This window comes from Pagrus major, chromosome 9 (assembly GCF_040436345.1).
Source record: "Pagrus major chromosome 9, Pma_NU_1.0".
In the NCBI taxonomy this organism is placed as follows: Eukaryota; Metazoa; Chordata; class Actinopteri; order Spariformes; family Sparidae; genus Pagrus; species Pagrus major.
In genome coordinates this window covers 4,080,628-4,141,575 of record NC_133223.1, presented here as the reverse complement: position 1 = coordinate 4,141,575, position 60,948 = coordinate 4,080,628, and the positions used below count along the sequence as shown (strand labels likewise).

Here is a 60,948-nt window from a genome sequence, read left to right as displayed (position 1 = left end):
ACAGTACTTTTCTGAATTGTATTGGAGAGGAAATAGAAAGGAAGTAGTGAGTGAATGTCTCTATGGATATACTTGACTTACTCTGTTCTGCCTTGTGCTTCATGCTTATTCTGGAATAAAAAACAACAGAGAAAAAACAAGACATTACAGAAAACAACAATAGGCTTCAAGGGTAGGCCTACACCAAATAATAGCATTACCAAAAACGTTACATGTGTTGTATTATTGGGCTCTTAGCATGAAGAAACTGTTGTTGCCTAACACAAAACACTTAAGAGGAGTAAGCTACACTGAAGTCTGTAGCTCTTGTCTTTGTTTGAGATGTTTTCACTTGTTGTTGCACTTTCTTTCTTTTTTTTATAGGCTTGTTTAAATCATTGTGTAACTGTGACTAAAAAAAGTAAACGTGCCGAAACTCTCCTCTTCTGAACACAGAACATATAGCGTTAATTCACATACAGTTCGTGGACACACACTTCAGTCTTCACAGCTGGGGACAATCCAAAGTCCGTGTAAAGGGGTGTCACGTGGATCTGCAGTGCGTGCAGGATGACGTCAACGCGTCACTTATGCCAGTACGCCTGCGCAGATTAACCAGGAAGAGCAATGGCAGTTTGAGACAACAATACAAAACACTTCAGCTATGTCTTCGAAGAAAGGAAAATAACAAGTAAGCCCGTTTAAATTTCACACATTATGGCGGTGACCTGTTACATGTATACGATTGTATATAAGACTAATGAAAAGACGACGGGTGTTGCTTTTATTGGAGGTGTTTAGAGACATGACAGCTGTGGTGCAAATGATGCTAGCTCTGAGCTGACAGACTTCACTGCTCGGTTGGTTTAACTCTTGTGTTAACTGTGTGTGTGAGCAGACTGACTGACGACCCTGACAACAGTGTGACTTTTGCGCTACTGTAGTGAGTACTGTAACAATATTAGAACATGATCAGTACATGGTTGTTATTATGTTTGACTTGTGCTTCCTATAAAATATTGAGTCAGTGAGAAAAGCCGAGTTGTCTTCATGTTGTTCATTTTGTCAACAGACCAAACCCGAAAAGTACTTAATTTTCCCATTTGAGAAGCTGGGACCACGACGTTTTTTTTGCTTCTGGGATGAGATTTAGCCTATGTTTAATCGTGAGGCCAACAGTCACCTGCAGTTCAATCAACCCTAATCCAATATCAAACTTCATGGTCCTGTGTCACTTTAAATTATGAACCACCCATAACTGCTTAATCACAATTTAAGCTCACAGATCTAGGATCTGCATCAAACTGTACTCACTCCAGTCACCTAAAGCCACCTGATTAATTTCATCAAGACCATGCAATATGCACATGATCACATATTGTTGATATGAATAGTGTAATGCTACTTTTTTCCTGTTCTGTTGCCTTTGGTTTACATTACACTGAAAGCTCTTAAAGATATAATATGTTGGAATTCTGTATTAAGAGTGTTCACAAATATCTTTGTTATATATTTTGTTGATTCGTCTACTTACCCAAATGTTTCAAACAATTTTCAAACCCAGAGAAATCCACAAGTTTACTCATAGTAATGGTGCGTTTGAGTAGGTCACTACCGCTACTACCAGGACATAGAAGTCATCAAACAAGGCTAAACTTAAGGCGAATTAAAACTTTAAAACATTACTTCATCTGTGAACATTTGCGTCACCTCAGATAGAAAATATAATTTAAATATTCATATTAATATATAATTTCCAGCATTTGTTGATAAGATAGAACTGTCAGTGCTGGTATGTTAAATATTCTACTGATATCCATATTTGGATCTGTTTTGATAGTCAAGTGTGATGAAGGTTTTCTTGACATATTGTAAGCTCCTGATTAGCTTTTTAACAGATATGCAATCATGGGAAATGTTCACCCCTAAGTAAAAATCAGTCATAACATTCATGCATAGCTCAATCTTGTTTTCAATGCTCCATATTTGTTTTATTTTCTAATATATTTTCTTCATTGACAGTTGCTTGTCCACCTCCATACCCTGCAGAGCTCTGACTGAAGATTGTTTGCAGATTTTTTTATTGAAGGTGTTTAAAATTACTTTGTTGATCTGGTCAATATGGGATGGAGATACACCAATCTCACCATCTCTTTTGCAATATGGATTCTGAAAGTGAAACTCAGTCTGACACCAGCACTGTGCATGTCTGTGTTTTTAATGTGCTCCAGCAGGTTTGATTGCCTCCAGTCCCAGTCCTAGCCATGGTGCGCTGCCAGTCCTGCCCCAGGCTGTGCTCCCGCTCGTCAGCTTACACGCTGGCCCTTGGCCTGGGCTTTGTAACCTTGGGGACCAGTCGTTTATTGCTGCTCAAATTATCTGCCAATGCTGGTGACTGACCGACAATGAGACACATTACACTTTTTGTTTCAAACAGATAATCTTCAAGTAAACAGTAAAATGTTTTAATGTTTCCTCTGTGTATTCCACTGAAGTGCGTTCATCTTGTTGACTTTGTGTCTTTGTTCGTGTTTAATTTGCAGAGAACAAGTATGACTTCCTCCCTGCATCGGTCAACCTACTTGCTGAAGCACTCAAACTGCTCTTCTGTCTGGTTATGTCAGTCAGGGTCATAGTCCGAGGTAATCATTGAAGCCTCAGCTGTCTCGGTGGGTTTGTGCGTGTGATGGTAAGGTTTACTGATTGGCTCTTTTCGTCTGTTCCTTCAGAGGGACGATCATGCAGAGAGCTTGGCTGTTCCTCCAGCGCTTCGTTCCTCAGTTCCTTGAAGTGGGCTGTACCTGCTTTCCTCTACTTTCTCGACAACCTCATCATCTTCTATGTGATGACTTACCTGCAGCCTGTTAGTTAAAATCTCAATATTTAGTTATATGACCACTATCTTAAGAAAATATTTTGTATGATAGCTTTACAATAGGGTTTCTGAAGGAAATAGATTCCAGTTATTCAACTTGTGTATTTGTAATTCTTTGAAACCCTGTTGGGAGTTTACTGAAAAAAAAAGATGTTATTTAAATGTAGATTTACAGTATCTTCTCATATTATACAGGCTTTTACAGAATGTCCTGTACACAGTCTTCTGCTATCACTCTACTGTTTTATCTATAGACCAGCTGTTCCTCCTTCTGTTCCCAGGCCATGGCAGTGTTGTTCTCCAACTTTGTTATCCTGACCACAGCTGTACTCTTCAGAATTGTTCTGAAGTAAGTGGCTCGACTGACAACTCTAATGTTTTGTTCTTTTATAGGATAATGTGATTATCAGCTGACTCACTTTTTCTCATTCCCCATTTCATGCTGTTGCTTTTCCATACCTTTTACCGATTTGTGAGACTTGTTTAGAATTAATGTCTTAGACTTAAACAGATATTATAATAATATTAACAAATATTATAAAAGTGGCTTCAAAGTCAGATTTGACTTTACTACACAGTAGGGCAATATTACTGAATGTACTGCACTAGTTACAATGCTTTTGCTAAAGCAAAAAATAGACAACTTTTACTAGACAACTAGTAGATAACTACTGTCGCAAAGACAGCATTAGCAACATGGCTAGTGCTAACAAGTGGGCTACTGTCCAAAGCAAAAAACAACTGCAAGAATTCCAGTGTGACCTAGAAACCCTGATCTCGGCGCTATGAAAAGGCAGAGTAAAGCACCCAGTTGTATTAATAAGTATGCAGGTTTTGCTTCTTACTGATATAGTGAAAGAGAATGCTGGTTTTGAGCCGTCTCAAGTCCCTGTGGTTAGAGGAAACACATATCAGCAGGGTAATAACACTGGCGCTCTCCATTGAGTGAATGCCCATCCATTCACTCTCTATTACTTTCTATCACTCTTCCTCTATGCCTTCTTTCTCGAGTTTCTATAGTTATTCCAGTTGTTCCACTGTTACCCGGGTATAGCAACCAGGGAAAACACTTTCTTTTCCTGTTTTTGTTGTGCAGTGGCAGATGCGCTTCCTTTGTGCCATAATTTGACCTTCATTTTTCAGGGAAAAATCCAGCTCAGTGGCAGACCGATTAGCATAGTGAAAGCAAGACTTATAGGGAGCCAATCTGTGCGGACATGGTGTCATATAACCTGTACACTGTGCAATCAGTATTTACTTCAAGCAAGTTCAAGCAAAAAACGTTGTCTATTGCTAGTTTAAGTCACATTTAAGTTGAATGAAATACTCAAACTTTCAGGTTTTTATTGCTTCATCATTTCATGCATCATGCCATATAGTGTAATGCTGCATATTTAATACTTTTAGAATCACTGAGAATTTTACATGAAATACAGAGTCCAGATAAAACTAAAATGTTTGTTTCTCATCTTTTCCCTCAGGAGGCGCCTGTCCTGGGTTCAGTGGGCAGCATTAGTTGTCCTCTTCCTGTCTATCGTTTCCTTGACGACAGGATCAGGGAGCAGCCAGAAAGCCCTAGCTGTACCAGGTCTCCACTCAAACCCCCTCTCCACCCCTTCCAACTCTTGCCTACTCTACACACAGCTGCTGGAGCAGATGAGGAACAGCAGGTAATATGAATGCAGACATACATTATAGGTGATGAATGAACTACCTGAAAAGAGAATGCAGCAGAACTAGTGATATTGACTTTTTTATTCCATGCATTCTCCCTCCTTGTCAAACTTGTTGCCTACATTACCCACAATACAACTTGACCGCCAACAGTTCATCTGGAGATGTTAAGATGTTAGGTGCAGGTAGTAGCTAATATAGCTTTAAGGCAGCTAGCAGCCAGATATGAGGATTGGGCTACAGAGGTCTATATGCTCGCGTCTTTCTAACCCCACACCTCCAGTTTTTTATTTTCAAACTTGTCACTTGAGCCAACATCAGTTGGGTTTGAAGACTGCATCACTTGAGCAAACTTATCATGCTCCCAAAGAACTGAAATCTGACTTTGATGGTCCTTTGAGTTCAACTTCGACAACTTAAAAGACGTGTAAGAATCTTAGTGAGGATAATTTTTGCCTCATAGGACATACTATTTACAGTCTATCGGGGTTTAATACAGTTGTTAATCAATATGTATGATTCTCCAGAATCTCACACCCTATTGTATGCCTTATTTTGGAATAAATTTGAGTCAGTTATGTTGTTTTAATTTCTCTTGTTTGTATTTTCTCTCCTACAACAGTGCCAGCGAATCATGGGCGTCGTCCCTGCCTGGACCGGCCTGGAGGGACAGGTTAGTGGGGAAGCTTCAATCGTTGGGTGTTGGTCACATCCTGCTAGTCCTCCAGTGCTTCATTGCCGCCATGGCCAACATCTACAATGAAAAGATCCTCAAAGAAGGAGACCAGCTCACTGAGAGCATCTTCATCCAGAACAGTAAATTGTGAGAGCGACCTATGGAAAAAATGAGAAGGCAGAAGACACATAGTTGCAGTCAGTTATTCCATTCTAACCATAGTCTGCATAATCTTGTAGGTATGCCTTTGGTGTGGTGTTTAATGGTCTGACCCTTGGGCTCAGCAGTGAGGCAAGAGGCCTTACCATGCACTGTGGCCTCCTCCATGGACATAACATCTACTCCCTGGGTCTGATGGTGGTGACTGGTGAGTTAACAGTGGAGAAGAACCAAGTCCTCACATACATAAATGACAAAAGAGCTCATATGTCAGTAACATCTAAACAAATGATGTATCTGATGCCCCAATGGTTAAGTTTAGGCAGCTTAAACTACTCAAAGGAATAGTATGACATTTTGTAACATAGGATTATTTGCTTTCTTACCAAGAGGTAGCAAAGAAGCTTGACACCACTTTTCTGTCTGTTAAATATTAAGCTCCAGCCAGGAGAAGATTATCTTATCTTAGCAGAAAGGCCAGAAGCAAGGGGAAACAGCCCTGGAAAGGGCCTGATTTTGTACAAAAGTAAAAAAAAAAAAAATCCTCCTTCCATCCATCCTACCAGCATCTTTTCAGCTCACTAGTTAACATGTAACATGGAAAAAAAACTAGTTCATACCACATTGACAAACTTAATATAATGTGTTACTTTGATGCTGGTAGAGGGATTTTTTTTTCTTTGGACAGAGCCAAGCTATCTGTTTTCCACTGCCTCCTGTTTATATGCTATGCTAAGCTAAGCTAACCAGCGTAAAAGTAGTATTAGTCTTCTCATTAAACTTTGTATAAAAGAACCCAACTTTAATGACCATGATCTCCAGTTTTCATGTCCAACAACCAGTAACCTTATTCCCAGGACTGTTTGATGTGATATCACAAAATCACGCTATATCCGCCCTTGCTACTTTATATAAACACAGATTGTTTAAACAAAAAAAAACGGGCTATTTTTCTGGACAACACAGGCTTATTTTGCTGTTGTTTAGACTTTATTGTAAGAACAGTGACTGGATGACTGTCTCCAAACAAAAGCTGCAGAGTTATTCAAATAAATAAAAAAGCTACTAGGAAGGCACCCAGTTGAGTGGATACCTCCGCCAAGGCCCAACAGTACCCTTTCATGCAATCAAGCCTAATCCAATATCAAATTGATAGCCCGTAACTGCTTAAGCATGATATAAGATCACCAGATCTGTAACAGCCAACCACTAGAACAACAAAACAAAGCAGATGGAATCAGAATCTCCTTTGTGTTGTGGAAGAATAATAGGCTCATAAGAGAAACAATGTTGAAGTCGAGCTGAAATGAAAAATGCCTTTTTAACCATTCAGATTACATCCACGATCATTAAACTATTTAACAATATATGACAAAAACTACTTACAAAAAAATCAATTTCTTTGTATTTTTATATCAAAACCAAGTCATGTCTTCGTCCTATAAAACAAAATGTCACGAGTGCTTATCGTAGCTTGAACCAACCAATTTCAACCAATAATGTCATGCCATCCACCCATCAATCAATCTTCAACTTTAAGCAGTGGGCAACTGATTTCATGTCAGAAAGATGCTGCTGGAGTGGAGTGTTTCTGGGGGCTGCGGCACACAGATTACTTTACAAAAACACTAATTTATAACTTTTTTTAGTGATTTTCATAAAACTGGATCATATTTTATGGAGACAATATTTTCTGGTTTTCCTTCTAATGTCCTCTGGCTGCTCTGCCTGAACCCTCTGTGATTTATGGAGCTTCCTGATGACCCGATGGCTTTACTTGTTGCTAAAGTAACCTCTAACAGTGGCTAACTGTACCGGGCTCCAAGTGAACACAGCTGGAGTCAGGACCCAACTCAAACTCTGAGACAAACTGCAGCCAGTTTGACGACATGAATCCAGTAGTGAGGTGGTTTACAAATTTAGCTGCTGTTAGACAGTTACCACTTGCTCACTTAGACATGATGTTAACGTTCACGGTCCTCTTAGCTGACCAACGTTAGGCCGCGGGTTGCCGGGAGCCAAATCCGACAAGGTTACTGTATTCCTGTCATCAAAGTGGCAGCAGTTGGTCTTGGATGCTGCGTTCGGCTCTGCTTGGGTTGTGTTTGGACCTCTCATCACTTAACTGCTTGTGTTTGAGCTCCCAGTGACCTGGTCAGACAGAGTCCTCTACTTTGACATGTAGCTCACCTCCTGTGCACCCGGCTTCTGTCCAGCTAAGATAGACATACTCTGAACACTTTCCCATTTGAGTAACAGAACAACATGGAAATATATTGTTAGTTAGTAATAGTAATAATAGCAATAGTAGTATTCAGTACAATGGTAATATTAGTGAAAATAGTACGTACCTCCATGGAATTCGTATGAAATTATTATTTAGTATTATAAATGTATAGATAGTTGTAGGTGTTTTAATATTTGTCTCACTGTACAGGTTAATTTTGATTGTTTTAATGCACTCATTTCATATAAGCTGTTGGAATATTCAGTGTCTCCACTCCTCAACCTTTGAGCTGAAGAGCGGAAACCCTGAATTAATGAAATCTATCAAAGACATTGATATAATTGTACTGACAGAAACATGGTGTCACAATGATTTGCTCACTCACTGTCCTCCAGGATATAATGACTGAGGCTAACTGCCCCCTCTCAGACACAGTCTGACCAGCCTCACAACAACGCTGCTCTCCAAACACCAATCAGAGTAAAGCAAATTATAACACAATGTAAAGAAACCTTCCTGGAACATTGGAAAGAAGAAGATTAGAATGTTATCTAGCCCTAAAAAGAGATTATGAAATAGCAGAATATCTCTCTACTGTCAGAGATAGACTGTGCCCAAAAGTGAGAGCATTGCAGCTGAATTCATCACCTCTTGTCATGACCTGAGGACAGCCAGTGGAACCTGAGAAACTTAATTGTTTCATTCTTAATTATTTATTTATTTATTGTATATATCATATATATATGTACCACCAACATCAACACACACACACACACACACACACATACACTTTCCTTTCTTCTTTTTATTTATTAATTAACTATTTTTTTTAATTATTATTAATCATTAATTATCTGTGTATTCTTTTTTCTGTAATCCTTTGCTTTGGCAATATTGTAACACACAGTCATGCCAATAAAGCCTGTTGAATTGAATTGAATTGAAGAAATTGATAGAAAGCAGAGACAGATCCTCACCAGGTACAGGCTCAGTGACCACAAACTGACAATCCAAACAGGAAGACACAAACAATCATGGCAACCAAAAGAAAACACAACATGTGGTCACTGCTCGACAGGTGAGGTTGAGACAGAGATGCACTTTCTCCTACAATGTAAAACATTCAATGGAACCAGGAACATTTATTTTAATAAGTTTAATTCGGTAATCTCAGAGTTCAAATAGATGAACGACATCAAAATTAAAAATACTCCTGGGAGAAGGAGACAGGGCATATCTGCTGCCCAATATGTGTCAACATGCCACAACCTGAGGGACAGTGAATGACCGACACACACACACACACACGCAGGCACACGCACACACACACACACTGTATATACTGTAGATATAATTAATGTAAATCAATCTTGGTGTTGTGTTTGTGTTGTTATTTGTTGTGTTCTGTCCGAGTGTTTGGACAAGTTGTGTTTTGATGCTTTGGCAACATTGTTGTTAAACTTTCATGCCAATAAAGCCCCTTTGAATTGAGAGAGAGAGAGAGACAGAGAGAGAGAGCGAGAGAGAGAGACAGAGAGAGACTATATATATATTCACTGTATATACTGTATATATAATTAATGTAAATCAATCTTGGTGTTGTGTTTGTGTTGTTATTTGTTGTGTTCTGTCCGAGTGTTTGGACAAGTTGTGTTTTGATGCTTTGGCAACATTGTTGTTAAACTTTCATGCCAATAAAGCCCCTTTGAATTGAATTGAATTGAAAATAGCTCCATGGCAGGGGTTGTAATACACATTGAGCACTAATGGTATTGGCTACAATAACCGCCAATCAATGTCCTCTAATACGTAATCCCTCCCTACTCGACAGTTTCGACATTAAGGCTCACAAGTTGTCTATGTATATATAGTATACGACAAAGAAATTTAAAGTGTGCATTTGATAAACTGAGACTCTTCTCTATCTTCTCCTCAGCGGCCCTGGGTTTATCTGTGGCCTTCATCTTGAAATTCAGAGACAACATGTTCCATGTGCTGACAGGCCAGATCACCACAGTTCTGGTTACAGCACTCTCCTTCTTCCTCTTTGACTTCCACCCTTCGCTGGACTTCTTCCTCCAGGCTCCCATGGTCCTACTGGCCATCTTTATCTACAATGCCAGTCGGCCCAAGGACCTGGAGTACAGCCTGCAGCAGGAAAAACTGCGGGTCATCAACGGAGAGGTGTTCGAGAGGTCCAGAGGGGTAGGGAGAAAACCACAAAAAACACAAATCTTCACTAACCATGCACACAAGCCACACACTCCTTTTCTCACACAGCGTCACTCACCTAACTGCCATGTTAAGCCCCTTCCTCTCCTCCCACACATACCAAGTTCTCTGTCGGAAACTTGGCTCTCTCTTTTTTTTTTCTATAATGTGATTTCTTCAGTGTAGGAGGAAACCTGATTCTCTTCTCTGCTGAAAACAGCATTCAGACTCATGCTGGTGCTTTACCTCATTTAATTTCATTAGGTCAGTGCTGTCTATTGGATTTTGAAAGAGGAAGTTATTAAACAAACAGATCTCTATAGGGGCCATATGAGGACACTGTCCTGGACTTAGCAGGACTTTGAGGTTGTATCCATGACCCACACTCAACTTAGAAAGTTGTGATGATTCTAAATACCTTTGTGTCTGCAGGTTTGTCCACTGAATTCCATCACATCTCCACGCATTATGATTTGCTCTTTTTACGTTTTCTTCCATAGGACGGCGAGGAGCTGGAGCTCCTAACAAAGACCAACACAGACAGTGAATCTGAGGAGGAGTCTTTGTAGCACTGACTTACCTATAGGACAGAAGATTTTCTTCTTCACTGCCTTTATATTCCAATACACCATAGACCTGTGGTCCTGGACATAGCATGGTTGCAGATTCTTTCAAAGCATTTACTTGAATGATGTTCAGCAAGCGAGCGATGAATGACAGAGATGAGAGACTGTGTCATGAACTCTGTCAGACTCTTGTGGTAACTAAGGCTATTGTGTATATTTTGAAATGTGCCTGTCTGTGTATGAGGGCTGTTGAATTAAGTAGTGAAAGAAAAACACCAGTAATACATCATTATATGTAAAGGGAAATCATTTTCACCATATTTTCTTTATTCTTCTGGATCATTAAGGGATTATGTTATTGATAGTTTACTTCCTTCAATGATTTCTGTTGTATGTACTGCTATTTGACTACTTGCAGTTGATTTACTGTATAAGTTGAATGACCAGCAGCCACATTTCAGACAGTTTGATGATTGTAAGGCTTTACACTATTTGTAATTGTTGTTGAAACTGTGAAAGGAGTATTTATTCAATCAATGGTCAAATTTAAAAGGTTGGAGACTTAAACACAACGCAACACGCAACACAGTACAACACAAATTCACCAACCATAGCTTGAACAATGTCCATGTAATTGTATTCTATAAATTGCCAGAAATGTAAACACATCAGGACAGTTGTTTCAGTTCCAGTGCAGGGCTTTCTATTTTTTGGCTCAAACAGTGTATTTACTTAAACGTGAACCAGAACTATGAGCTTAATAGACCAGCCTGAATTTCTGAAAGCACAACAAACAGGGTCTTGGTTCTCTACTCGGCCCTGAACCTTTTTTTTCCTTCTTCTTCTTCAGTTCAGTTCAGTTCCTTCTTCTTCTTTTTTTTTTTTTTTACCTTTTTTAGTACTGATGTAATAAATCTGTGAAATACTATGAAATATTTTTTGCTCTTGCTCATGCCGTGAATTTTTGTCATGTTTGACTGTTGTTCTGAAATAAACTGCAAGTAAACTACTTTAATGTTGTCTGAGTTTAAGTAACATCAGTGGCATCTAAAAGGTGAAAAACTGCAGTCTTATAGGAGAGGAGATGAAAATGTGAGGGAGGAAAGGGAGCATAGATGTGTCAAGAAGAATGGGGACAAAAGGTAATGTTGACGAACATGAGAGGGTGGAGAAAGAAAAGACTGATTGTGGATGAAAACTGTGGACCAGTTTTTGGACCATGGAGAGGGAGAGTAGTGAAGCAGGAGCTCTAAAAGGGAGGAGAATAAAAGTAGAAAATACATGTCTTTGTAACTACAGGTGAAAACACCATTTCATCATTACCTGGTCAATTTGAGATTTTGCAGTCAGATCATTGGAAAGAAAATGTCCAAAATACACATTTAGGTGTTTAGTTCAGTTGCACATTTAAGCAAGTAAGTGCATTTTTTATTAGGTATCCTCATTGCATGTTTAAAGTAAAATATTCAAATTCATTCATATTCATGGTGATTCACTAATTGCTGTCTAAAAATGTAAACGGCAGAAATCTGCACTTCAGGAGCACCTACATATGCCAAACTTTCCAGTGTCACTTCTATCTGTATTCTGAAGGTGTTTTCTGATAGGTTACTTTATAATTCATTCACAGCCTGATTTAAAGAACACCATTCACCATTTTTTGTCTAAAAATGTATTGAATTTTACAATACATATCCTGTACATTAGGGGAAAAAGTGCTCACAGACCCTGGTGTGGGCCTGCTGATAAGCAAGACAAAGTTTTTCCTTCAGTCACCTCATGGTAAAAGAGTGTGCAGACATACTGCTGTCACAAATGGGTACCGTTTTCTAATAAAAAGACACTTACTGCGTGAGCTGTAAGAAATTACTTATTCTAATGGTTAAAGCAAGGGTTGGTAAGTTATTCCAGAAGCATTTTGGTTATATTTGTAGAAAATCTCTTTATCATCACAACAGCAATCAATAAATCAAATGCTATGACAAATAAAAGGAAAAAATCAGTATCTGTAGCCTCTAATAAGCTCATCCAATCATCATATTTGGGCCAATAAAAGATTGGACAGGCTACCTGTCTGTCTACCATCGTACGAGCTCGTGGTATAAGAATGGCAGAAATAGTGTTGCTTTTCAGTAGCTAGCTAACTCAGTATCCAAAGAACAAGTGAGCAGCAGCAGTGGCACTCGTTCAGCCGCTAACTGAAGCACAAAGCACACAGCCCCTGAGCCTGCAGCAGCAGCACGTTCTTTTTTTCCAGTTGGATTTCAAAATTTAGCTTGCTCTTGCTGGTTTTAGAATGAAATTGTGTTATAGATAATTAACAAACCATCAAAAAGAAAACCTTTAAGGTTTCCAGGTTGCAAGAATATCTGCCACTGCTTTATCTGTTTGACCACTTACCTGTGAGAAAAGAGCCACAGAGTATCTGGAGCAAAATCCTTTTGTTCCTTTCATTCATAACATTTACAATTCAATGTAAGGTGGCTTTCTCAAAATGAGATTTCTCTCAGAAATCTCCACCTCAGCAGCACTTACATACACCAAACCCTCCAGTTTTTTTCCTACTGTATCTATATTACCTAGGGGTTTTTCAATATATCATCTATCCATTATAGAATATTTTAGTCCTGAAAACATGGCAAAATTGATTTTTCTTATGGGTGGTGCATGTTCTCTGACTTATGGGGTGATAAAAACAGATATTCAAAATTCCCTCAGTAATAACTTTAATCTAATGTGTCAACAAAATGAAAAAGGAATTTGAACCTGCCCATATTCAAAGTTCAGATTTCCGATCTGGAAATTTGTGTGCACATTTTTTATGCGGAAATGAATCATTTGCAAATTCAAACATATTTAAACATAAAGGTTCAGATTTTTTCAATATTAGATCTACTGAAGAGACCGTGGGGTTGAGGGGGTTAATAGCCATCTTTTTATTTTATATTCCTACTGAGGTACAGCACACATTTTTTTTAATGTATATATCATTTTGTTAACTTTATTAAATGGCCAATAAAATATACTGTCAAGTAATTTACCTTTATCATCTTAATAGGCCACTAGGAGGAGATGTAGCTTAAAAGAAGAGTTTGAAGTGAAACTCAACAGGTGAATGCTGATATACTGTGTACAATAAGCAATTTCAAGACCATTACTGGAAGTAAACAAATGTTTATTTGTCATATAGAACAATCGAGTATAAATAAGAACATTGTGTAGCAACAGAAATTTTACAAAAGAGAAATAATGTGACAGCTTCTTTTCATAAAATACTTGATAAATGCACCTCAAATGCAACAGATGTCCAATAAATACATATATGTCTTATTTTAGCCCATTATCTACAAAATAAAGTACTGTGCTGATAACATGAATAAGTAAATTTGACCTGGGAGGCAAGTGAAGCATACAGATAATATAATAACGTGCAAAACACTCTTTGTTTGAAGTCAGAATTGACTTGTTTGAATCCATAAAACAAGAACTAAGTAAACAACAGATCCCTGAACCTCCTGGCTCATCTACACAGCACACACTTACTAACCGGCTCTAACTGAAGCCTCTTGCAAGTTACCATTACTTGCAGCATACTATGCTACATGCTATATCAAAGAACTGGATAGGTGAAAGCAACAGTTTTAAGGCTTTCACTAAGTGCTACAAAACATTCAAGGACCTCATTCCATCTGAGCCACCTGCCTGCTGGAGGAAGGGGTAGGAAATACGTTAGACATTAGTAACCATAGCCCTGGTGATAGCCGTCCTGGTAACCATGTTCGTATCCATGCTGATGGTAGCCATAGCCACCATACTCATCCTCAGGGCAGCGCATACCCAGTGACTGCTGGATGGCCATCTCCTGTCTGCGCAGCTGCATAGAGTCCACCAGGTCATAGATGATAGCCATGGACCACATGGGTGAGGGGTACCAGGACTTAACGTTGCCGTCCTTCCCTACCAGCAGCATGGAGAAGTATTCTGGGCTGATCTGGAAGTAATTCCTCATGTCCTTCACCAGGGTGGCTGACAGCCCTTCACGTTCGACAGTAGCACTCCCTGGATGGAGCAGAGACGGAGTATTTAAGACAGATTTTTCTTTTTTCTTTTTTTTTTACAGTGGTGAGAGTACAGCCATATTTTGTCAGCCTTTGCTGACTTATTTGACATTTACTGTATGTCTACATGCTGAGCTCAATTGGCAAAAGCAGAAACCACTTCAGTCAACTGGCAACAGCTCTAGTTTCTACAGTCTTGCATAAGCCTGACTCCAATTTCTTATATCCCAGTAATGTTCATACCTGGTTTGATTGAGAGTTTTCTTGAGCAACATCTACCAGGTCATATGAAATGAAAGAAATAAGAGTCTCCTTTCTGAGTCTCCCTGCACAGCAGATGCGCACATGGCAGCCATATGGTTATATGGAGTGTCCTTGTTATATAACAATTCTTTGAGGTTCCTCTGGGGACATGGTGAAACAGCAAGTGGACCTTTGTGATGTGATGGATTACTGATGAATAGTGGGATACAGAAACAGTAGCTTGTACAGGGATTTGTGGATTGGCTGGGATACTGGTTTTGCATAAGGAGACAAAATCTGCAGCAAGATTTTTGGGTTGTAGTGTGAGGAAACAGCTGTTTTTAATTAAAACAAGTCAGCTGAATGTCAGTTTGTGGGCATGGCCCTAAAATGAGGTACTATGTGCCTTAACAGAAGTACTATGTGCCTGTTAATGTGTTTGCTACACATGCTAGACCCACAGTCACATTCATTTTTTTATAAGAGAAAGTTCTTACCATTGATAGGATACAGTTCCAAGACGCCACCCATATCCAGCGGCTCTGTTCCGACCAACCTCAGAATGGCAATGTGCCTCAGACCTATGTCACCATGACAACAACAACCACAGTGACAACACACATCAGAGAGAAGCAAAATATCTTCCACTAAAAGTCAGACTGCAAACAAGGTCATTGTGTCTGTAATATGCTGACCACATGTTTTTTTATCCTTCTGCTTATCTGAGCTGATTTCACTGTGCTTGTTTATTATTCGAACCATCCTCAGCACTGGTTTCTAGGTAAAGGGAGGAGAACGTGGTGGTCCAGAGAGTCCTGCCAAAAAGCTGTTTCCTCTGAAGCGAGAAAGCCCACATTAAACACAGGAGAACGCAGGCTTTACTTGGTGAGAGCCAAGTGCTGAATACCAGGATCAAACCTCTCAGGCCTTCAGCCCAGTCAGCAGGACAGGCCTTTGTCTGGGGCAGGGAGGGAGGGAGCAGCCCTGGGTGCCAACCCAGCCAAGAGCAACACATTAGGGGAAAAAGTGCTCACAGACCCTGGTGTGGGCCTGCTGATAAGCAAGACAAAGTTTTTCCTTCAGTCACCTCATGGAAAAAGAGTGTGCAGACATACTGCTGTCACAAATGGGTACCGTTTTCTAATAAAAAGACACTTACTGCGTGAGCTGTAAGAAATTACTTATTTTAATGGTTAAAGCAAGGGTTGGTAAGTTATTCCAGAAGCATTTTGGTTATATTTGTAGAAAATCTCTTTATCATCACAACAGCAATCAATAAATCAAATGCTATGACAAATAAAAGGAAAAAATCAGTATCTGTAGCCTCTAATAAGCTCATCCAATCATCATATTTGGGCCAATAAAAGATTGGACAGGCTACCTGTCTGTCTACCATCGTACAAGCTCGTGGTATAAGAATGGCAGAAATAGTGTTGCTTTTCAGTAGCTAGCTAACTCAGTATCCAAAGAACAAATGAGCAGCAGCAGTGGCACTCGTTCAGCCGCTAACTGAAGCACAAAGCACACAGCCCCTGAGCCTGCAGCAGCAGCACGTTCTTTTTTTCCAGTTGGATTTCAAAATTTAGCTTGCTCTTGCTGGTTTTAGAATGAAATTGTGTTATAGATCATTAACAACCCATCAAAAAGAAAACCTTTAAGGTTTCCAGGTTGCAAGAATATCTGCCACTGCTTTATCTGTTTGACCACTTACCTGTGAGAAAAGAGCCACAGAGTATCTGGAGCAAAATCCTTTTGTTCCTTTCATTCATAACATTTACAATTCCAAACTTAAGGGTTAGGGTATTATTTTAGGAAAGAGGCCTTTAGATATTCTTAAAAAATCACATAGCTCCCCTGACAATCTTGTTTTTGCTGACCTCCAGTGTTTCACTTGGGTGTGGTTACAGGTGCTACAATGCACACTGCTCACCACACCCAAGAACCATTCACTCATCATGATGCTGGCTGTGGTAAGAGGTGACACAGGTTTAACAGGGCAGTAGAAGACAGATTTTCAGCCTGGTGTTGTTAAAGACAGTCATTGACCATACTGTCACTGGCTGCCAATTTAATGGTTTGATATTAAGACACAAGAAAAATGAAGAATCACTAAAAAAGGTCATGAGAAACCCATGACATTTATGGCTTTCTCCCTGTCTAAGTATGCAGTTGCAAATATTAATGAATTGTTGCCCTGGTCAAATGCTCCACTACTAGTCTAAAGACAGAGCAAAAGCCCATTAGTTACAACCTATAAACTCTTTACAAAGCATGCCATGTCAGAAAGTGGTACTGATATTAGATCAGACTTATTCTTTCAGAGTGAAGGCAGTCGAGTAAGTTGAAATTCATGTTTAAAGGAATAGTTCACTCTAGAACTAAATTCAGTCATTATCGACTCACCCTCATGCTGATGAGAAGTCCGGTGTAGTTTCTTATTCCTCAAAGTGCAGCTGGAGACCCGCGGGGGTACCCTCCTGCAGCAATAATCCATATAATGAGCGTTAATGGTGCCCGAGACGAAAAGGTCCATAAAACTACACAAAAACTTTGTAATATTCCTCCATACTGCTCGTCCGCTGCAATCCAAGTGTCCTGAAGTGGCGACATCCAGAGTTTACTCAAACGACGTCATTTAGTACATTTTTCTAGCCTCAACAGTCACTATGCTATATTTGCCTGGAGGCACGCTCCCGGTTCACGCGAGTCTCCCTCACAGCCGATTGCACTATGGAAGCCGCGCCAGACAAGATCAACAGAACTCGTGATAGATACACACCGGTATTTACATCCTGCTGTGAGTGTCAAAGTTTCAAATCACTAGTGCAGGCAGATCCCTCTTGTGTTTGTGTGTCGCTCGGTCGCTCACAGCAGGATATAAATACCGGTGTGTATCTATCGCGAGTTCTGTTGATCTTGTCCGGTGCGGCTTCCGTAGTGCAAACGCTGTGAGGGAGACTCGCGTGAACGCGGAGCGTGCCTCCAGGCAAATATAGCATAGTGACTGTTTAGGCTAGAAAAATGTACTAAATGACGTCTTTCGAGTAAACTCTGGATGTCGCCACTTCAGGACACTTGGATTGCAGCGGACGAGCAGTATGGAGGAATATTACAAAGTTTTTGTGTAGTTTTATGGACCTTTTCCTCTCGGACGCCATTAACGCCCGTTATATGGATTATTGTTGCAGGAGGGTACCCCCGCGGGTCTCCAGCTGCACTTTGAGGAATAAGAAACTACACCGGACTTCTTATCAGCACGAGGGTGAGTCAATAAAGACTGAATATCGTTCTATAGTGAACTATTCCTTTAACATATAAACAAAATAGTAATACCTTAGGGCCCTTACAAACCAGGCCGCTTTAGACTAACAAGGGTTTGTATATCCACAGTCTTGAGTCTTCCACTTTCCCTTTTTGAATAAAAAATACTACAACAGACTACTGCCCCCTGTGATATGGAGAGTTATTTCCTCTCATGCAGTTGGCTGTCAGCTGTGTTCTTTGTGGTGTGTTCAAGTACAGCTTTTTGAGACACGGGCGTTGGGAGGCGATGTAACTGTCAGACTTTGTCAGCACTAGCTTTTTGCTGTTGGTTTCTTTTGTCCGGCGCCCTAGTGTTGAGCGTATGATTGGTGGCCAAGGCATCGGTGAAAGAAATCACTCTGACTGGTTGTTCAGCTTAAGGGAAAGGGAGCCTGTCACTACAGTATCCATGATTTCACTCATTGAGTGCGGTTTCTCCTTATTTTTCACCTCTGCATCTTCACCACTGTCGTACGCAACTTTTCATCAGACATGTTCTTGCTCAGGCTATATTAGCAAGAGTGGTGGAAAAAAAAAGCTTCTTCATGTTAACAATTGTTTCTATATCCGCAGCCCTTAATCTTCCGGTTTCGATTTTTGAATGACGAATACAGACTACTGCCACCTGGTATAGAGAAGTATTTCCTCTCACGCACACGCAGAATGTACAAACCAATTGGCTGTCGGCTGCAGTCTTTGTGGTGTGTTCAATTGCAGCTTTTTTGCCAAGACACAGCCAGACATGAGGCAACGCAACTGTCAGCCTTTGTTGTCCCTAGTTCTTTGAGGTCTGGGGTGTGTGGGGGGCCTAAGGCTGAAAAGTTTTAAAATCTAGTTGAATGTCTGGTCATTCAATCAAATCAAATGGCAGAAGGTACAAGAGTCAAAGTCAAAAATGTGACAAAAACATGTATGTTCCCGACCATCTTAAGCCTTTTGAGAGAGTGCCAAAGAAAGAGGTAAGAGGCAGGGCGAATTGTCAGAAATCTTGAATTGATATTAACAAGACTGGAACATGAGGTTCAAATAAGGGAGAAACTCCAGATGACAGCATTTATTTGGTTTTACTGAGTTTTACTCCTTCCTTTCCAGCACATCACCCCCTTCCCTGTTTCTAGCATTTTCCATTTATTTCCCTCACCAGTGTTGCTCCATTTCACTCCACCTGCACCTCATCCCCTTGTTAGTTGTGTGCATATAGTCTTTGTGCTCCCTTCTGTCTTGGTCCGTTCGTTCTGTTACATTTCGTGAAAAGGTTAGGACCCAAACGCAGAAACACATGGGAGGCAGGAAGGATTTAGAAACAAAAGGCAAGCTTTAATAACTAAAGCTGAAATAATCCAAAATCCAAGAAGTGCAAAATGTCTGAATAGTACAAACCAAGAGTAAAATACAAATCAAAAGCAAAGTTCAAACCAGTAATCACGAGAGCAAAGTAGAAACATAAAGCCAGGAACAAAAAACAGAAAACATACCACGGGGAGACACTAGAAGACACTGGAAATAACACGGGTGAGAAACACAGGGTGCTAACACAGGAACGAACTGACCAAGAAGAGAGGTAGCACATAGACTATATACACAGACTCTATAAAGAGGGAGATGCAGAGCAGGTGAGGACAGCAAGAAAACAGGAGGGAAAATGACACAATAGGAGGAAATGAAACACACAACGCATGAGAGCAAAATTGCAAAAGAAAACAGGAAATCAATGACAGAAAGGACAGAAAACAGCAGCAGAAAATCCAAAGAGTAAGTCCTCATCACTCTGATCGAATGCGCACTTATCAGCAAATATATCAATATCAAACTGAGAGCAAAACCGAAAACACCATCGAGGTTCGTAAAAGGAAGAGTTTATTCAAATCACACAAAAATTATTTAAATTATTTGAATACGATGTGTTTTCCTGAGGTCCAATCACTTCAGTTTACAGAGAGGCTATAGGCCTACATGCTGCCTTCCTCCTGTTATTTCTTTGACCCCAGCCATGTTGTGCAAGTCCTGTAAGTGAAGCTCTTAATATACGTAGTAATTGATTTAGTTTTAGAATTTGAAGGTAGCTCCTGTAGGGGGCAGCATGGGGATACAATACAGAGGTGATTTACAACGGCTCCAACCAGGACTATGACTCTGGGGCTGGCAGGATGGCATGAAGAGGTACAGGAGTGAGGGAGCTGAGCATCAACAGCAGGAGAAAAGAGTGTAGAGCCGCACACATTTTAACATCTTACTGTGTGAATTGGGCTTAATTTAATCTATGACAAGTTTGAACAAAGTGTGTTTTATGATGAATTAACGGGGTAATTAAGCTCATATTAGCTCAGTAAAAGAGAGAAACTTGAGTTCAGATGGGGTAAGGTTGTATTTTTCTGTTTAGTAATGAAAATATGAAAAATATTTCCATTCTTGTCATTTTGTGAGTTTATTAGGTTTACTTGTTTGAGTAAGTAGAGACCTTTACATCACACAAACTATAGGGGTGATCAGACTATCACCTCTTGTGATACAAAGTGTTATTTAGAGATAGGATGGGCTGGGGCTAACTGGTTAGCATGCTAACTTCAGTAGATATCTCTGCAACACTGTACATAGAGTACATAGAGACACATCTGTCTATGGGTCTCTCAAAATAACTTCAGCCTACCCACACAGTTAAGAACCTAACAACTTGCATATGCATGTGGGTTTGTCCTTAGTGACGAACCCACAGAGAATTATCACTCAGTTTTCCAGTTCCTTTTTGCCCAGTGGAGATTTATAGCGTCTTTTAAGCCATTGTTTTGGTTTTTCAGGCTTTTACAATTTAAGTGTTTTGGACATAATGCTGTCATAGTCTCATTTTCAGCCTTTGCAGACAGCTGTTTTCTGCAGCAAAGCTCTAAAAATCCACTGTTGGTCTCTTGCACAGCACCAAATGGTAGAAGGAAACCATATTTGACTAGCTAGTGAACATAGTACAAAATTTAGCAACTAAAAAGCCAGATATTTCTCTCAGGAGTTCTTTATAAATCGTTAACTATTTGCCATATTGAATTCAAAGGTGTGGATTTAAACATTTTAATCATTTTATTCAATAGTTGAACATTCTTTCAATAGTTCTCATACTCATCTTAATACCTCTGCAAATTCTCAGCATGACGAGATTACATTTAATTTTTTGGGTGAACTGCCCCTTCAATGTCCCCTTCCTGCCCTTACGAAAGTGAGTTAACTGGCCAGTTACAGGTTAGTTTTGGAGTGACTCACCAAGATTGCAGGCCTGGCTGCTCAGGCCGTACAGCTGCTGCTGATAGGCCCACTCCTCGTCGCTGGGGGAGGAGATGATGAACAGACGACGTCTCCAACGGAACCTACAATCACAGAAAATTTTAGCCTGGATTTAAATGGCACTTTGCAGCAGTGAAAGCTCTGTTCTAAGACAAGGAACTTTTGCTCATACAGTAACATATCCCCATACTATTACTGCCAGAGGGTGACAACCCTGAATTATGGTCTAAAACCTGCCAGATCTCAGCACTGATCAAGAGCTGAAATTCAGGTCTCCATGGTAACAAACGACAGCCTGTCCGGTTGAGACATCTCAGGAAATATGTGATTGCAATGATTCAGCCTTGAGCAACAGCAGCGTTTATGCTATTTTTAATATCTGTGGAGCACACACAAACAGACTGCTGCAATCTGCCAATGCTGCTTCTAAACAGTATAAATTGTGGTCCTGCTGATTATTGAGCAAAGCAACAGATGTTGGATCGGGATGGAAACAATCTGATGGGACCACCCAATAATTCTAACCACAATGGTTTTTATTAAAGTCAATTCCACTGAAGCAGAGACATTCATATACAGTTTACCAGGTGGTTGGGAGGTGTCGTTATGACGGGATCTTTGCCAATTATCAACCAGCTTTGTATCACTACAGTGTTGGTAGTATATTCAAATGAACAATGGTAAACTTCTCTCCATTTTACCTGCAACCTGAGCACCCCACCCTTTGCCCAATCATGTAAACCCCTCATCTGTCAGATTTTAAGGGGTGTTCAACTACACACCGCATTTCTGTGTGTGTGCATCAACTCTCTACCTTGTATTGAGTGATGGGCTTCTCACCAAATTCCAATCACTGTCAAAACTAGGCAGTGCTAATAAGCTATCAACCAAGATCCTGTCACTACACTGCCAGTTTCTCACCTAAAATGTTATCACAGACATATTATAGTTTTGTTTAGCTGAAAGTTAGAGAAAGTTTGTGAATCAGAAGCGGCCACCATATTATTCCTCTATTGTGAAAATGGAGGCTACAAAAAAAATCTGTTCAAACTGTAAAACAAGGCACCCCACCTCATGGTTCATCAATATGAACTGTGATCCTGTTCATTGTCTATTTCTCTCCTAAAACATTTTCACAAACAGATTTTAGGGGACAGTGTAGCTTTAAGATGATATTTTTTGTTACCAGCAATGCTGCAATATACTGTTTTCTGTTTCAAAACGGACTCCAAGCCAAAACCAGGCACCACCCAACTGGCAGTATGTTACCCATCAGTGTTTTTGACTGTGGAGTGTTTATTGGTCCAGTATGGTGCAGTGTGTTCTGGTTGTTGTAGGTTATCAACCTTTTAAGCAAAAGGGAATACCGCAACCTTTTTTCTCTGATTTCTCTGGTCATCTAGCACCAATTTCAAAAATATTAAATCTTTCTACTGCATAGACAGCCCAGCTTTATGCAAGCTTTATGGAAGTTCCAAAATCTTGTGGAAAGTTTTCCCAGATAAGCAGGCTGTTACAGATCCATGTGGGTGTAATGTTTGGGTGTCCACATACTTTTAGTAATGCATTTAAAATAGTTTGAAACAACTTTACCTGGAGAGGAAGTTCTCCAAGGACCTTGGTTTATCCTCTTTCTTACAGACAACCCCATCCCTCTTCTGCTGCTCCATCTCTCGGATGCGGGAGGAGAAGGTGTCGATGTAGTCAAATACAGCCTTCATGGCGATGGGAACCTCATAGGATTGCTGACAAAAGAGCAAGAACCAGTTAAACTCTCCCAGAGGTTGATTCGAAATATGGTGAAGCCACAGGATAAATAAACCAATATGCTCATGCAAAAATTACAGAGGATATGAAAATAGAATTCCATTGCTTTAAACAACGGTGAAGCTGTTTCCAATAAAGTGATGAAGTGAAGTTTTGGACGGGCTTAGTAGATGTGGTGTGGCCTTGGCTACATCACATGCATTGTTCATAACTTCTGGGAAGAAGCACAAGGCATGTCAGTTAAACCTAACACAGTATCCCATTTTATTTACAAAATGCTGAGCATTCTCAGCAGGAATATACAACACATGCAAGTAAATGTAACAGAGCCACACACTCTCACACCTTCCTCGTGATATGCTGAATGTGCTGCACAGCTCGTTCTCACTCTTTCACACCTCTCTCCACTCTGCTGCCTCTGCCACTTTATGTCTCATGCCCACACCCACATCCTTGTATGTTCACAGACTTCCCTGTCTGTGCCTCTGTCAGCAGAGAGCTGAACACTGGCCTCTTTGATGAATCTGTCCAAAAACAGCCTGCTGATTTACCCTGGCATGCACACACACATACACACAGAGACGTTGGGCAAATGTCGTGTTGTATGAATTAAAACAGTGTTTTAGTGAAGGCAGCGTGTTTGCAGTACAGGACAAGTCAGTCCATATTCAAAGAGAAAGAGGAGATGAAAGTGTTGGGCAGATGGTAGTGAACCTGTAAACAGAGAGTGAAGACCAACAAACCAACAGCAGTGCTGTGAATGAAGGAAAAACTTCATTTAAGGGAACTAAGCAGTACAGCATGAAAAAGACTATTTTAGAGGGAGTTTCTTTTTGTAACTGATGACGGTGCCAGAATGGAAGGCCAGAACTGAAACTTACTGTAATAGGGGGCCACGGGCCAAAAGCAAAAACTTCTGTCTACAGGCCTGCAAGTCCTTACCTTGACTCTAATGTCGGTGTCGGTGAGGACCATATAGAAGTCCTCATATGTCATACTAAACTCTTTCCTCAGCTCTGTGATCAGATCCTGGTTCACCAGGTCCTCCTGACGAAGACCCTTCATAGGCTTGTCATTTTCTGGAGAAAAAACAGACAGTGGTAAGATACAGTGAGACAGTTTGCATTTGTCAATTCACACTATTTGTGTGGAATGAGGTGGAGGTAAATGAACAAGGTTTTTAAAAAATGTTTCATGTAAAGAAAATGTTTGTGCTACAGAGCATTTTCAGTAAATCCTGTGAAATATCATCACACAATAACTTGTCATCTCAGCTCTTGCTTTGATATTTTTACTCCAAAGAAATTCAAGTGAAAAATGTAAATCTGACAGTCTTTATTCATGAGACAGTCAATTGTAACATCTGACAAATAAAAGCTCTTACATAAGCACAGATGTGATGGTTTCCCATTAGATTAACCATTTTAACACAAACACAATGTGAGTGTTCAGAACACATTGTGTCCAAAGTAAAACGTGTTTTCCATTGCTAAGCTCAAAACAATGTTCCTCTGAAAAATGAGTGTGACATGACAGTGAAGTCGACTCAGAACGGAAACATGCGTGAGTGTGAGAGTGAAACAGGGACACACTCCACAAAGAGCAGCTTTTATTGACTGATATCTGACAGGGTTGAATTCCTTAGAAATTTACTGTTGCTGGCGTTTATACAGGCTAAAGCAAAAGCCTTTAATCACCACTCCCTACATGCACGTTTGGACAGCACGCGCGCGCACACACACACACACAGACCACAGAACAGTGCTTTTGGGGGTTTGTTCACCCACTCTGTGCTGTGTAATGTGTATGAGCAATCAAACCAGGAAAACCCCAGCACATGCTGGAGACAGCAGACACAGACTGTACATGGCACGGAAATATACAACATACTAGAGCCCATCCTATAATATCAGTTGGACCATTTTATCGGCTGATTTTGTATATACATATATATATATATGTATGTATATATATATATATATATATAAATAAATATATGCGTGTGTATATACATATATATATATATATATATATATATATATATATATATATATATATATATATATATATATATATATATATATATATATATATATATATATATATATATTAAATTCCCAGCTAAGTTTACTGTCGTTTGGACAATAACGTTTATTGTTAAACTGTAAACTGCCTCCATTATGTATACATATATCTTTTTGGTAACACTTTATAATAACCATGGTTTTAAATGGCAAATTTAAAGTTAATTAAATATTAGTTTATTGTTATTTCACTGTTCATGAAATGCTTTATGAAACCATTTATTAAGCTATTGCAAAGGTTTCTAAACATCAGTTGTAATTTTATAATGGCCATCCAAATAATGTTTTGATAACCACACTTGGGAATCATTGTTAGAAATAAAAATGTCTTTACTCCTTTATATTGGTGTCGGCATCAGCCCCTAGAAATGCAGTATCAGTCGCGCTCTTTAAAAAAATAAACCCAAATGTTCCACGTCGAACACATGCTGTTGACCAACCAAGCAACTGAAAACTCCAATACTATGAGGTCACCCTAAACTGAGGGAGGGGCAACACTGAAAAAACCAGTTGTTGTATACAGTACATAGACACACAAAGTGATACACACACACTGAATTTCTAGCCGGTGAGTGGAACAAAACTGTAATCGAGTTCTATCATGGGTGGGGGCGAGTGACGTCAGCTCTGTACTTTTTTCGGCATTCCATCTGGAAAAAACCTTGTTGTCATGTGGAGTGACAGACTCACAAACTTTTACAAAGTGGGTTTGCATGTCCGGATGTTAACGCACACGCGGGTTTGAGACTATAAAATGTCTCAAAATATAACTGGCTGCCAAGCACAAATGACACAGCACAGCTCATAAAAACAGCAGTGTCCGTTCCTTTTGAACAAGTAGTAAGTAGTTTAAAGGAGATTTTCAAAAGCTGTTATAAGTGTGTGTAAGTAAGCGTGTGTGTGTGTATGTGTGTGTGTGTGTGTCACTGTCAGCTACACATCAGCTCTACAGGAGGAAGTCTTGTTTAGGATGATACACATGGAAGGTATGTATTCAGTGGCCCCCCCTCCTCCTCTGGTACATGTGATACAGACCCTTGAACTGCTGACCTCACTTGTTAGAGGAAGATCCATAATCCACTCTCATCACTCAATATACAGTAAAAGTGTCACATTTCAAAGTGATATAAAAATACACCACAGGGTTACATGCACATTAACGTCAGAGTACAGAAGCCAGGATCTCAGGAGTCAGCTCTGTCTAGTATCACCTGCACAGAGGAGTACACAATACTGTGGCTTTGGCAGAGTCCATGAACATTCTGAATGTTATACTTGGAGCAGAGATCGCTGCTGAAAGCCTCTACTTTGACATCATGCAAAGAAGGTAAAACAAGGACAGGGCAGCAGACGTGGCAGGAGACACCTCTCTTGGCCTCCTTCTTAGTATGGAGCACTTTCACACAGTAAATTTTCCCTGAACTGCTGTAGCTTCAATTACAATGACGTTCTCAAGCCACTGACTACTACTGAGTCTTAAGATTGTAGTTTTTAAATATAAATCTGCTATGTTGAGGAAATATTGTTAAACATACAGTAACTGGATCAATTTTAAAGAAGTCAATTACAACATTTTGAAATAGGGAAGATCACATACATTGAATAACTAACAATGTTTTACAATGTAGGAAGATGACAGAATACTTGATGCTGTTTACTTTAGTATTTGGAGGGTAGCAGAGGAGAGCAGCGTAGACAATACTGTGGTAAAGACTACGACTAAGAAAAAAATGGGAAGTCTCATGAAGACAATAGAAAACTATATGTCTTTGCCACATTTAGGAGCTACTAGATGCTATCTGGTAGAGTTGGGCAATATGGCCTTAAAATAATAAAGTAATATTTTTACATTTTATATTGATACACAATATACATCTCAATATTTTGAAATCTCCCCAAAAGCACTTCATAATGCTAGGACTGAGAGGCAAAATCCAATAACACAGTATTTTTGACCAAATACCTTAAACTGATATGCAACAATATTGTAGGTATGACTACTGGTACTGTCACAAAAATGACCTTTTTCACAGCAGCCATATTGACATGAAATAGAGGGTAAACACAGGTTTCATTACTGACAGTAAATGAGGGTTCCGTTCCATTTAGTGTAGCGGAGACTTTCTAGTGAGCCAACATGCACAATAGCAGCGCCTTGACTCTGTTTGACCTGAATGGAACAGAATCTTAATTAGTGTCATTGGTAACACCTGTGTTTACCCAACAAAATGGCCGCTGTGAAAAAGGTCTATGAGATTTTTGTTAAATGATCATCAGTAATGTGGATATAATGACTAAGTGGGTAAAGACAAGTATTAGAACAAGTAGAACAGTCTGGTAAGTTCTGAAAATGACATCACTACTGAGATGCAGCCTTTAAAGATATAATATGTAGGAATTCTGCATTAAAATGTCTAAAAAGTGAGCAGACCTTTGTTATATATTTTGATGAATTGTGTATGTAAATTATCCCAAATGTTTCCAATAATGTTAAAACTCAGAGAAAGCCACAAGTTTTCTTTGGACGGCTGTCGCTATAACTTCAAGGAGAGAGTCAGAGAGGAAGGAAGTCGGCGAACAAGACTAAACATAACGTAAATAAAATCTAAGCTCATATATGAACATTTTTGAGCCTGAGTCACATCACATAGATTTTCATCAGCAATGGTGGTTGTTTACCAACATAGAGAGAAACTCCCATGTCCCCATGCTGCTGACGTCTTTCTGTTTGTTATGACTGAGAGACCCCTAGTGGCAGAAATTAAATACTGTGTTTAAAACCAGGACTAAGCACTAATGGTAACATCAAAATCGAAGATGATACATGGTCCCATTTCACGATCACCCACCCTATTCATTAGCACAAAGAGAGCTGCCATTTCATGATAAATTGCCATATTTTGATACTTTTTTCTGAGTTTCAGTTTAGAATGTTTATGACTTCTGCAGACTGAGGAGAGCAAAGCGCAGTAGAGTGCTCACAATATCAAATGACAGACAGTGAGTGCATGACTCAGTAACTGCAAAGAGCACTAACAGTCTAGCGAAGGATGCAGTTGCCTGACCAGATGGAAGGGTTTGATGGGTTAAACGCTGATGTCTGAGAGAACTGACAATCATCAACTGCAATGTGAGAAGTGAAACTGTGTGGGAGTTACTTACCCAGCTGGTAGTGGTCAATTTTCATGGTGGAGTTGGTCAGGGAGCCAAAGATGGTGATGATGGAAACTTTTCTGATGGCCATTTCACACACAGACTCCAGGTACTCATCCCTCTGCTGAACATACATACTGTTCTCCTCACTGGGGGACGTAATCAGCTGGGGGGAGAGAGAGAGCGAGGGCGGTTAGAGTGTCATGTATATGCAATGAAATACACACACACACACACACACACAGATATACACAGAGGGCTGCAGAGGTGGTGTTTACATTAACCTGCAGCGGAGGATGGGACATATTTTCCCAGCCTGCCCACAGCACTGCTGTGATAAGAATCTGTGCTTGCTGCAAAACAGAGACACACAGTCTGTTAGCACACAGCTGTGCAGCCTGTCAGATAGCTAGCGGATGGCTGCTCCACATACTTTATGCCTGTTTATATTACATACCACAACGGTACATACAGCAATTGCATTAGAAAGAGGGGAAACAAGTGAATAATTTGCTGCCCCAAAGCACAGAAGTGTTTACTAGCTTGTTGACTGGTACAAACTAATCAACGCTGGATTTCTTATCCAGATGTTGAGATTCTTTGGCTTTTATGCTACTCTTTTATTCCAGTACTCTGTTTTGGAAAATAAACTTCTGATTTGGGTTTAACATGCTGTAGATCATCTCAACCTGCTCTACATTCCATAATGTTTAGTGATGGAGTCAAGCTACACAACTCATTTTGGCTGAAGACAGTCAAAAACTCTGAAGCCAGTCAAAGGGAGTGAAGGCAAACTAGTTCAGCATTCGCTTTAATGGTTTTGCCAGACGATTCTGTTGCATCACTGCTCTAATTATCTGGCTTACTTTTCTTCCGGTCTCTTATTGTGAAAAGATAATTTAATGTTAACAACACATAATTTGGCATTGGAGACTTCTATAGGTGAACATAGTAATAGTGCATTAAAGTTCCAGTCACTGCTCATGTAGAAACTCAATCAGTGCTGAAAATACACCAGAAATAGGTTGACATTTTGGTAAAATTGCTTTCTTCCTGAGAGTTCGATGAGAAAAATGATACTTCTCATGTCTGTATGGGAAATATGAAGCTTCAGCCAGCAGCCTGTTAGCAAGTTAGCATAAAGACTGGAAGCAGTGGGGCAACCAGAAACGTTAAAGCTTACAGTGTAACTCCAGTGGAGTGCCATCCACTGGACTTTTGTATGGTCTCCACCGGTTGCCAGCTTGCTGCTGGCCGTAGCCTTATAATGAACCCAATGATAAGAAAGTGCTATCTGTCCACTCATCTACCTCTCAGTAAGAAAGCAAATTTAAAACCTGATCAAAGTATTGTTTTAAAACTGTTTTGTGTATGTACTAGGAGTTGGTAGATAACACAGTTTGATAGTGCTACTGTATCTGAGCACTAATATTTCCCTCTGACTGAATCCTAAAACAGGAGATTTGCCAGGAGAGAGTGGTAGTGAGTCTGTTATGAACTGTGAGTTATGTCATGCTCTCACCAGCAGCCGCCTCCTGTTCTCAAAGTAATCCAGGAAGGAGGCCAGAGACCCCTTCGGAGGGGGTGTTGGCTTCTTAGTGGGCTTTGGGTAGTCATCTTTTTCAGGGTACTTTAACAGCTTCTTTCCATTTTTCTTTCCACCAATCTTCCCCTCTTTCCCTGCTTTCCCTCCTCTCCTCTCTGCTTTCTTGGCAGCCTTGTCGCTCTTTTTCTTCTTCTTATCAAGCTTATCGTGCTTGCCCTTGACCTTCTTGGTAGGACTGATGTCAGTGAAGGTTTCTGTCTCCTCAGGATCACTGACTGTTGGCTTGCTGAGTTCATACTTGTCCTCGTACTCATTAGTCAACACCTGCACAGATAAATACATGTTGTTTATTGATTACATTTTTCACAACATTTTTATATTATACAGTTAGTTTACTCATTAGAAAAATGACAATACCCAGTTCACAAGAATATTAAAGGAAAAATGTACCAAAAATGAAAATTCAGTCATTATCTACTCACTCCCATGCAGATGAAAATGTAACCAAACTTACAGAAAAACATGAAATGGCTCCATACCGTTTGTCCTGTGTAATCCAAGTCTCTAGCAGCCTCAAGATCCCAAATTGATTTGAAAAGACTTTGATTTACACCCTTGACGTGCGGTTGAGCTTGGGCACCCACTTCAGACACGGTGCACACAAACGCTTTAAACTTAGCAGCTGCAGTGAAGATTTCAGGTTAAAAAATAAACCAAAATGTAAATGGTGTAAATAACATCTTTTCTAATCAATTTGGGATCACAGGGCCTTAGGAGACTTTGATTAAGCTGATGAGCTGCAAGAGGCCATTTCCTTTTTTTTCTCCATTATTTTATTGTATTAAATTAAGTCTCCAGCAACGTCAGTTGCTTACGAGAATTATTTGTGGACTACAAAACTTCACCTGATTTACCATCAGCATGTGCATGAGTAAATGACAACATTTTCAGTTTTGGGTGAACAGTTCCTTTAAGCTGTTGTTCCAGTTTCAAAGCCCAGTTTTCATAAATCTTTTCTGCCAAAATAAATCTTGTACACACAAAAACACCTTTCCAAAACCATATAAACACTTTAACTAAGCAGCAATATCTGAAAAGATGAAGAAGAGTCTTATCCTGACAGAATCTTCATCAACACACAATCTGAGAAAAAAAAAAAAGATAAACCATGTCTGGGAAAGGGCAATGTATGATGACCCCTAAAGTGACATTTTAGTGGCAAAAATGTCACAGATTCAAAAGGAATCAACAGGATGATCATTTGCATATAGCTCACCGTTATAAGTGCTCATAGTACTAATGTTTTTCACAAGTTTAGTAGCCTGTATTCAGATTCTTGTGTGGTTTTTAAAACCGAATACAGTACATTTTGCAGTCAATAAACATATATGCAGCTACATTTTATTGAATCACCTTCTCTCCCCCGTTCTTCTTCCTGGTGGGTTTGATCCTGGAAGGTTTATGTGTGGCAGGTACCAGCTTGCGGCTGTGTGGATCTCTGTTGTCTTTGTCAGTGCGGTTATCTCCAGCTGGAGTGGTTTTAGCTGGGTACCTCTCCCTATCTCTGCGGTTGTAGTAGTAAGGATCAACAGTTGTTCTGGGGGCTGGGAGCCACAGGGCTGTGGTGTGGGCTCTGGTTGGTCTCTGGGTAGTGGTGGTGGTGGTGGTGGGGCGTTTTGTGGTGGTAGTGGTGGTTCTTCTGGTGGTGGTAGTGGTGGGTTTGGTGGTTGTTGTAGCTTTGGTTGTAGTGGTGGTAGGGGTGGGCCGGGTTGTAGTTGTTGTGGTGGTCACAGTAGTTGTTGTGGTTGGTCGTGTAGTTGTTGTGGTGGTGGTTGTGGCAAGTGTGGTTGTTGTCATGGGCTTTCTTAATATCTTCTTCCCTGGTTTTCTTTCGACTGGTGTATCTACTGCTCCACAAACACAGATAATATATAAAAGATTTCCTTCAAATACTTTCTACAGTGTGAGTAAGTACCTTGAGATAGTACATTTCTTCAATAATATTAAATTAGTCCATCTAAGTTTGACTTCAATTATTTTTTCAAAATGCATTCTAGTGTGAAAATGTTCTATTATTTTGAAATGACAATTTCAGGTATTGCCAGAAGACATACTTAACCCCTGTAGACTTAACTTATACACAACAACTTCTGCCAAAATGATAACAATAATTACCTGAAAATGTATTGAAAATTACCCCAGCATGATTCATTAATAATATTCAGCTTTTTTTTTTTCAAAAATCAGTTAATTAATAGCTGGTCATTTCTTTAATAGGCCTACCTTTCTGGAAAACGTCCAACTGGTTTCTGCTGAACATGTCATTGGCCACTAAACTGATGTGAGGTGTTTCAGCTTGATTTCCAACTAGTTTCTGCCCAAAGGTCAGGTCAGTAAATTGAAACACATTTTTGAAGTTTCCTGTTAATGTATTAAAGCAATTACAGGTTATTTATTAACTGCCTTTGAAAATGTCAGACTATTATTATTAAATCATGTTGGAGTAATTTTCTATACATTTTAATGTAATTATTGTGGAAATTTCAAGTATGTTGCTTGGTAATTACCACCTACTTACCATGACATTTGGTGTGTGTTACCACAATTGTTTTTAAGTTTTTGTTAGTATCACAGTTCAAACAATAAAATTCCCATAACAACATATGTCCTCTCTTGTCCTGAGTTGATATCTACAGGTGCAGATAGCTTTTATGACTCTGTGCATAAAATGTCCACAGTAACCCTTTTTTCTATGAACAATGTCCCCTCAATCTTTGATAATCCACAAAACGCACTGTTTTCATTTTAACTATTTTCTTCAGGTGAAATAGCCCCAATATAAACAGTGGTCAGAGTGTTTTGTGGATAACGTTGAGTGTGGAGGAAACACTTGTCTATCCGGAGAGAGATGTTGAAATTGTTAAATGTGAAGATTGAGTGCTGTGAGAACCACAAACAAAAGTTCATTCACCACCATTCTGTGGTAGAGGAGGCAGAAGTCCACTGATCTTTTTATAAATACAAATCTTGTTACATGAAACCAAATCTAGAGATCTAGCACAAGAGACAGAAAATGTGTTCTATTTTTTGTTATTTGAACTGTCCCTTTAAATATATGGCAATTAAGAAACCCCTAAAAGGTGTGACCCGTGGCTCCCCCTCCTGTGATCATTGTAAAAAAGTATGTTTTATCAACATAATTACCTGTGAGTGTGCCCTCCTCCACTTGGCCCTCCACACCTGCTCCTTTACACTTCTGGACAAAGCCTTTCTGCCTGAGCTTCTCCAGCTTCCTCATGGGTGACTGGTCGATCACCTCGTACATGGCCTCCAGCCTCACAGGGTAGGGGTACCTCTCCTCCACCTGCAGGGTCTTCTTCAGCAGCACCATCCCAAACTTACCTGTCAGATTTGGATACAAACAGTGTCAGGCATTCTGATGAGCTGAGTGTGAGGTGTGTGCTGCCTCAGCAAACATTCAGACATGATTTCTGGTGAAGCTCCCTTGAGAAGAGATATCATTAACCACCTTCATTTAACTTGATCTAGCCTGAGCTGCTTTCGAGAAAGTAAATTATGAAGTCATAACTCCAAATAAAATCTCAAACATGCACAAACTCCCTCAGGACCCAAACACATTCTTGCCTTTCTCCAGTTTTAGGAAGCTCATGAGTCTGGGGATGAGTGCTGTGTCCAGCGGCTCCTCCATCACCTTCCCCTCAGTGGTGATCCTCCTCACCTTGCCCCCCATCTCCCCCTCCTGATGAAACATGACAATCTGGTGGACATGTCTCTCGGCGAGCTCGCAGTAAACATCTGTTTTCAGTAGGGACATCATCAGTCGGTAATAGCCATCCGAATCATGTGGCGCTGAGATCACCAGGACGCGATTCTTCCCTGCGAAACTGGCCAGCAGATTTGGTGACCCGGCGCTGCTGGGCATCCGGGTGACCCTGGCTCTCGCTCCTGGTGTGCCCTCATCTTGCAGCATGGCCGGCTGACGGGGCAAGCCGATCTGCCCGGTCACCCCTCTCCTTGGCACTAGACCCTGACCTTCTGCTCTCTTGCCCTGCACAGAACCTGTCCTGGCGGAAGCTGGCACACCCTCATCAGCCTGCACATCTCCACCATTCCTGGAGCTGTGCACCGAGATTGCCGAACCAAACCCAGGACGCACACTTCCGACGAAGCGCTCTTTGTCGGTTGCGCCTGACTGGACACGTCCGAGTCTTGCGCGTCTGTGCAGTGACCGTTTGAGGTGAGTCTGTTTGTCGGCTTCACCTGACCATGTTAGCAGACATATCAGAGCTAAACCGAGTATAAAAGCCCTCCGCATTCTGGCGAGATGTCAGATAAAGTAACACTCACTGAGGGAACGATATAGATCCAGTGGTGGAGCCGCGATCCTGGCGCGCCTTTAGTGCATCTGTGGTTGTTAACCAGTTAATTAAAATTAGAGACAGACAGTGTGCAGGGTCGGCACATAATAGTCTGCCAGTAATGCGTTTCAGAGCATGCCTTCTGCCGAGGAAATCCACTTCACTGTCTGCTCTTTATGTGACAGACGAGGCGAATAATAAGAGAAGAGACTGGTGGTGCGTAAACAGTTACATCCACAACTTCATCCCAGCAACACTTCCGTTTTCAAGTAGTATAATCCCGGATCAGGAGTTAAGACCATCTCTTACAGACACACAAATCTCTCAAGCAATTCCTCAGCCCCCAGAGGAAATAAATCAAGTTTTTCGGCGAAAAGTCTTTGGACCGCGTCACGTCTCTAAACACTCTCTTACGTTTACATCCTAATAAGTTAACCTCGCCACATGATCTTCAGGCATAGTTCATTTCCATCAAACTGTGAGACGGTCTTCTGGGCGCAGGAAGGAGGAATCTGAGACAAAATGCAAGGAACCTGCGCGGACTCTGTGCTTCTCCCCAGGTTCTCCTTGGCAAAACGGAGCTTTGGAGGCTTTCCCAGAAATGTCCACTCAAACCTCAGCCTCCGGACTCTTGGCGACGCAATGGCAGGACCTGCCCCGGGACTCTCGGTTGCCAGTTCAGTCTGCAACACCCATTTCAATAGAAATACATCTGTACTAAAGTTTCTGTCCCTGCGCTGGGATGGTTTTAGATTTCACTGAAGCACAACGAATTAAGAAGCTGACTAAACGTAAATATGTCAGGAAAGTTAGACACGCTGCCCCCCTGCTGGACAGATTACCGGGAAGAGAAATGACCATAATCAGACTCAGTGTCAAGTTCCTCCTTTACAGCCAACAGAGAAACGCCCCCAAGTCTCACTCCTATCCTCCATGGTTCTCTCCAAGCGGACCGTTTTTTCCCATCCACCTCCAGAGAGCTACTCCTTATTTTGGAGCGCTGTGTCCACAAACAGATGATTTAGAGGGAAATGCAGTGCTGGTGTATATTTAAACTTAGAGGCTGACCATCCATTTACTGTTCTCCTAACTGTTTATAGTGAGAAAAAAGCACAACTGAATGTTGTCTTTATATGTTTATTGCCAAAATAATGTAATTGCAGTGACCCTCTTTGCTCTTGCTGACGGCCAAAATCAGACTCTTTCCATTTCCTCTAAGAAAGTTCCCCAGTTTGGCTTGTAATTAAGGCCTGAGTAAAGAAAAGTAAACCACTAGGTCTGAGCCACATCCACTCTCACTGCAAGGGCAAAACACTGTATAATATGAGCCACTGCTGCATCACGCTGTATAGCTGCTACTTTATTTTAAACAAAGTCGGTTTCCACCCGTACAGAATCTATTATTTTAATACAATAACCACATCATATACTGTTAGAGAAGTCTCATCACTTTTCTTCATTTTCCTCTTGTTTTCTCCCACAGTGCTGCAGGGGACATTTGTCAGTGGTGAGATGCAACACTGGATCTGAGGCATCTGGAAATAATAGATAAGATCAGTCCTGAGCCGCCTCTGGTAAAGTGATGCTAAAAATTATTCAGAAACAATTAAAAGCATCTGAACTGTGAACCAGCTACACACACACACACACACACACACACACACACACACCACCTCAATCTAAATACATTACAAAACAATCACCACTTGACCACATAGGCCCTGTTCACACTTGGTATCAACATACATCCTGACTGACCTGATCACAAATGGACAGCATTAAGTACCCAGTAAGGACGCATTTGAGATCTGATCACTCAGACCACATTCAGAGGTGGTCTGAGCTGCATGTGACCGCATTCTTTTAGCAGTGTGTACACATGTGTCCTGGGCCACATTAGAGGACCGCCTACTCAACTGACGTCCTCTATGGAGGAAGAGGAAGAAGAAGAAGAAGATTACACACTGTGATGGTTGGTGGGTATTTTGCAGGACCCAAGATACAGACAACATGCTGGGGAAGGTTTAAAGGAATTTATTTACAAAAGGGTCAGGTAATAGTGCAGGTGATAAGCTGGCAGGAGCTGGGTGCAGGGAGGCTTCGTGAGCAGAGGGGTTACTTGAGGTCGAGCTCAGGTGAGTGCTGGACAGGTGGGTCGCTGGCTTGGTGGCAGAGCTGTGGCCTTCTGTGCTGAAGCACAGAGCGGAGCGCGGGTAGGCAGGCTCGGAGAGTAAGCGGGGAGGACTGAGACGAGTGGCAGAGGTGCGTAGGCTGGAGGCTGGTTGCTTGTGAGGCTGGAGCTCGAGGAGGATGTCCACACTGGAGAAGGCGAGGAGAGACAAGGTTAGGTTTGCAGGAGAGCAAAAACATAAATATTCTCTTCTCTTCCATATAGTCTTCCAGGAAAGACACACCCAGCCTCCACTTCACCTCTGAAACACATAGGCAAAAAGGAAATAACACCAAGCACAGAAAATTCACCCAAAAACTCCAAATCATGACAGTAACCACAATATCTCCAGACTCCCTTACAAATCAGGTGATTTAAGAGTTGTTGAGTGAGGAGAAAGTGAACAAACTTTGAGAAACGGCTACAGCAAATTCTAAATCATTTGAGCCAGAGAGAACACAACATTTCATAGACAGTGAACATGTTGAATTTTACAAATAAATTAAACAGTAACCAATATAGGCTACTTCTTTGTTGCCAGAGGATAAACTCCCCAGACTCCCTTAAGAGTTGTTGAGTTAGGAGAAACTTTATAAACTTTGTGAAACACTATCAACAACACATTCGTAACTATTGGGGCCTTGTTGTAAATTTGACAAATGTAATACATATTTATTTTTTTTCCCCAAGATATTTCTTTGTGAAAAACGCCATGTCTGTTTGTCCCACTGATCTCCATGTCAATTTGCATATAGAGCAGGGAAGTGAGATCCCATCACTTGAGAAGCATGTCGAGATGCATGTTAATGCCAGGTGTGAACTGTCCACAAGTGAGTGGCTCACTCAGGACATGTGTTAATACCACCTCTGAATTCCCTCATACTCTCTTTTGTCTCAAAACCTTCAGCAGGAACAAGACGGTGCCAGCTGTTTATTTACACCAACACACCAGGGAGTCGACACACAGTCAGCTAGGCTACCGGGTTGTGTCAAAAAAAAAAATGGACGCTGTACAGTTTATATCAGAGTCACATGTAGGTTTCCCAGACAGTGAAACTACCATTAAACAGATGTGTTTTTGTATGATGGGAGCAGCAAAAGAGCCTCGAGCATCCTGTGCTCCTCCTGGTGTCAGCAGATATTAACAGTGTGATATTGCTCATGTGATTTCAGCATTTTTGGTTTCAAGTCAACTAGAAGACAGAGGTTGTGCTCCTGCTATGGTGGGCTGAACAAGATGGGCTTGGATATGCTTGATCTGTCTCTTTATAGTAGCTTGTTGTGCTGTAAGCATTACACAGAGCACTGATTGCTACATGTGTTCTATTCTAAAGTCCACAGAGTCTCTATGGTTTAATCTGTAATTACATTCTCTGTGTGCAAAATCACTGCAGTCCTCTGCCCACTACACAGACTGTTCACTTCGCTCTGAATGAGCCAGAGTACAAATCATTCCCAGGACTGCCAGCTGAACCTTGTATTTTACTTCCATCAGATCTTTATTACATTGAGACAAACCAGTAAAGTCACAGAAGTGGTGGTCCACATCATATGTAAGTACAGACACATCAAACATGAGGGGAGCAGATGCGTAAGCCATAGCGGAAGTTTGAGATGCACCTAAAATGTTCTGCATGTGGTGTTCACATGTGCAACTGATACTGACCCTTCGACCCCGACATCCAGCATCCAGCATCCAGCAGAGCTGATAAATAAAGTGTTCATTCATTTTGTGAAGTTCACAACATGATTTTTTTACTAAGCAGGTCACAGGACATGATAGGTGTGGCACATACTGTATATCAGATCTGTGTCTCTATAGCAGCCTTCCTTTTGTATCCACGATGTCTGTTTGTCTCTGTAACAGAAACGCTTTAAAACTTGGTTTTGAGTAAGTGTTAACACTGGAAAATGTACAGCTATGTTTAGTGGACGCTATTGTCCCACAAAGCACAAAGGAAATGGTGGAGATGATCACAGATGGAAAAAATTTAAAGAAACTGCAAAAGGTGGTGAGACCTTGGAAAACCAACAGCACAGTATCACATCTATTCTTTGGGAAATCAGCTTGTTGTTTCTGTAAAGTTAAACTGGTAGTAACTTTTTAAAACTGCAGTTTGATTGACTACTAAGTGTCAATTTAGTGTCAATTAAGTTTTGCTATTCCAGTAATTTAACTTTATGTACTGAATGGGAAATTAATAAACAGAATGCTGTGAAAAAAATTATACAGTACATATTTTATGGTGTCAGTATGCAATATGGGCACAGCTCAGGAGTGAGTTTTGGCTCTCCTGTACCACCCTTTTTCTGTTAAAATCAAACTCTTTACAAGTTCTGACATCCTAAACCCATCTGTGTATCACATGTGCTGTTCAAAGGGTTTCTTATTGAGAATGATATGTCTGAAACTTCACTGACATCTTGAGTTCTTTCTGGGATTTAGAGTCGAAAGGTGCCTATAATTCTCATATGCCTCATAAAACAATTAGTGGGGTGTGGATGAATGGCAGCCCGCTACATCCATGATTCTGAGATGGTCTGGGTTCAGTGGATAGCTAACCCTGTCTCACCCCACCCTATTTTTAATCAAAATGTTGATTTGTCATTAACTTGACAGCATTACAGACACACCATAGAGTATTTTCAAGTATATTAGTTCAATGGGGCGCCCCAGTAGCTCAATTGGTAGAGCATGTTCCCCATGTAGAAAGACTCAGCCTTCGCCACAGCTGCCCAGGGCTCAAGTTCGACCTGCGGCCCCTTGCTGCGTGTCATCCCCCCTCTCTCTCATTCCAATTTCCTGTCATCTCTGTAAGCTGTCCTATAAATAAAGGAAAAGGCCAAAAAGTACATTTAAGTATATATGTACTGCATGTCTCTGTATTCTTGAGGTGTCAGTAGAAAACATCAGCCATTCAAGTCATTTCAAGGATAGAAGAAATCCTGCTCATCTCACAGTTTGATATTGAGAAATTTGGATATATCTTGTACATCAAGTTTGCTACAGACCAACCTGCTAGAAATAGGGGACTCTGTTTGGAAACAGTGTCCCACTCCACAGTAACATCCTGACCCTAATGAATTTTTTGTTGACGTAGCACATCCAGTCTAGGGCTGCATTCATAAACACAATGACCTCTGACCCTGCCCCTTGACTTCTGAACTCTCCTTCTGTTTTATCAGCCCGCTGACAGGTCAGTGAGAGAGTAACCTGTCACATGTTACACACATACACATTTATGTGACACATGAGTGCGCACAGACAAACCTGTCTAGATTTTAAATAAGAGGAATTCCTTATGATGTAAAATGATGGAGTGGGCTGGCCTATGAGAAACCAAAAACCATGAAGACAAAAGTAGATTACTGCCTTTATTGGCTCCCACATCACATAAACCCCTCATCCTAAGCAAAAGTCCATGTTCATATGGTGACCATTTTCCTCTGACATCACGCTCTGGGAGGGAAGCGCAAATGTCGTAACATTGTGTTCCAAGTTGTAAGTTGTATAAATATAGGGAATCTGACAAATGATCATTTCACAGCGTCTCAATTCAAGGTTCAAGATGATTTATTTGTCATTATACAACACAGGGTTGCATAACAAAATTAGAGTTAATAACTCCTTCATGCTACATAAACATAGAAGATATATTGTCATTTATATACATATATGCATAAACAGGTAGTGAATTTTCTTCATTTGCGTTTGAGTACATGTAAACAGCAGCAACAAGCGTTGAGTTTGAAAGAGAAACTGAAGTTGAAGATATTAAAAACCATTGTCACTGGTTTCTGTGTGGTCTGAGCCTCGTCAGCTGTCTGAAAGATCTGCTGCTCTAAACTCCAAACCTCCAAACCTTTCTTCTCCAATGCTGATGAATGTATTGTCATAGGTAATACTTGTTTTGGCAACAAAGCTGAAAAAAATAACATGTTAACATCTTATGGCTGTAATGAGGGGTCTATCATTTGCTGTATGCTATCCGGTTTACTTAGAACACTTCAATATATATCTAAGGTATTCAAAGCATGTAGTGTGTTATCACTCCTTTATCTATTAGCATAAAGTATCAGCATTGATCAGTCTTTTGGTATATGATCACTTCAAACAGGCTTACTGCATATCATTATAAAAAACACACAATGAAAAGCATAGGTAGTACTTGTTTTAGCAACAAAGCCAAAAAAAATAACAGTTAAAAAACAAAACCGTTGCCATAGCAAGTCATGATCAGCAAATGAGAAGACAACTGATTTTGAAAATCTGGAGGGATATCAGGCCATATTTCAAGGTATAACAACATATTTGTTAACCTATTAGTCTTATACGATCCATTAGGAAATGCGTAAATTAATTTTAAAATATTAACACACATCTTGGACACATTTATTTAAACCTGAAAGTAAAACACACAATGTGATCAAATGGTAATGTTAGCTAGGACATGGTTGAATACTCACATTAACTAATGGGTTATCAAATATGTTGTGTTACCTTGAAGTATGTCCAGATGGCCCTCTAGATTTTCACTGTCATCTTTTCAGTTTCTGAACTGAAGGTGGTAAAATTATAACAATTTGTCAGATTCTCTACCTTATTACAACTTCTAACCTGGAACACAACAGCATAACATTACCCCAGCAGTTGAGCTTCCCACCCTGTGTGGCATCAAAGGACTATGGCTGACATGTGAATATGGTCTAATGCAACAACAGGGCACACTAAAAATACTAGGTAGAACATTTTATTGACACAATATTACTTACAGGATAGAAACTGTGTACAAGACAGAGCCCATCCATACAAAATCCCCTGTTTACAGAAAAATAATTAAAATGCTGATTACAGAGGTCAACAAGTGTCCTTTAATTGGTATCTGCTATATTCCTCCCAACGTGCTTCAGAAGTAGACTCTTTGACCATCACCACCGACACAGTTTTTAACGTGGAACCTAATGAAAGAGAGGAGCTGGTTTAGATATAAAAGGGGACTGCTTACACATGACTGAGTAACCTAATGAATCTCATATGTCATCATTTAGTGTAGCTCAGCAGGAACATAAAAACTATTTGACTGAGCAACATGCAGAGGTTGATTCAAGTCAGACTGACTTCAGAGTGGGCAGATTGTTCTTTTTAACTCATATCAATGACGCTTTTTTTCTCACCCTCAGTCCATTGTTCTTTTTGAGGTTGTGTCCTCTATGTAGTACTGTTGTTTTCCACTTCAACAGACCATGGCTTCACATGTGAAAACACAGAGCAGCTATGGAAGTATGTGAGTGTGCATATATGTGCGTGTGTGTGTGTTGATGGCTCCCGGGTGTGGAGCTCAATCCCAACCACAGGTGTTTTGCTGAGACCAGAGAGCCCATCCACTCCTGTTGTGCAAACACTAACAGCACAAAATGAAAACCCACAGGAGATTATAGGAAAGATTTACAATATTTTCTTCAACATTTTAATTGTTTATATTGTACCGTAGAGGGAGAGAGAGAGATGAGGCCATGGCCAGGAGAAATACCCGAAAGTCTTAACAAGAAAAACAGCAAATGCTGCCGTTCAAGTCATAATGGAAACACAAAAGTTGTGGCTGTGTTATTATGATACTTAGCATTCCACTTCAAAGATGACCTAAAACAAAGTTAGCCCAATCATCAGACTGGATTTGACAGTGTTGTGTGTGTTTTATTAAAAAGCATGTATGCATGGTCTGTTTTTCATCAAATAAATTAAAACATAAACCTTCAGTTTCAGTTCATTTTTCCAAAAAGAAGGCCAAAATGTACTCTTTTGGCCATCAGAGGACCTTTTTTGGCATTAAAAAACGTTTAGAACACATGAGCATACTCTCTGCACAGAGAAAAAGCAATAAATTCATTCTCAGTACCAGTTCTCAGGTACCAGATCTTCACCATTCTGAAAAACCTTTAATTATATCAACCAACATGGCAGACAACCTACCCATTGAGACATGTGAATAGATTCTTCAGTGAAGTTTGCTTAGCTAAGTAGTCTCTAAGTGTGTTAACCCACTGATGCCTACGGGTGTATATTAGCGTGATTATGTTCACGTGTGAAGCAGGCTTGGACCGATGACCTCCTGGCTGTGACTCGTTTCCCCCGAGCTGCACCGTGAGGCTGACGCCATTCATCATTTCAATACTGAGCCTTTCATAGGGGTAAAACATCATGGAGGGCCTGTGGTGTAGGAGGACAGACTATGACTCAATCCCCATATGGGACTGCTCAGGCCATGGCTTACCAGCTAATGACCTGAACATGTGGGGCTTTCAAATCCTACTTGTTCTATTTGCTCTGTGGAGCATAGATACTATGTTAGAAAAAAAACTTGTTTTAGGGTGGACCGTAGGCTCATCCATGAGATTCAGCTGCATTGATGAGATGATTACAGGCTGAAAATGATTCATAACTGACACACTTGTTGAGGATGTTTTTCCTTTATTGTGGAATTCGTCCGTATCCAAACAGAGGGTCTAAACATAGGTAATAGATGTTGTGTGTGGGACAGATTGTAAAGCCCTGTCAGGCTATTGTGTCATTTGGGATTTTGGGCACTCTGCTGTGTGCTCTGCTGTGATTGGTTGTTCCCTTATAAGTAGCTATCAGTGAAACAACTAATCACAGCAGTGTTAAAGACTTTCTGAAAGAGATTTTAGCATGGAGGATTTCAACTGCATCTGACTGCACTTGTGCTAATCAAATATTCTCTGTGATATTGTGGCAACTGGTGTGTATTACAAACAGGCGCTGACACAGTGGATTGACAGCTGTACTTTCCTCAGAAAACACACCATCCTCTTTGGCATGCCGAGCGAGCTCACAGCTGTGTCTCTGGGCTAGGCAGAGGGGACAGGCCCGGTGAACGATTGTGGACTGCCCCTCCACATGCACCAAGCTAGCGCACAGGAAATGTTACGTGGTTTCAGCTCAATATTGAGCTTTTGCTTCAGCTTAGCGGTAACGTTCAATAGCAGTTAGCTAGGCTCTCATCCATCAGTAGTAGCTAACTTTACCACTATATGGTTGGCAGTGTAGTTGGTTAAAGAAAAATAGTTTCGACATGAAACTACACACAACAAGGTCTGTGAATTAAGCAGGTCATGATTTCTGTAAAGAGACACTGCTGTTGAATTTTGCCAATGTATTTTTTTGGCACTTTGAACACCACAGACTAAGTGCCATCTAGGTCCATTATAGTTAAGAGAAGGCAGACTTCGCTACAGCTGATATCTCCAAAACTCTGCAACTCACACCTCAACTATCTAGATCAGGAGGTCCCCAAACTACGGCCCCCGGGCCACATCTGGCCCGCCTAAACAACTGGAGTGGCCCGCTTAACGATCCCAAACAATCCCTCTAAACATGGCCTATTTTTTAAAATTGCATTATTCTATAGAGCAGTAGTAGCTAATTTTCACCCCCTCACACAATGGTATATTCCAACGTGACTTAAGTGTCAAGTCACGCTCGTGGTCAAGCGTCAAGTGCGCGCTTGTGACCAAGCGTCAAGTGCGCGCTTGTGACCAAGCGTCAAGTGCGCGCTTGTGACCAAGCGTCAAGTGCGCGCTTGTGACCAAGCGTCAAGTGCGCGCTTGTGACCAAGCGTCAAGTGCGCGCTGGCGAGGAGAACAGGAGAAAGCCAGACAACAAAATGTAGAAACTGTTGGGGAAACGGAAAATAGATTCAGAGTGCAGAGTTTTTAAACAGCAGTGGACAGATGACTATTTTTTTGTCCAGTGGAAGGAAAAGGCAGTTTGTCTAATCTGCAAAGAGACAGTGGTGGTGTTCAAATAATTTAACATCCGCCAACACTATGAAACCCGCCATGGAGGGCAGTATGCTAGCTTGCTGGGCCAAGTGAGGAGAGACAAGGTGGCTGGGCTAAAAAGTGGATTTGCTGCCCAGCAGAGTACAATGCTACGCCAAACACAGATGAACCTGTCATCCGTTCGGGCCAGCTTCAAGGCAGCTAAACTGATTGCAAGCTGTGGAAAGTCGTTCAGTGATGGGGAGTTTGTGATGAAGTGTTTGAACGCTGTTGCGGAGGAGGAATGTCCGGACAAGAAAGATGCCCTGAACGCGGTGAGTCTGTCCGCATCTACAGTTACCAGGCGAACTGAAGAAATGGGGCATAATGTACATGTCCAGCTGAAAGAGAAAGCTAAAGATTTTGAGTATTTTGCATTGGCAATGGATGAGAGCAATGACATGCAGGACACAGCACAACTGCTGATTTTTATTCGGGGAGTTAATTAAATTTTTGAAGTGTCCGAGGAGCTGGCAGCTCTACAAAGTCTCATGGATACTACGACAGGAGAGGATATTTTTTGTAAAGTACGCCAAACGATGGAAGAGTTAAGCCGGGGCAGAGTTTTACTATTATTCTGTATTAATATTATTTCACTACCTGTAAAGACAAAATACCTACCAATTGTTAACTCACCTGTACCTGTTACAAAATCACATCACCTCATTGTTACCTGGCATCAGCTTGTGTTTTTATTTTCTATAAAATAAAAGGAGTATCTGTGGTACTTCAAATAAACACGTGAAGACTTTCTATTACTTTTTTTGCAAACCAACAGGTGGTGCCAAGGCCAAGCGAAGGGCAGCTGCGAAAAAATGATCATTTTAATCTCCACAATAATACTGGTTGTCATTTTGGCCCATATCATTTCCTGTTATAGACTGACCCCGGCCCCCCATCACAGAAAGGAAAGTTGATGTGACCCCACTGAACAAAAGTTTGGGGACCCCTGATCTAGATGGACAAATAGCACTACAGATATGAAAAATATGTCATATTGATTTTGGGGCGAACTCTCCCTTTAAGGGTACAAAGACCTTCATTGTAGATTTATAAATGACTCAAACAGGTCATGACTTCACCACAAGCATTACTCAAATGTGGCTGTTTAAACTTTCACCTCCAAACCTATATCTGACAGCTTTTATGAAAATAATTCAGTGAGGTGGTGTATGATGTGGGTGGAGTCGTGACCACTTCAGCAGAGTATATTGCAATGAGCCACATCCCCAAACTCAGCAGGACAAAGCACATTCCTGCATTGCATTAGTTTTGAATAAAAAGGGAGAAAAGAATGTTGCCTGATTTATCTTGGGTATAGGAGCGACTCACTGAGACCACACTGTATCCCAAATCCATTCCATGTGCACTTTTGTAACTGGTATGCTAATGGTTTTAGTGCAGTGAAAGCCTGGGAATGTATGAGGGAAGCTGTGGAACAATAACAAATGGGTCTTTGAAGAAATAGGAAGACATTGCACTGGCATTGTTGTGAATTGTTTTATGTTGCATTACAAAATGAAGATTTACCTTCTTATTCACTACTGCAAGATTTCATTAGAGTTACATAGACTGCCTCAAAAAATTGTTGTTTATGAAATGTTGAGACTTGAATGATTCCCATGTGGAAAGTGACTCACCCCAGCAGTGAACAGTACCACGACGCACCAAACAAACAATAATAAACATAAACATGAATCTATACTGGGAAGGGAGTTTAAATAACAATGGGCATTGACTTAGACAACGAAAAATGAATGCAGAATATGTATGGTGAGAAGAGGTGTCTTTTTTGTGTATATGAAATATATGCAGTCTGGAATATGTGCTGTTTCTGTACTCAGGAGTACTCTAGTTGTTAGTTATTCTGCTGCCCAGATTGGATAATGACTTGCAGACTTCCATGTTGGGAGAGCATGGGGACTATTAACCTTGAATAAATGCCACATAGACACACACACACACACACACACACTTCTAAATCCAAATGCATATCAAAATAGAAATCCCATGCCTTGCGGAAGGAAATTGCAGATATTTAATGGAGCACAGATGAGGATGATAATGAAATCTGGCTGCATTGCAGTTTAAAGGGATCCAGAGACGACAATCAAATCCAGGCTGGACAGCGGATGTTTTGGTTGGATTATAAGGTTGATGATACATGATCTTTAATAAGCTTGTAAATGTGTTAGCCTTCTAAACTTGTTGTGTCGTTGGATAATTATAACTTAGGAGAAAATGTCCCACTCCCTAAATTTGATTTAATAATTCCTCACTGTTTGGACAAATTACTCAGCTTGTTTAAAAGATAACACATATCTTCATACATTTCCTCATCTTTTTTTCATTGCAACAAGCTATTTTGATCATGAAACTGTTCAGCATCACATTGTGCTCCAATTAACCGTAAACATTTACAATACCTTAAGATTTGTGAGTTACAGCAATGATTGAACAGGGTCGTTTTGGGACAGTTCTTGAAATAAATGGGTTTGACGTATAAGCAAATGGGTAAACTTGAGATCAACATGTTCTTACATGCATTACTTGTAATTACAGACTGTAAATACAAGCGCACTTGTACCATATTAGCATTTAAAGCCTCTGAAAACATAGTTTAAAGACTGTAGTGTTTCTACAGTATATAACAATAATGACTAAATAACCAACAATCAATGTTAAAGGTAGGAAAAACATCCTTAGTCATAACTTAAGAGTTGAGATCTCAAAATTCATTAAATCAGGATTGATTGCTCAGATTTGATTGCAGGCTGTTAACAGGTGTTTTTTCTGGCCCTTTGCACCAGTCAATAAAACTGTCAGTTGCTTTTCTCTGTATAGTCCCTGATCATTTGAAACCTGATGAGGTAATTGCCTTATTTGCTTTTGAAATGTCTAAACTTATAGGACAATTATCACTTCTCTTTCTATTGTGTGGTAACTGTAGGCGTCTGGTGTTTGTGCATGTTTGTGTACAATCCTGTACTATTAATGCAATAATGATGTGATGTTTACATGGGTATTTGTAACATGACCAGTAGTATCATCTTCGTCTGTATCTAATCAATCATTACATTTACAGATTGCATACAATGTGGTATCACAGCATATGGATTGTGCAGATGTGTTCAAACCTTCACCTTCACCTGAGATAGCCCATTTGTGGTTAAAAGGTTGCCAGGTCCCTGTAGACCTTAGTCATCTTTGAATTAAGTATTACTAAATCCTGATTGATGCACGGATGTATGTGACATTACCTTCCGAAGTTAGTAATGTGGCATTTAAGGCTATATAATGGTAATAGACTATCTCAGATCAAGAATTCATAACTCAAACATATTCAATTATATATGGACAAGATACAGGACAAGAGAATTATTACTTGACTTACTACTACCTGAGGAGAGCAGTTATCAGACACTGTGTGAGGCTGACCTCAGGGCAGCTGTTCTTCATTCATTCATAATTCATAATTTCAAAATGTACAGATGTAACGCAATATAATGGCATTAAATCATACCCTTGAATGTATCGTTTGACAGGCAACAGATAACTGTGGTTTTCACCAACAAAATGTTCAGCTATATTCTAATAAATCATGGAGGCTGACAGGAGTTCAGTTACATCAGCTCCACATGCAAGGGCTGATAACTGATGATGTCAAAACCAAATGTCATTTCAGTTTATTACAACTAAGCTGATACTTTTTTCGAATTCAAATAATAATTTAAAGAAAAACTAATAATAATTTTAAAGAATTAAACAATAACGAATGATATGTTATTATTTTAGTTTCATTGTACATTTTTCATTAATGTCACCATGGCTTTGAGTTAGGCTACAAACAGGTTCTGATCTACTTTATATCAGTACAATCTGGTAACACTGTCCATGAGCTTTGATTCCCTGTGCCCCCGACCCCCCATAAAGTCAACCATTGTACCATACAACAGTATCATATTGCACAGTCCCCCAGACTCAGCCTTAGCCCCAGGCAAAAGATGGATGAGTCACTGTCTATTGGTGCTGTGGGTTTAACATCAAATCAGGAATGCTTCAGGATGGGGAAGTGAATTTTTTTCTTTTTATTTGGAGAGGAGTAATGCAAGTCATGGTCAAGAAACCAGAGAGAAAAACTTACTGAACTGAAAAGGCTGTGGGTCAAAGGACACGGTCTCACTGAAGTAAAGTAGGCGTAAGAGGACTACCAAGCTCACAATTAAAACAGTAGTTTAAATACACTGTAAGTTTACTGTGAGTCAACCTGAGGAGTAAGCCATGAGTTGGAAGCAGTGTTTGGCTTTCTCACAGAGAATTATTGGGAAGGCCTCAAGATCTTATTACCCTATTTAATAATGTGTTCTATTTCCCACAATAAGTCAATATACTCTATAGTGCAAACTCAGTCTTTGGCCCGAGGCCGATGACAAGAGGTTAAGAATAAAGAGTTTTGAGTGTCAAGTTTTCAAGAAAAATTAAGACCACAAAAATAAGCAGGGGATGCACAAAATAGACTTTTCAGCGATAATTAACTGACGGCCAATACTGTTAAAATTACCAATAGTTTCATATTTTTGTATTTTAAAAGAAGTTGTAATTTATGTAAACAGAAAAGCGAAGACGTAGTGAGCAAAGATCTATGATTTAATATTGCATAGCCCTAATAAGACGTTTTCCTTCCTCTCTGACGTATTGTCTTCGTCTGAAACTGTAAAAAAAAATGTCCACAATAGTGAAAACATGTTTGACTCTAAAGTCCACTGGCTGTATAGGTGAAGCAGTTCGACGTAATGATGAACGTAACAGACTGCACTTTTTCTTCTCCTCCTCCTCTTCTTCTTCTTCTTCATTTTCTTCTTCTTCTTCTTCTTCTTCTTCTTCTTCTTCCCTGTGTCTATTAGTAGATCGCAAACCATCTTTCAAGCTGCAAACAGACACCTGCTGTATTGGAGATTGTAGATGGGGCGCTACACTAACAGCTCTATTTATTGGCTAGAATTTCACCAATACAGCTGAATAGCCCATAGTATACAATTCCCATATTTCCTATTAAATATTGTGCATCCCTAAAAATTAGAAAGAGGCATATCTTTTAAAGATATGGTGGAGAAGATTGTCATCCCGAGACATACGGTAGTATCAGTTGTTTTAGCAAATGCCCCAAAACATCACATTTATCTTTACTTGACAAAGGCCCTAGTCATGGGAATTATGACTCTTGTCCATCAAAGGATGTGAGCAAAGGATGAAGTAGTGATATAACAGAGCCACAAAGTGTCTGACTTTAACGTGGGAGACCACTGTTCACTTTGCTTTGTGTTTTGTGACTGGTTTCATTTAATCATGACTATGTTCTGCTATGTCAGCTTTCCTGACATCTGGAGAGGTTCTTGACTGAGTGAACATCTCAAGCACACCTGTTTCTCTATGTCCTTTCTTATCCAGCCTTTAAGTCTAAGCTGACCGATGCTTGCCTCCATGGGAGAAGCAGATACATTTTCAGTAAAGAATTTAAAGAAATCCTCTGCACTAAGAAAAGGCTAACACAACCACAAACCTTCCTTATGTGGCAACACTCGGAGACTGATGGCTCAGAGTGTGCAGATCTGTCTCTGACAGTTATATTATGGTACATGAATATGTCATATTGACATGTGAGCTGTTTTCATTTACTGTATAGACCAATTCAAGTCACAGATATGAGCAAACATGAATAAAAGACTAAATTTTATACTATTTAGGTGTTACCCTGATGTTTTCAATCAGCATCTGAAGGGAATGCAGTACAGAGTGTGGGTAGGTCTATAGTGTTTGAACAGTGCATTCCATGGTCAGGCTTTAGAATAACATTCCCTTCATGCACAGCTACTGGTACAAATAACTCTAAGTGCCCCGTCAGCTAATGATCCAGGCTTATAGATTCTCACACACATACTGTACCTGTGCAGACACATACAGTCTACACATGAGTTCACTATATTCACTGAAACAATCATGTATCCATTCTGTGTATGCAGTGTACAGTATAGGTCAGAGCATGCACACACACCACAATACAAATTATCACACACAGGGTTTAAAAGCTTTAATTATTCACTCAGTTTGATCATGAGTATTAACAGCAGTGAAAAGACATAGTCACCTTATGATTTACTATGATACATGATCAAGAGTGCACTCATTATGTTTTTATCCCAGTTTAATTGAAAACAAACTATGATAGATGATTTATTTCTTTTGAGGCATGGACAGTAATGTTTTGATATGTAATATTAAAACTCTAATCCTGACGAGGATCACATTTGGAAATCTATCAGATTGCAGAAAAAAGAAACAAATGGAGAAAATGTCCTTAAAAAACCCCACACAAAATAGAATACAGCAAATTACTGTAAACCAGACTGTATGCAAAATGAATCTCTTTTATAAGAAAAGCAAATGTCTGAACATTCGCCAAACAATATGCTGGAGTAATACGTAGCTTATATTTATGGCTATGAGATAAGAACTTGCTTTTTGAAGAAACAACAATCGATAATCGTAGACAGAATTTATGAGAGACTAAGAGACTTATGATAGGTAATATTGTTAATAAATTGCGAAATGTATAAAAACAAGAATTTGTATCATTTGTGGAGTGAGGGGTGAAGTCATGCCCCTTCTGGTGGACCACCATAGGACCTTATTTAAAGAATATTTGAAATTTGAAAATATGGACTGTAATTAGAAAGTACGACAGTCCTGTAAGAGACAATGGGCCTCATACAGCAACATTCTCTAAAATTTCTCTTATTATTAATATTATTATATTATATTATAAATAAAAATAAGAGTCAACTCCAGATGCACCAAATGTTCTTACCATCCAAATCTGCTCTAACAAAGGTGCGCTGAATGATGAATCCCACTAGATCTTGAATTGGAGGCATGTGGCCGATTGTTTGTAATTAGAATAGGTAATGCACACTAAACACCATATAAGGGTAGGTGTAGTGCTGTGTGCAAATAGCTGACACTGGAACAGCAATTGGAGAGATGTCACCAGAAAAGGGTCGTAAGAAGAACGTCAGCCGCAGTAAAATTGAGGTATTGTTAAATCAAATAAAACAAGGTAAACATGTGATCTTCCACAGCGTCAGCGCTGGTGTTACAGGAACATAAAAAAAACTGTACTGTGGCATGAGTGATATTATTGCTTTCAGTACTCTCGGAAGTGCACGGCTCAAAGAGGACTGTGTGAAATGCCTGACCTCTCTCCTATCTCTCACAGGATTTGACCGGTGTGTGTTTCGCCTAAGCTGAGGCTCCAGGTTGTTGCACAAATCCGTAAGTAGTGCTTGTGGCAATCTGAAACCACTCAGCAGCCATTCATCTGTCTCATCAAACAGATCTGTGCGATCTCTACAAACGCCCTCTCTCCGTGAGGCCTGGTTTGCCAAAGCATCTAGTAGCAGTGTTTTTTTATGTTCCTATAATTTAAAGATGTGTTTCTGTGCATTGGACAAACAAATGGTGGACTTTGTAAACGGGATGTTTTACTCTTTTCTTGGTAAGAGTGCTCTCACCATCAGTAACCAAGCAGCTCCGGCGTAAAGACGCACCAGTGTGTAATTCACACAGAAAGCCGGCGCTGTGGATCCAAAAGAGGTGTGACGGTACACGTCATGATGATGACGTCTGTGTGTTTTTCAACGTGTTTCCCCCGGTGTCCTCCTGTTAATCTAAACATGTACCCGCTTACTGTTTATAATCATATGATACTGTTATAATGTGTTGTGATTGAGATCCTGACCCATCATGCATCATTTTCGCTCTAAATTACATAATTACATAATCACCATCAGTAAACAGGACGCTGCCTGACTCTTTCACTCGCGGCGAGGGAATATGTAACCATATTATGCATCGGGTGTGCGCCTAGTGGCCTCACGCACTAGCGCCTCGGATGACAACTATGGCGACCGGCGGCACACCTGCAGCTGCTGCTGTACCATTTGTGATTACATTTGGTTATAAAAACTTCTAACACGACGGCACCAACAAAAGTCTGCAGTACCCGAATCAAGGATGCTGGATCCACCACATCAAATTTTATCAGGCACCTGAAAACTCACCCGGATAGGTCAGTCACATTAGCGCATATGGACAGTTAGCTCAGCATCAGCTATGTAACGTTCACTTAGCTTGCTACTGGCTTTGTAACTGAATATTTGAATAGATGAGTGAATGTTAGTTTGCTTGTCGCACTTGTTTGCATTGAGTGGCGTTGAGATGATGTAAAAAAAAAAAAAAGGTCGGGTAACGTTAATCATCTACGTTCCGCTGCCACCATCTACTGGCTAACGTTAACCGTAGAAAAATACATAGTTATACTGTCGGCTTACAGGCAGGTTACAGGTTAATTGTTGACCACGTAACGTTAATGTTACAGGTTTACCAGGTTACCATTACACTGAGTTTGAGTGAGAGGATAGAGGAATGTGTCATTAGAGACCCAGTGTAATTAAACAATACGGTTGCAGAGTGCAAACTTTTAACTGTTTTGTCCACTGGCAAAATGGCTAGACTAGTGAATGTTGAAATTTTACCAGCCACTCAATAGATTACCATTGTTATTTTGGCTGTCCAGCAGATGTAGCTAACTATAACTGAGATTGGATGAGTAGTTATTATTGCATGACTAATAATGTTAGATTTACAAGATTACAAGATTACTTTATTTGTCACATACAGAAGTCACAGAGTAACATGCAGTGAAATGACTCCTGGTTACTCCTAAACTGGCCTTATAAATAGAATAAATAAGATAAATATGAATAAAATCAAACTAATATGATGTAAATAATAATAATAAGTATAATAATAATAATAAGTTGTTTGCATTTGGCTTAAGTGTGATGTTTTGCACTAATTGGAATGATGTTAATTACAATGTCTTTGACTGGGTGAGGTGTAACATTTTCTATATTTGTTCTTATTATGGTCCCACTGAGCCTGCACAATAGGGGGCAAGATACAGTGTAACTGTATGTTTATGTTGGAAGAATACAATTTCCTTTAAAGGAAAGCATTCATTGTGTGTTTTCTTCATATTGCATTGCAATAGCCTTATTAAAGTGATCATATAACAAACAACTAATCAGTACTGATACTGTATGCTAATAGATAAAGGAGTGATAATAATACAGTAAATGCTTTGAATTTCTTAGATATAGCTGTGCAGTATTCTTAGTAGACCGGATAGCAGCAGATGACAGAAGGCTCATTACAACCAGAAGAGACATAAGACTTTTATTTTTTAGAAACTTGAGACTTGACTTGGACTCATGACCAAAGACTTGAGACTTGACCAAGTCTCGCCCCACAAAGACTTGAGACTTGACTTGGACTCGTGACCAAAGACTTCAGACTTGACTTGGACTTGCAAAAAAAGACTTGTGAACATCTCTGGTATTCACTGCACCTTGCCTCAGAGACGACCCTATCAGACACCTGTGTGCCATCTTGTTCGTCACCGAGATTGAGAGACTGATTAAAGCTGGAGAGACCACGGCCCCTTATGACACCCGCCTGCCCTTGTGTTCATCAGAGACCAAGAGACTGGTAAACCTGCTTTTCTGTGCTGAGGTGACAGCCACTCAACGTATACTGAGTGAGACGATGTAGGTACTTTACTATCTTTACGACAAACTGTGACTTTCTTGTTCAAAATGATGTCACTTTATACTTGTGAAATGATGTCAATGGTGAGAGACAAAAATGATCCGTCTCTCACCATTGACTACTGTACAATTTCTTTTTTAAAGTAAGGTCCCATTGGGCACATCAGAACGGGTAGGACTTCACCTCTCTATTAATGATGTGATTCGTTTTTAGCTCCAACATAGTGTTGCATTTTTGAATGATGAAACATTATGCCATGATTTGTTGTTACACCCCTAGACAGTATGACAAAAGACTGACATTTAAATGAGCCTGGGATAGCTGGGACAGAGATTCAGAACTAAAGCTTTTCTCTGTATGCCTGTCTCCAGTTTTTGTGGTTCCATGCTGGCTGGTTCTCTGCAGTGCAGCTCCCACTCCCAGCATGCTCCACCCAGACCAATGCTCAGTGCATGCACACCCATATGCACACACACTTTACACCACAGATGGTAAAATATACCTATATTGTATAAACTCATGTACTTTCTGTACCTACATTGCAATTTCTACACAAGGGGAAATAACTAATGAACAACCTTCTCCACTAAAAAGCAGTCCAAATCTATTCCAGGCCTGTTTGAGTTGGAAAAACATCCCAATTACAAATTAGAGCACATTAACTTTTCTGAGGAAGTTGAAGGAGGTATTACCATCCTGTCTGGTGCACAGTGTCCTTAGGCCTGGGCAAATCTGATGGTCAAGTTTACTTTGGGGAGGATTAAGGATGAGAATGTTCGCTCTCTCACTGAGCATCGCTTGAGTTCCTCAGCGTTTCTACTCACCCCAGCCGACGTCTCCCAGTGCCAAGTGCCCCTGCGGCAAAAAGCTCTGACAAACACTGGGCACCAAAACATGTCTGATGTCTGGAGGAGAGTGAATAGAACCCTAATACCAGGTCAAAGATCTTATAAAAGATCACACTGAATCTGGCTTGTGTTCTATCAACACCACGCACATACACACATGCTCCTGTGCAAACACACAGACACACACAAACACATGTTTGAGTACACATAGACTTAAAGAGGTCAGCAGTCAAAACGAGATGTTCAGCCAAGGACCACAGAGAAAATTGTACCATGGATCCTGTTAACAGGATATTATCTCAGTTACTGGCAGCAATGTACCCAGTAGGTTGATGCTTAAATATAAGCTATGCCGTTCTTTCCTGAGCAGTAATAATAAGTAAATGTTTTAGAAACTTGTTCCAAACTTGGAATAAAATCATTTGCTGAAAAACAAAAGTAAATCATCAGGCTCTTAACAAATGTTCCAAGACAAGAAAGGAGAGTGTGTTCTATAAAGTACACAAACGAGATGTATGCCGCTCTGTTTAATTTGTGTGTGTGTGTGTGTGTGTGTGTGTGTCTGTGTGTGAATGCAGTCGTATGAGTTTGCAATGATTTAAACTATTGTAATATTGGAAAAGGGAATATTGTTTACATTCCTCTTCTAAGAGTACTTACAATTCACACATTAAAGGAACAGTTCACCCAAGTCAGGGAAGGTAGTTCGTACACCACAGAACATTTGTGGAGCTTCACAGCAAAACAGCTTTGCAACATCCTCCTATACAACTGAGGTAGCTGGGCACTCAGTAGATCCAAATCAAATTGTAGCCACCTAAACACATGTATTTTTTTGTTCATATATTTTTAATCAAGATCCATCCATTATTCCTTCAGAAATAAACGAAAATGTTAACAAACCGTTAACTGATGAAGTTTAGGAAAACATGGTTTAGGTAAAAAATATACAGTGCCTATAAAAAGTATTCACCCCCTCAGATGTTTTCCCATTTTGTTGCTTTTATAAATTAAATCATGGTCAATACACAAAAAATATACAAAACAAAAAAAAAACAAACTCTTTTACGTCAAAGTGAAAACAGATTTCTAAAAAGTAATGTAAATTAATTAAAAATATATAATGTAAAATAAGTGAAATATTCACCCCCTTCAAGTCAGTATTTAGTAGATGCACCTTTGGCAGAAATCACAGCACTGAATCTGTGTGGATAGGTCTCAATCAGGCTTGCACATATGGACACTGCAATTTTACTCCATTCTTCTTTGCAAACCTGCTCAAGCTCTGTCAGGTTGCACGGGGATCAGGCGTGAACGGTAGGGGTGGGCGGATCGATCCAAATATCGATAGTATCGATACCAAGGTGAGTATTGGTATCGGATCGATACTAGCGTGATGAGATCGATATTTTTGTTGTAGTTTCTCTTCTATAAGTTCAGCAAATCACTCGTATTTCTTCACAGAGTTTGTGTGAGCGCAGCATCTCTCACTCCGCTCACTCAGGTTCACTAGGTCCCTCCCCTCCCCTCCTCTCCCCCTTCCCCTCCCCTCCTGCGCTGCCTGCCAGAGCAGAGACAGACTGGCGAGATGGCAGAGAGGAAGAGGAGTGTTGTTTGGAGTTATTTCACAGTTTCAGACAGAGAAACTGCTACCTGTGACGTATGCAAGAAAGCAATACTTGTATAAGCATTTAAAAGTAGCACACCCAAAAGTTAACGCTGAGCTACAAAGCTATCGGAGGTAGGAGGAGGAGGGAGCTCCCCAAACCCGAACCAGACCCCTGGCACAGAGACAGACGTCACTGACAGAGGCCTTTCAACAAAAATCTCAACAATATCCAGGTAGCAATTTCTAGAAGTGAAAGTTATTTCCAGCATTAATTAATGTTGTTTTTCAAAGTGTAATTGGTGATCAGAGATGTCATTTTAGCAGAGTGATTAAACTATTATCATATATTCAGACAGTTGAAATAAATCTTAATTGTTTTACTGGAACTCAAAAATATATACTTATATTAAGATATATAGCCTACCTCAAACCTGAAGTATGAATATGGCAGAATATAATAACCCATTTGTGTATCTGTTGAAGGAACATTAGTATTCCTATTTAGGCTACATGCAGATTTTCAAGTAAAAAGTATCGGTATCGGCAATACTGGCCCTATAATTACTTGGTATCGGATTGATACCAAAATTTGCAGTATCGCCCACCCCTAGTGAACGGCCCTTTTCAAGTCCAGCCACAAATTCTCTATTGGATTGAGGTCTGGGCTTTGACTCGGCCACTCCAGAACATTCATCTTGTTGTTTTTAAAGGTCCCATATTATGAAAAACATGTTTTCTCTGGTCTCTACATATATAAACTGGTCCTCCCTGAGCCTACTAACTCCCAGAATGAGGAAAGCAAACGACTCCTGCATGGTCTCTGCAGCCCACCCACTGGTAAAACGGGGCTCCTACAGGCTGTTCAGATTCAGCTCCTGTCGTTACGTAACGACAGGAGTTGGTTGTAAAAATCAACATAAGTGCCTATATTCTGTCCCAGCTACAGAAGAACAGAAGAGACAGTGGTTGCGTTTCATTTTTAACGACAACGTGCCGGCTACAGTTCCTGTAAGTTTGTTTGTGTGTGCTAACCACTTCACATCGGACTGCTTCAGTAACGAGGGTCAGTACAAAGCTGGCTTTGCCTCGACACTGACCCTCGTAAAAGGATCAGTCCCAACCATACGGGACCCAGCAACCGCACCCGAGCCACAGGTAAGTGTCGCCACGTTCTGATAGTATTTACAGTTGCCTACGAGTATGGTGAAGTCAGCTTGAAATTGGCTAACTAGTTAGCTTCGGTCCGCTATGGAATGGCGTTTGAAGCGAGTTTAATGTTAATAATATTGTGAGGGAGCTTGGTTGTCACAGTAAAAAGTCTGGAAACGTGCAGACTGGAGACAGAGACTATGCAAACAGTGGATGGGAGCCGGGTGGTTGTGTTGGGGAGTGGGGAGTCTCTCAAATTCCTGAGTGTTGGCTTATTAAGCTTATACAACCAGTTGAACGACAGCATCTCTGCGAGCCATAGCGATACATCCACCGTAAACACCGCTAGCGTAAGCGGCATCCTCTCCCTGAGAGGGGCGTGTAGCAGGCAGGGCAGGCGCTGACAGACGGAGCTCATTAGCACTTAAAGGTGCAAGCACAGAAACAGCCTGATCTCAGTAGAGCTCACTTGAGCGACTTTTAGACAGCTGAAATTCAGGACCACGGATGGGTTTGGGGCAATACATTTCGAATACAGTGTTGTTGGACCTCTGACAGCTGTGTGAAATTGATGAAAAACAGTATAATATGGGACCTTTAAACCATTTCTGTGTAGTTTTTGCTGTATATGCTTCAGGTCATTGTCTTGCTGGAAAATAAATCTTCTCCCAAGTCATAGTTCTCTTGCAGACTGAATCTGGTTGTCCTCCAGGATTTCCCTATATTTTGCTGCATTCATTTTACTCTCTACCTTTACAAGCCTTCCAGAGCCTGCTGCCGATAAGCATCCCCACAGCATGATGCTGCCACCACCATTCACGGTGGGGACGGTATGTTTGTGGTGATGTGCAGTGTTTGGTGTCCGCCAAACATAGCACCTAATCTGATGGGCAAAAAGCTCCATTTTGGCCTCAGCAGACCAAAGAACCTTCTTCTAGTTGACCTTGGAGTCTCCCACATGCCTTTGGATGAACTCTAGTCAAGATTTAATGAGCTTTCTTTAACAGTGTTTTTCTCTTTGCCACTCTCCCATAAAGCTTTGACTGGTGAAGAAACCGGCAAAAGTTGAATGCAGAGTCTCTCCCATCTCAGCTGATGCCGCTTTTAACTCCTTCAGAGTAGTCATAGGTGTTTTGGTGGCCTCCCTGACTAGTCTCCTTCTTGAACGGTCACTCAGTTTGTGAGGACAGCCTGCTCTAGGCAGGTTTACACATGTCATATTCCCTCCATCTCTAAATGATGGATTTAACTGAACTCGGGGGATGTTAAGTGACTTGGAAATGTTTTTGTATCCATCCCCTAACCTGTACTTTTTAAAAACCTTTTCACAGAGTTGCTTGGAGTGTTCTTTTGTCTTTGTGGTGTAACTGTAGCCAGGAATACTGATTAACCAATGACTGGACCTTCAAGCCGCAGGTGTCTTTATACTGCAATCATTTGAGACACATTTATTAACTTCAGTCATTTTAAAGGGGGTGAATACTTGTGCAATCACTTATTTTACATGATATATTTTTGATTAAATTACATTACTTTGTAAAAATCTGTTTTCACTTTGACATTAAAGAGTTGGGGTTTTTTTTGTCAATGTTTTGTTTTGTATATTGTTTTGTGTATTGGCCATGATTCCATTTATAAAAGCAATTAAAGGGGAAAACATCCAAAGGGATGAATACTTTTTATAGGTACTGTATAGAAAGAACTGAAAAGTGATGGGGACAAAATGAGATTTTGAAAAGCATAGTCAGCCAAATTAAGTGGGGATCATCCAAAATCAGATTTTTAGTTTGTTGGGACAAAATTCCTTTGTTTTATTTCTCCCAAAACAGTGCTTCTCTGCTGACTTTCAATGGAAGGATAGTTGTCCTTAAAAAAGGGAATTTGGTCCAAAAAAGACTGTAACTCTGGAACAGGTCTACTTGCTCATGCTGAAGAAATGTATACATGCAAAGCTCTAACATAGGGATTGAATAAATCCTATTTAGAAGTCATATGGAAAACATAACCCTAATCTGAAACATATGGTCCAACATTTTGAAGTTGCCATTGATCTTGTCATGCATATCTGTATAGTCTGGCAACGTACAATGCAGCTGCTGCATGGATTCATTAACAAGCTGTCAAAGAAGTACTGTATCAGATCCTTATGGAAGATAATGTGTGGGAGAATAAGAAGAGAGGGGACAGATGAAGAGAAGGGTGTATAGAACTGAATAACCATCGGTGTTGCACGTTTTGAAAATGATCATTAATGTTTGTCTGTTGTCTCAGATTTCAACATATAGCACATTTCAGCCTTAGTAGAAGATTAGAGTAGAGAAAATGGGTGTAATTATGCCATGGTAAATAAATATGTATATATTCCCAAGTGTCCCAGCTTTAAAGAGTTTGCCGTGTCTCTGATGCTGATACAACAGTCCCATTGTGGAGCAGAGAGGCAGACTGTCTGTGTTGTACTAATGTTGACATTTCACAGAGACAACAGCAGAGTTACTGGAACAGTGACAGTTCCAATGACTACAAAGTCTTTTCAACACAAACTTTCTCACACAATTACACAAATGACTGTGTGAAAAATACCACTTAGACATCAATTGAGATCAAAGAAGAGCAAGAAATAATTTATGTAACGTGAATTTAAGAAAAAACTCAAATATGATGTAAAGAGTATGCTCAAGTTCAATAAATGTTATATGAAATTTAATTAATATTACTTTAATATAAGTGTAATTTAGGCCTATTATTTAAACTACCTGCACTAAAGAAAAAGTAGTCAGCATTGGTTCCCCTCACAGCAAATTAACAGCACCTTCGAAACAGAGAGACAAAATGCTCAATGGGAAAACTAGTTTGTCTCATGCATATTTTCCGGCCTCGCTGTGAACCAATAAAGTCAGAGGTACGTATAAGTGGCTGTCAGTCATCTGAGGTTGCTAAAGCACCATGCTAAGTGATTTGCAGTGGATCTAGTTCATCTATCCCCCCAAGGCCCTCCTTCTTCCACACTACAGCAGCACAAGCTTGAATGACAAGAATTTAGTGTGGTTTTCATGGAGTTGCACCAATGAGTGGGTTATTCCCATTCATAGTCATTTCCTGGCCTTTCATCCCTCTCTCCAAGGCATCCTTCTCTGGAAGAATGCAGACAGGAGCTGATGGTCTGTTGAGATGAGGAAGAACTCTTGTTGGAAACATAAAAGTCCAGGTACGTTCAGACAAATGAATGAAGTTTAAATCAGTATATGAAGCATTGATCATCAAATATTCTCACCAAAATAAAAGTCAGTCTTTCCAGGGACATCTGTGTCTAACTCAAATCTTGGTCAAGCAGTAAGCCAGCCCCACAGCTGGTTTGGCAAATGACTAAAATGAAGGCTGCTCAATAATGGGACTGAGTGTTGTGGACCGACAGATTGAGGGGAGGCGGAGAGGCTCTGGCTGAGTCTGCCGTTTTCTGCTCCATAAATGGCACAGATGGCCATAAAACTGAAGCAAGA

At 40.3% G+C, this 60,948-nt stretch overlaps 2 protein-coding genes across 5 annotated transcripts; one reads left to right on the top strand and one right to left on the bottom strand.

Annotated features, from left to right (window-relative positions):
• The first annotated feature begins 584 nt into the window (after positions 1-584).
• Positions 585-11,376, top strand: slc35a5 (solute carrier family 35 member A5). 4 transcript variants are annotated; one of them, XM_073474358.1, is made up of 11 exons: positions 597-670; positions 2,002-2,068; positions 2,214-2,370; positions 2,523-2,621; positions 2,709-2,842; positions 3,136-3,203; positions 4,336-4,524; positions 5,151-5,351; positions 5,444-5,571; positions 9,527-9,795; positions 10,302-11,376. In XM_073474358.1, the coding sequence occupies exons 3-11, from the start codon at positions 2,244-2,246 to the stop codon at positions 10,368-10,370; spliced, it is 1,284 nt and encodes a 427-aa protein (XP_073330459.1). In that variant the 5' UTR covers positions 597-670; positions 2,002-2,068; positions 2,214-2,243; the 3' UTR covers positions 10,371-11,376. The 4 variants fall into 4 exon arrangements, with proteins under 4 accessions (XP_073330460.1, XP_073330459.1, XP_073330458.1 ...); XM_073474357.1 differs by having other exon boundaries at positions 2,211-2,370; XM_073474360.1 differs by having other exon boundaries at positions 609-670; positions 2,211-2,370; positions 5,151-5,201; positions 10,302-10,455.
• A 2,149-nt stretch (positions 11,377-13,525) lies between these two features.
• Positions 13,526-34,957, bottom strand: ccdc80 (coiled-coil domain containing 80). Its single transcript, XM_073473059.1, has 10 exons — positions 33,437-34,957; positions 32,996-33,193; positions 31,205-31,698; positions 29,768-30,115; positions 28,255-28,411; positions 23,951-24,087; positions 22,835-22,986; positions 21,221-21,324; positions 15,166-15,249; positions 13,526-14,426 (listed from the first exon to the last, which is right to left on the bottom strand). The coding sequence occupies exons 1-10, from the start codon at positions 34,125-34,127 to the stop codon at positions 14,104-14,106; spliced, it is 2,688 nt and encodes an 895-aa protein (XP_073329160.1). The 5' UTR covers positions 34,128-34,957; the 3' UTR covers positions 13,526-14,103.
• Between the last annotated feature and the right edge of the window lie 25,991 nt (positions 34,958-60,948).

What these genes read in the sequence shown, in the direction of transcription:
- slc35a5 (XM_073474359.1), top strand. Translation starts at nt 2,244, where the DNA reads ATGGTGCGCTGCCAGTCCTGCCCCAGGCTGTGCTCCCGCTCGTCAGCT. An exon ending in AGTCAGGGTCATAGTCCGAG is followed by an intron (nt 2,622 to 2,708) that starts GTAATCATTGAA and finishes CTGTTCCTTCAG; the next exon opens with AGGGACGATCATGCAGAGAG. An exon ending in CTCTTCAGAATTGTTCTGAA is followed by an intron (nt 3,204 to 4,335) that starts GTAAGTGGCTCG and finishes CTTTTCCCTCAG; the next exon opens with GAGGCGCCTGTCCTGGGTTC.
- ccdc80 (XM_073473059.1), bottom strand. Translation starts at nt 34,127, where the DNA reads ATGCGGAGGGCTTTTATACTCGGTTTAGCTCTGATATGTCTGCTAACA. An exon ending in AATTGACCACTACCAGCTGG is followed by an intron (nt 24,088 to 28,254) that starts GTAAGTAACTCC and finishes TTTTTTCTCCAG; the next exon opens with AAAATGACAAGCCTATGAAG. An exon ending in TTGGAGAACTTCCTCTCCAG is followed by an intron (nt 21,325 to 22,834) that starts GTAAAGTTGTTT and finishes CTGTGATTGTAG; the next exon opens with GTTCCGTTGGAGACGTCGTC.